General features: G+C 29.9%; 6 protein-coding genes and 1 long non-coding RNA gene across 9 annotated transcripts; 5 read left to right on the top strand and 2 right to left on the bottom strand.

Annotated features, from left to right (window-relative positions):
• Positions 1 to 17,337: 17,337 nt before the first annotated feature.
• On the top strand, positions 17,338 to 20,586 carry LOC101207649 (CDT1-like protein a, chloroplastic). The gene is made up of 7 exons (XM_011652761.2): positions 17,338 to 17,431; positions 17,829 to 18,034; positions 18,295 to 18,414; positions 18,681 to 18,906; positions 19,122 to 19,872; positions 19,947 to 20,037; positions 20,247 to 20,586. The coding sequence occupies exons 2-7, from the start codon at positions 17,856 to 17,858 to the stop codon at positions 20,299 to 20,301; spliced, it is 1,422 nt and encodes a 473-aa protein (XP_011651063.1). The 5' UTR covers positions 17,338 to 17,431; positions 17,829 to 17,855; the 3' UTR covers positions 20,302 to 20,586.
• Positions 20,587 to 26,648: 6,062 nt separating this feature from the next.
• LOC101207401 (kunitz trypsin inhibitor 5) lies at positions 26,649 to 27,432 on the top strand. Its single transcript, XM_004137486.3, has one exon. It carries the CDS (start codon positions 26,702 to 26,704, stop codon positions 27,320 to 27,322), a length of 621 nt encoding a protein of 206 aa, XP_004137534.1. The 5' UTR covers positions 26,649 to 26,701; the 3' UTR covers positions 27,323 to 27,432.
• A 1,250-nt stretch (positions 27,433 to 28,682) lies between these two features.
• LOC101206983 (putative GEM-like protein 8) lies at positions 28,683 to 31,036 on the bottom strand. Its single transcript, XM_004137484.3, has 4 exons — positions 30,593 to 31,036; positions 30,438 to 30,518; positions 30,035 to 30,309; positions 28,683 to 29,191 (listed from the first exon to the last, which is right to left on the bottom strand). Exons 1-4 carry the CDS (start codon positions 30,696 to 30,698, stop codon positions 28,985 to 28,987), a joined length of 669 nt encoding a protein of 222 aa, XP_004137532.1. The 5' UTR covers positions 30,699 to 31,036; the 3' UTR covers positions 28,683 to 28,984.
• A 1,327-nt stretch (positions 31,037 to 32,363) lies between these two features.
• LOC101206748 lies at positions 32,364 to 34,454 on the top strand. Of its 2 annotated transcripts, none has more exons than XR_968937.2 (4): positions 32,364 to 32,579; positions 32,727 to 32,788; positions 33,007 to 33,099; positions 34,183 to 34,454. It is a non-coding gene; the product is annotated as a DNA-directed RNA polymerases II, IV and V subunit 12 (long non-coding RNA). The 2 variants fall into 2 exon arrangements; XR_968936.2 differs by having other exon boundaries at positions 32,364 to 32,583.
• Positions 34,455 to 36,537: 2,083 nt separating this feature from the next.
• On the top strand, positions 36,538 to 45,252 carry LOC101212209. The gene is made up of 7 exons (XM_004137590.3): positions 36,538 to 36,695; positions 38,218 to 38,331; positions 38,435 to 38,481; positions 38,590 to 41,490; positions 43,539 to 43,640; positions 43,789 to 43,951; positions 44,748 to 45,252. Exons 2-7 carry the CDS (start codon positions 38,224 to 38,226, stop codon positions 44,949 to 44,951), a joined length of 3,525 nt encoding a protein of 1,174 aa, XP_004137638.2. The 5' UTR covers positions 36,538 to 36,695; positions 38,218 to 38,223; the 3' UTR covers positions 44,952 to 45,252.
• A 2,662-nt stretch (positions 45,253 to 47,914) lies between these two features.
• Positions 47,915 to 52,237, top strand: LOC101211969 (probable metal-nicotianamine transporter YSL5). 2 transcript variants are annotated; one of them, XM_011652731.2, is made up of 6 exons: positions 47,915 to 48,631; positions 49,441 to 49,595; positions 50,000 to 50,097; positions 50,187 to 50,321; positions 50,520 to 50,709; positions 50,795 to 52,237. In XM_011652731.2, exons 1-6 carry the CDS (start codon positions 48,226 to 48,228, stop codon positions 51,890 to 51,892), a joined length of 2,082 nt encoding a protein of 693 aa, XP_011651033.1. In that variant the 5' UTR covers positions 47,915 to 48,225; the 3' UTR covers positions 51,893 to 52,237. The 2 variants fall into 2 exon arrangements, with proteins under 2 accessions (XP_011651033.1, XP_031745530.1); XM_031889670.1 differs by lacking the exons at positions 47,915 to 48,631; positions 49,441 to 49,595 and having other exon boundaries at positions 50,540 to 50,709.
• Positions 52,238 to 53,130: 893 nt separating this feature from the next.
• LOC101211734 (NADPH-dependent aldo-keto reductase, chloroplastic) lies at positions 53,131 to 57,597 on the bottom strand. The gene is made up of 6 exons (XM_011652724.2): positions 57,440 to 57,597; positions 57,157 to 57,287; positions 56,131 to 56,306; positions 54,649 to 54,892; positions 53,836 to 54,015; positions 53,131 to 53,567 (listed from the first exon to the last, which is right to left on the bottom strand). Exons 1-6 carry the CDS (start codon positions 57,444 to 57,446, stop codon positions 53,340 to 53,342), a joined length of 966 nt encoding a protein of 321 aa, XP_011651026.1. The 5' UTR covers positions 57,447 to 57,597; the 3' UTR covers positions 53,131 to 53,339.
• Positions 57,598 to 59,313: the final 1,716 nt, after the last annotated feature.

Genomic DNA, 59,313 nt, shown 5'->3' with positions numbered 1-59,313 from the left:
CGTAAAAAACAAAATATTTGGAAAAAAATGGGTCTTCAACTGGTCTTATTCGAAAAATTTTAAAAAATAGCGTATTTTAAAAAATATTTACAATATATAGTAAATTTTATTTATAGTAGTCATTCATACATACGTTAGATTGATAGAAGACCATGATCGATGGGTATAATCCAAAATTTTACTTGTAAATATTTTAATTTTTTTTGTTATTTTAAAAAATGTTCCCTTCAATATAAATAAAATCAATAATTAAAATATATTTTTAAATAATTGTAAAAATAAAAAATGATTTTAGTTATTTCAAAATCAACTTTTAACTCTTGTTTTAGAGAGTCGTTAACCACCATGTACCAACTATTTATTGACATATTTGTGAGTGAAATTTAAAAATTATTAAAATCATTTTTATTCACCTGGATAAACATTTTAACATATATTTTTAACTATTCTAAATTAATTTAAACGAAAGTAAGAAAGTAAAATTGAGTATTAAATTATTTTTAACCATTAGAATTAATGTTTAGCCCTCATAAAGTTACTCTCAATCATTTCCAAATTACAGTAGTCATTAATTACATCTTTAGACTTAATTAAATTTATCTAACTTTTTACCACCAAATTACATCAATAATTAGGTTTGAAATTCCACATGATTAAGGGGAATTGAAGAGTTATTTTCCCAAAGGAAAAAAAAAGAAAGAAAAAAGAAAAGGGTTGACTTGTGTTCAAATATTATATTGGAATGAATAAATAAATTTTGAATATTAAAATAGAAAGTTATGTTATGTTGCATTTGAATCAACTTTGATATTCAAAAAGATTACATGCCTTTTTGCTCATCCATCACCAAGTAGACTCTAGAAAGTTAGTGTTTTGGTCTAATTGCTGATTGCACCCTCACATGGTTTATATACACAGCACCGATGTGGGTGTGCTCCCAATAACTTATTTGGCCCCACCATATCAACCTTACTTATTTTTTAATTATGTTTTTACTTAAAATGAGTTAATTCATTTCATATATTATAATTATATTTTTTATTTAATTAGAAACAAATCTTTCTCTTCTTATAAACTATTGATGTATCCTCATCATCTCTTTCACACTATTAAAATAAGCTAACTTCTCCTTCTACTGGGTTATACTTTGTTATAAGTGTCTACGTTGGTTAGACACGAAAAGTTGGAGGTCGCAAAAATTCATAAATAAAGTTGACTTAAATTTGAGCTAGAATCTATGATGGTCACTCTTAGATCATAAGATAACTCACTTTAGAATTGACTTGATCAAGACTGATCCAGTGAATTGATTTTTAACATCAAATTTAAAACAAGTTTTGAGAAGACATTAGCTTTTTAATATTGATATTTTTTGGCAAAATGTGAAACTACAACTCTATTTATACTAATTAAAAATGTTGAATGAAAGGACACGACATTCAATTTTTATCATTTCAACTATTGTAATAAATAAAAATTTCATAACATTAAATAAGTACATAATTCATTAAAGATGTGAATAAATATGAATTTCTAGATTTATTATGCATTTTAGGTGTTCAAATAACATTTTAAATTTCGAGCATTGCAACTGTCTAATTTTATTGAGAAGCTTAGCTTAAAGTTACTCATTTTGTGTTTCACCTAATCAACGTCGATTATTTACTTATCACATTGATTTGATCATCCATTTATATCGAAAAAGTTCGCCCCTCGTATTGAGTCAACTAATAAATAAAAGGATACACCCAACGAGTTGAAGTGATTTGCCCAAAGAAGAGGGTTCCAAATGAATTAAATTTAGCAATTAACGTCTATAATTAGTCCATTTTCTAAGGCTATATAAGTTTAGATATAAATATGCACCATCAATAAATACAATCTAATGACTAAAAATGCATCTGCCACTTCTCTTAAATTTGAATATCAAATTCACATCTTCTATACTAAGAAAATCTAATTTGGAAAAGATGTGTTAGTTTTTTTTTCGTCCATTCTTGTTTGGTCTTATGTCATGTTTAGATTTCAAGTAGGGTTGGAGCAGTTTTTGTATTTATTGTTTTTGTTTTTAAGTAATCTATGTTTAATTAAATTACAATTTTAATGATATAACTAAATCATTTATAATAATAACAAATGAATAAATTTTGAACTGAAAGTGAAAGTATTTAAAATTTAAAATAAAAGTTGTAAACAAAAAAACAGAAGTGTCATTCTTATGAAATCTTCCAAATAATATTACAGTGTCTAGGATTTGATAATAAACAGAACATTATATTATAAAAATATTTGAGCAATAACAATTAATATTGCAACTCCTCATTTATTTATTTATTGATTTTATTTGGTTAGTTGGATATTTTAGGGTTAAATGAATCTTACGTCCCATAATTGCAATATTTAAGAACATATAAATATACAATTAGGTCTCACCTTCTTGGAAAAGCCATCGCGGCGTTACTATATTAATTTTATATCTTATCTTCCAAAACTATGGTTTTTTATAATTCATGAATTATCTGTCAATTTAATTAACATTTTTAAAGTTGTTGTTTTTCATTAACAATATTATTTGGACATTGAGATTAATTAAATATATTTATGGAAGACTTCAAATTTTTGGAATATACGAGAATTAGTGTTCCATTAACAATGACCTGCCAATTTAAATACACCAAAATTAATTGAAAATTTTCACAAATCTATTTGTATCAATCGAATTTGAAAATTTATAATAAAAAACAGTTTTATCATTTACAATAATCTTCCGGCTAGATAGGATGGTGACCCTTTTAAAATCAATTAATAATGGGAGATAATATTTTTACGGAAAATTATCAAAAATAGTAAATTTGATAAAATATTTATAAGTTATAACAAAATTTCAGATTTTATTCGGATATTATTGACTATCATTGATAGAATTCAAAAATTATACTATAATTTGTAATTATTTTAATTTATTTTGTTACTTTTGAAAATGTTTCATCCTTAAAAAATAGTCTTTTCAGATTTTTCTAACATTAGATTTTCGACATGAAAGAGATTGGGATGTCTTTTCATCTCTTTCTTTTAAATTAGTGAGTATAATTTAAATTATAGATCAAAAATAACAAAATTATATATATATATATATAAACTTATTTCACTTAACACCATCGCATTGAGCATGTTTGGGTTTTTTTCAAATTTGAGAATCTTTCTCGTAATTGCATTATCGTTCTTTTTCACTTGATCTTGTTTGAAACATACTTCAAGCAAGTATGTTTAGGTCCCTCCTAAATGTGAGAGCACCTCACTATATATATATATGATCAATACAATTTCTTTCACTCAAAAAGAAACTTAAACGTAACACTTCAACCATACACTGGGGTAATATATTCGATCGGCCACGATCTCATACATGTTGTCTCTAATGCCTAAAATGAAAAAAAAAATCTATATTAAATATCATTTTGTTGGTTAATTAAGTAGTGCTAGGGGCTGCTATATAGCACTGAAATGCAACATAATAACCCTATGCTATATTCCTTTGTGCTTATCCCACTAAACCCATTTACCTATTTATTTTTCGTTTTCCTTTGTTTTTGACTTATTATAATTATTTTTCTTTATCAAATATATTTACGTAAGATGAAAGCTAGGGGTGTTGATATACTTGAAATAATATCTAATATATGTAGATGTTGTTTTAGATTCATTAATACTTTAAAAGAAATTAGTTAATTACATCTTATGTTATAAATATTCACTTATTGTGAACAAATGTAGAACAATGAAATTCACAACAATGACCAAACAAAAGTTATGGTTTTTTTTTCATTTGATGAATTTGCCGATGATATTCTTTTATTCCATTGAAATTACATAAATCAATTTGTTTGATAACTATTTCATTTTTTTGTTTTAAAGTCATGTATTTAAATTTTTGTTTATTTTTTATATCTGATTTTGTTTTTAAAACAAAATGTATGTTTTAAAAGTCTTTTTAATTTTAATTTCTCTCACTAATTTTAAGGATATTAAAGGAAAACAAATGAATTACTATCACAAGCTTTTAATATTACAATATATCTCATTATTTCTTTATATATATAGGTCAACCTCACATCTTTCTGTACTACAAAAAGAGAAAGCAACATTTCTTTTATTAAATTTTATCTATCCATCCTATATTTGAGTATCTAAAGTTAAGAAGTTCCAAATTAATTAGACACTTCACAATTTTTGTTTTCAAATTTCAAATTTTAAAAAATAAGTGTGTTTGTTTAATTAATTGATTTTTTGTTTCTCAAACAAGTAATAACTTGTTTTTAAAATTATGAAAAAAAAAATTGAAAATGAGAAAAAGAAGTTTTCATAAAATACATTTTATTTTTCAAAAACATGAAACAAAATCAATTACCATTTAGGATTTTTGTTTTTAGTAAACAAAAATTTTAAAAACAAAAACTACTTCATTTATTATATATTAATTTAAGTTTATTATATATTAATTTAAGTTATATATGATATATATTGATTTTTTTAAAAAAAGTTAGAATTTGAATCAACTACTTCCTTTATTAAACAAACAAATAAATCATAATGGACCCAAACATATAAAATGGCAACATTATAGCAAGGTATCCTTGATGTGATCAACAATTACTAATCAATCAAATAATATCTTATGTTAATCATATAACTTCTTTTTTTTCCTAATCTTGAGGGTTAAACTTCTCTCCTTCATCCTCGTTAATGACATCACAATTCTATAGTTAAAGAATAATTGAAAATTTCACGTCATATTAAAAGTTTGATAGACATTTTTCAAATAATTAAGATCATATTCTTTATTGTCAATTGATTTTAAGAAATGATTCATCGTGTTTCTTTAATATAATATCAAAATCTATAAAATCTCAAACTAAAGTAACGAGACATACCCTCTTTTTAGAGAAACATGTTTTAAAAAATGTTGAATCTCTCACATTGAAAAGAAAAAGAGATCTTACAATCAAGTTTTACCCAATAGATAAATTACTTCTTCGTTATCAATTATTTTTAGATGAAATATTATATTTACAAGAGAAATTGTAGAGCAAGTAGCAAATTTGATAAAAATATTCACATCATATATAGCAAATTTTTTAAATTCTATCAATAATAAATCTTGATAGCCATTAATGGCTATTTACAAGTTATAGCAAAAGTATGAACATTCATACTTCACTCGACAAATTATTTCATGTTTTATATATAAAATAGAGCCCAATTGTGAGAATGTTCTAGAAATTAATTTGATTTAGTAGCCTTAAAGTTTAATGCATTTGATTAATTATTTAATATTTGTACAAAGGCTTTGCATCTTCCCCCCACCACCAAAGAATGTTCCAAAAAAGCATTGGCCACATTGGAAGACAACAAAAGAATAGTGTTAAAATAGAAATAATTAAAATAACTCCACCGATATTTTAGTCTCTCCATTTCATTTAAAATTTAATTCAAAGTTCTCTAATTGTTTAATTGCATTCATTTTAAAATGCAATGTTCATGTACGATACAAGATAATATCATATTGCTTTACCATTCGTCACTCTAGTCCTTCTTCTTCCTTATCCGGACAAATCATTTCTTTAATTTCTACCTACTTCTTTAATTAAACACTCACTAATTTTTTGTTAATAACAATGATAATTTGGAGGGTGGAATAATTTTGGTCCACAATAATAACGTTTAATAAAATAATATTTACATCTACAGTGAGTTAAATTTAACGTGTTTATTCGAAATATGTAAATTAGTATAAGTATTGAGATAGGAAATATGTATTGAGATAGGAAATATGTAAATTAGTATAAGTTTTATACTCTATCGATTCTATATTTTAACTAGTTTGAAATTGACGTTTATTTATCATATGAATGAAATAATATTCTTATAGTGTTTGGGTTAAACTAATTATTACTAATTCTTGTTTTGTCCTCTTTATAATTTTGATGTTAAAAATTTTGTTGACGTGAAGGAGTATTAAACTCTATAGTTTCACGATGATTATTATTCATGTGTATGTTCGTTGAAAGATATTATAACTGTCCTTTAACCTATATGTAATCGAAAGATTAGTGACATTAAAATTGTACCAATTACAACTTAATGCTATAACTTAAAGTTTAAAAGTATATTAATTTATATTATATGCTACTAGTGTATATCTATTTTCAATCAATTTCATTTAAAATCTTTCAAGCAATCCATCCTTCCCTACCAAAGTAAAGTTTCAAAAACAGAAAAAAAAAATATAACAAACTATTTATATTTTATATAAAACAAAACAACTAAAAGACAAAGTTTGTTACATAAGTTTTTTTACATAAAGTGTACATATTTTATCAAATGTTTTATTTTTAACACTTTCTTCAATATATACGTGGAATTCAATCTTTTTCCAATAGTAGAAAACCCGAACGATGATAATTTAATATTATCTATTTCATTTTAACATTGTTCCATAACTTACATAAATTTGTACATTTATATATATATATATATATAAAAGTCTCATACACGTATAAAATTTAATGCATTAATAAAAAAAAGCAAAAAAACAAAATTCTAACAAAGAGTTGAATCATTTTACGCAAAAAAAAGTTTTTATTTCTTTCTTTATTTATTATTATTATTATTATTGTTATTATTGTTATTTATTTGACATTGTGAAGTGTACTTCAAAAAAACATATATAAACAAAGGAGTGGACGTACGTGAGCATTTGATTTATTGAAAGGAATAACTTCATATTGTTAAAATAGTGGATGGAATTTGGAATATTACAAAGAAAGAGTACAACATCAAACAAAAATATATTCTTTCTTTTTTTTTCTTCTTCTTCTTATTCTTTATATTAATAATATTAATAATTATCACATCAAACAAATAATTGAAGCTTCACAAAACGACACGTTACATTTAAAAGGGAGGATATTGATTGAGAAAAATTAATGCACGTAGCAGTTGAAATTTAAATTGGTCACGGCAAAGTAGGATATTAGAAAATTCTTCACGGCCATTCAACCTCACAGAGATCGGCACCATTAGCTGTCGCTACCGTCGGAAAAGCGTAGCATGCCGTTGTTGTTGGACTCGCCGACGAAATCAAAATGCCCATCGCATTTAATGAGTTTCCTCGCCCGAATGCAACTCCGATCATTTCTTTCATTTCATTTTTTTTTAAAATGGTCAAACAGACATTACTCAATCCGAACAATCGAAATTGACCAAACAAGACATTCAAAAAAATTGAAATAACAAAATTCATCCATTGGTAATCTGTTTAATTAAAATATTTCAAAAAAATTGATCAAAACCGACCCATTGTTGTCCGTTTCCCTCCGTATAAAACCACTAGGTCGATTTGAAACCCCGACTTCTGTACAAAAATTACTCACCAAATCGATAATTATCCCTAGTCTTATTGATTTGAATAACAAATATTTATGACTTCTACAATACATACCTTACATTAGACACCTTTGTTTTATTATGATGTTGTTAGATTTATTCTTTTGAGTAATAGATTTGAAACTTATTATATTCACAGCCATAAGATACATTAAAGAATGTGATGGTAGATCGACATCTATTTTCGTTACTTTTTTAATTTCTCTTGACTAACTTATTTACTATCTTAACAATTATAAGCTCACTTTCTCCCTCCAATAATTTCATTTTCAATCTAAAATCTCTTTCAAAAAGCCCTCAAACTCTCTAAGGAAGTCTAAAAAATTCTCAAAATTTCTTTTTAAATTTCTCCTTCCGTTTTGTTTGTTTCACTCTCTTCCATTCTTCACGCTTCAATTTCAAAGGTGTTTGTTTCAATTTTCCCATTTTTAGTTGTTGATTATGAAATTTAACTATCTTTTTAAAAAGAAAATAATTATTAAATGGTGCCTAAAAATTACCAAATGAAAAACTTTAATTATTGTGATTAAACTTTGGTTTATAACTATCCAAAACTTTAATGATTCGATTATCGTCCTTAAACTCTCATTATACTAGCAAATAACCTTAAATTAAAAAGGCTTTGTAGGCATCATATGTTATATATTAATTAACTGTCATTATTGACTGAATTCTCAAATTTGTAATCATGATAAATTAAATTTAAACAAACTTTCAAGTTTAGTTAAACTCAAAAAATATTTACATGACATCAACATTGTTGAATTCAAATCTGGTTGAAAATTTGAATAAGCCTTATCCAACTAATAACAACTAAAATTGAAGTGTATAGTTTTGACTTATAAGAAGAGATAAAAGATAATTCTAGATATAGCAATATAATCTTAAATCAAATTTTCACCAACTTTATTGTCCAACATGTGATAATTTATTTGACAAGAGTAAAAGTTAATTCTTAAGTTGAATTGTAATAAAAAGTAATCATTACAATATACTTGAACTAAATTTTTACTCACTCAAATTCAAAAAAAAATTATTATAAAAGAAAAGTAATTAAACGTAATAAAATATTTTAAAATATTTTTTTAATTATACGTGCAAATACAGAAGGTATAATTAAGTATAATTCATTTTAAATAGTTATAAACACTTTCATATTTGAATGAATATCAACTTCAACAACCACTCAAGCTTGAAATTGAAAAATGACATATATTATTGTGAATGACAACCAACTCAAATTTGATATTGAAAAATGATATATTTTATTGTAAATGAATATAGGAATAGTATTGCTTAGTAAGGTTAATAGTCAAGAATGAGACGATTTTTAAAAAAAATAGTCCTAAAAGTCAGAATGATTAGCAAATACACCAAGATAATCTCAATTTAATTGGCACTTCTTAATGTTTTTATCACACTTTGATTTTTCAAGATTATGGAGATAGATCTAAATAAAAAGAAATAGAATCTAAGTCAAAGTTCTACCATGGTGTGATGTCAAGAAGACGAAAACAAATTTTGATATCTATAAATCATGGTTGTAAATAAATGCCTCCCTTTTTTCTTTTTTCAATATAAAGCACACACAAGTCCAAAGTCAAGTCTAAGTCAAGATAGAATGAAATGATGTATTTATATAAAGTAGAGATATGTAAAGCTACGATAGTAGCTAAGAAGTAGAATCAAATATCCTACGCCAAAAAAAAAAAAAAAAAACAAATTTAATTAATGAATTGTAAAGTTGTTCTATGTGGTTTGATATATATATATTTGTGGATGACTTTCAATTGGGATAGAACTTTCGAATTGACTAGAAATGAAGTATAGTTTAACTAATATTTTCATTTTCCTCGAAAATGAGAAACATCCTTAATTAAAATTGAAATATAATTTAAACTATACGTTTCATACGTCGAAATTGAATGAAGTTTAATAATATATGACATATATAATTCATCTCCGAAAAACAAGTTTTTATAACTTTTTAGAAAATAATTATATTATATTTAAAATTAAACTAAAAAATAGTTTATAGAGACGCAATTTTTAGAACTTGTTATTATAATTTAAAATGTCATATAATTATTTAAAATAAAAGTATATAAGATTGTTCGAGAGACATTTTAAACTTATTTTAAAAAACTTGAGTACTAAAATTGTACATTTTAAAAACGCGGGGACCAAATGCGTCTATTTTTATAAACATAGAGACTAAAAAATATAATTTTAAAACTTAATGACCAAATGCATATATTCATCAAAATCTAGGGACTAAAAATGTAATTTTTTCATAAATATACTCGATTTGTTATACTACAAACAATACACTTTAAAAAATATCTAACATCAACTTTTTTATAGGCTAAATAATACCAAATGTCTTTGAAATTTTATGTTTTTGGCCTTAAAAAGAAGTTGTGAAACAACACATGTATTCTTTTAATTAGTGAGTACAACATCTATATATTATCTATCATGAAATATTTCATTAAACAATATTGTTAGACATAAAATTGAAACTCTAACACTCAATTGAACTATTTATGAGTACTTTTAGAATGTATTTTCGTTTGATATAGGAAGTTTTGAAGTAGATATAAAGTAAAGTTTAAGTCCAAAATAGACAATTGAAGATAAATACCTCTTAAACAACCGTTCATCAAAAAAATTAGTGGGTAAAAATAAATTTAATTATATACTATTTAAGATGGTGTCTTTTAATTTAAATTATGGAACAATTAGACATTGTTATAGTAATGACTTAAAAGAGAGTTAGCTATCTATTTTGCTTTTTCAAATGTTCTATGTTACTTACGACTCATACTCATGAAATTTTAACGTAATACCAAAATTGATAGAACATAAAAAAAAATGAGAAAATGCCAACGCACTTTCCTTTGTCCCTCCGCCGTCAACGTCGTCGGACCTCCGAAAGCGAAAGGTAGACATAAACGGCACCGTCCAAGGCCCTATCGTCCTTCCACGTGGCGTCGTCTAATCATGACGTCATCTTACGACACGTGGTCGTAATGCAAACGACGAATGGAACCACCTCCTCATTCGAAGGCGTTGAAATGCTGAACTTCGTGGGCGGTGATACGATACGATGGATCTTTTTTTAATCAATTTAAATTCATAAAAAACAATTTTAAATTTACGATATTTATGGAAAGTGACGTGCAAGGCTGGACACGTGGCGGACTCGGCAAGTGAATTTACTGTTTTCGGCAACGGTTGCGTAATTTAAATCTGGCCACCGCGTGACGACATCTAACCAATCAAAAGAGATTGGGTTTTACCCATTCAGTTTCTGACACGTGTGAGGGTTGGCCGATGTGTAGTTTTGCTGTTGGACGGAAACGTGTAGAATGGATGGATGCTATGACACGTTGCACCAATCATGTGTGGGCCTCTCACTATTTGCTTTTATGGGTTCGTCCACGTCATCCACTGTTTGTGCCTTGTGTATCATGGATCCCCACAGCGCAAAATCTAAGTCAATTCTTCAACGCCAATATTTTTGCTTTCTTCTTATATTATATATATATATATATATATATGCATAAATGAGATATTTTTCTATATACCCATTTAAGGCACGATTGTTGATGTGATACGAGTTTTAAGAATTTAATATTATCGTTACACATGTATAAATTTTAATTTAAATTTGTTACAAGTTTTAACTCAAAAGAATTATATTAAACGTGCATGCATAAGAGAATAAACACACATATTGTTATGGATGCTACTTTGCCATAACCATAAGATTCATAATAGAGAAAAGGAATAACACGAATTTTAAAAAAGGGTGGTGAAGTTTTGGTAAGTGTTTATCGTACAATCGATGTTTTTTCAATTTTCATCTTCATTGATATTAAGTAGAGCTGCTTGCATACAAGAATGTCGGGACAATGATAAACTACTCAATAGTATAAATAAGGCGAGACTCAGTATTATGTTAGATAGCTCAAGTTAATATCAATTAAAAATCTTACCAAATTTAACTTTTATATAATATATTGAGATAATAAGGGTTGAAGATTGTGTATTGTAAATACAAACGAAGCCGATGACACATATTATCAAAACCAAACATGTTAGTCTCATAAATTATAATAAAGAGATTTTATGTGGAGTGGTTTTCACATGCTAATGGTTGAACGAGAGAGAAAATTGTTTGATTAGATGCATAAGTCATGAGAATAGTTTGTGCTATTCATAAAAGTGATTTTTTTTTAATACTATATTTAACAATTTCTCCTAAAATACTCTTTTACATGTCATCTAGTTAACAATATTGTCTAGTACATTTAATTATAGATTAATTCAATGTATATCTTGATTTCTTAGATAACTAAATAAACATAAACAAAAAAATGTTGTTGTTGATGTTGTTATCAACTTTTTAAATATATATTGATACGAAATGAACATGTATTTAGTTTTTCTAATAAATGAACTATATTAATATATTAAAATAAACATTTTAAATAGATAAAAACTAAAATAAATCAAAAGGGTGCCATTTCTTTTCTTCTTTCTTTTTGTTTTAGACCTTTTTCTCTTTTAACAAACATATGTATCATTTATGTTTATAAAGTAATGATTCCTCCTAGAAAAATACATTGATCTTCAATTGGATAGTGTTAAATGCCATTTAGAAGATTTTTGGGCATTATCTTACCCTAAGTTTTTGCTTAGGTGACAAATACTTTGAATGGATGACATAGAATTTTGGTTGAAAATTATGTAAAATTTGAAAACGTTACATCAAAAAATGGCTAGTTCTATTTGTTCAAGATTCCACCAGAAAGTTCATACAATCTTCTGGATTTGAATGTGCCATTTAAAAGGTAAAAAATTTCATTCCTGTTGGTACCATTTTAAAACTATTGATAAAAAGAATGCTATGTATGGAGGACGAAAATATTTTACTTGTTATTTCTAAGCCCGTGGATGAACAAACTTTTTCTCTCCTTTCCTCTAACCCAATGTGGTTTGAGTTTTTTTGTTTCTTCCTGTGTAATTCTTTAACTGTTCTGTATTTTATTTTCTCCAATATTAATCTATGTATATATTAATATATATTCAATTCAATGTATAGATTCATATTAATAAACCCTTTTGATTTTCTAAATCATTAAATAAATAAATAAAACGTGGATGATACTATCATTTTCAACTCATGTTATTATTAGTTTTTTGTTCATAAACAACTCCTAACTCAAATTACTGAAACTATAATGTTTAAATATAAAATAAATTCAAACAATGTATACTTTAGTTTCAGTTCACTGTACTCTTTATAACTTCAATAAAAAAAGAGGTGTAATCCAATCCAATCCCATAAAATATTCCATGTCAGTACTTTTTCAAATAATTATTTTTTCTATGCAGAAAAGGAGGTATGCATTTTGTTTATCACTTTAATTTACAGTTTCTATTATTATTTTATTATCCATTAAAAATATATTTAATGAACTCAACTAAACTCACATCTACATGTTCGTGAGAGTAGAGATCTCGATTCAAATCATTCGAGACTCAAGTTCTATTTAATAGAACATTTTCAATAAATACATATTTTCACATAATATGTTTAGAAGTTATTAAAATTACTTAACCAATTACTTCAATAGCTAACTTCAAAAAAAATATTAATTTATAATAATTAAATTTAAGATTTAATCTGAATATAAAACTACTCAAAAATTAGAAAATTAAGGAAAAAAGAAGAAAAATCAAAATATAGGAACTAAAATAATATATTATATCTTCTAGATAAATGATTGTTAATAGTTGAAATCTAAAAGAAACTACAAAAATATAACAAAATTTTATAATATATTATAAACATCGTCATATATTATAAAATTTAAAAATACCCTAGTTTATTTTACAATATTTAGAAACATCAATTTTCTTTATAAAAAAACCTATGAAAGCATATAACACAAAAGTTAGAGGTTATTTTCAAATATATAACAAATCAAATCATAATATAGCAAAATACTGATAAACACGATACATCGAGATATTTTACTATATTTATAAATATTTTATCATTCAAAAGTATACTCAATGAATACAAAAGATAAACAATTTAAACAACATATACGTTGCGTTAAAAAACCGTTACATGATGTGTCAATCGAACTATTCTTTCATTAATACATGTCTTATAGTTTTGTGTATATATTTAGAAAACATCACGAAGAAAAGTATTGGACGGTCAAAAAGACGTTAGCAAAACTTGGAAAATTGTAATGGTAGTAATAATCACGCGGTTGCACTAAGCTGTTAGTGGCCACTGCACTTACCTTCCTTTAAAGAAAAGCTCAACTAAATTCACATTTTACCTTACCTCATATATTCACCTCTTTTCCTCCTTTTTCCATTTCACTTCTTTGAGTGCTTACCATTTTAATGAAACTTTCAAAGTAATTGATTTTGGAAGTGCTTATAGCATACGCAATATGCAACCATTCCTTTTTCCCATTGAAAAGCATTTCACAATTCTTCCTCATTTTATTAAGTTTTCTTTTCCCTAGCTTTTGAAAAACAAAAAAACTTTTGTATCTTTTAGAAATAAAACTCAACAAAAATGAGTTGGAAATTACACTTGTTTTGCCATTCGAATTACAATACTCAATTTTATATGAAATGCACACCATTTATAAGATTTATTTATCACAGATAAATTTCGATAACTATATCTAAATTTTTTCATATTTATAAATGATTTTGCATTATACTATATCTGTAAATATTTTAAGTCTAATTAATATTTATAACTGTTCCTTTATTTTTCTTAGAAAAAGAAAAATTTTATAACAAATTTAGACATGGTCAAATTTGAGTATTAATAAACTATAGGACTCTTTGTTAGGATCCTCAAATTTTCTCATTTCGAGTGGCCCGTAAAAATCACCTTTTCAAGAAGTCCCATCTGTTTGGGCCTTCAAAAATTACTTTTCAAGAAGTCCATCTTTTGGGCCTCCAAAACCTATTTTATGACATTGCTAAAATATATTCAACATTTTCTTTCTCATGGACTCTCACAAGAATTAGAATTATCATGTTCCCTCAGTACTCTCACAAGAATTAGCACGTTCTTCTCGAGATTTTTTTGAACGAATTATTTTTATTCCTAGCTGTGAATTTCACACTCTTCGCAGAAGGAAAAGCGGATCGTATTAGAATATCCACTTTTATTCGGTTAAATGGTAATTCTGTCTCTAGAACTTCAGTCTTGTGAAATACAATGTTTCTAATAACGTAGAAAGTACTTTCTAGATGCTTTCTAAATTATTTTGATATTATGGATTTGAAAAGTTCTACAATCGTATGACCTTCTACAATAACAAATTGGAGAATGAATAAGAATTTCCGTTTCATGCAACATGTCTCCTCATCATGAATCATCTTTGTTTCGATCTTCAAAGCCTCTGGAATGATATATAGGATATATGCCATATGTTTTTTCAAAAACATTATAAAAGAACCAAGAACAAAAAAAAGTATGTTGATTGATTTCTATTAGTGGTATGATCTATTGCTAATAAATTTCGAGGACTATATCTAAATTTTGTCATATTTGCAAGTAATTTTGCATTATACTATATCTATAAATATTTGAAGTCTAATTAATATTTATAATTGTTCCTTTAATTTTTTTTTGTTAGAAAAAGAAAAAAATTATTAGAAAGTTAGACATGGTCAAATTTGAATGTTAATAAACTATAGGACTCTTGTGAGGGCCCTAAAACTTATGAATTCTCATTTTGTTCGAGTGACCCGTGCTTACTTTTCCTAAGAACAAATTCTAACATTAATGAAATATAGCACTCTTGTTAGGGTCTCGTGGAAAACTTTTGGAAGTGTGTTCCATTGAAGATGGCTATCTACTTAAGGTTTTTCCTCCGGACTCATAACTATCAAAAGAATTACCATGTTCTTTTGTGAAGGACTCTCACTAGAATTATCATGCTCTTCCTTAGTACTCTCAAAAGAATTACCACAATCTTTTCGAGATCTTTTTGAACAAATTATTTTTATTCTTCACCGTAAATTCCACACTCTTAGCAGGAAAACTGACTGTGTCGGAATATTCACTTTTATTCGTTTCCATGGTAATTCTGCCTCTAGAACTTCAATTTTGTAAGCCGACATTTGAATTACAGTGTTGTTTCAAAAATAAGAATTTCCGTTTCATGCAGCACGTCTCCCAGTCACGAATTATCTCTGTTTCAAACTTCAAAATCTCTAGAATGATATATAGGATACGTGCCATATGTTTTTTCAAAAACATTATAGAACCCAGAACAAAAAAAAAAAAAAGTAGCCGACTGCTTATTAAAAAAATAGAGGAAAACTAAAAACATACAATTTCAATAGATTTACGAAACAAATGTATACTTTTTGTTGTAGCACATGATTGTGAAACATATGCTTTTCTTTTCCATTTGAATAGAAAAACTCTAAAAACATCACCATATAAACACATACACAGAGATAAAAGGGATTGGTTAAAGGCAGACGAACAAGAAAAAAGACATTCAAGAAGAGAGAGTAGCATGAAATCTTTCTACCTAACTTTCGAATCCATTCATATTTCTAACTTTCTTAAGCTTTTAATTTGTGAGGGTAATTATAGTTTAGAATCATGAATTTGGAGAGGATACCATAGAGTAGATTCATTTGTGTAGGCTGGTTAATGATTAAAAAAATCAATTTTCAAAAGAGGAATTGTATTAGACAAAAAATTGTTTACAATATATAATTGAAAAAACTTAAATAATGTAATATGATAGTGTACATTCATCATTAAATATACCCACTTATGCATATTTAAAATAATTTTGTATAGGGATCATTATTATATACATACATATTCAAAGTTGTATATAAAGGTAAAATATATAATCAAATCAACGTACGATACGGGTATTATTTAAAATATACCTATCCACTCATCATAAAATTAATTCAATACACGTCTATAAAATATATATAAGGATACATCAAGATCAATTTTTGACAACTTAAGAATTTATTGAATTAACTTTTAATATATGAAAAATAATAGAAAATTGATATAATAGAAGTTAGTAAAGTATGTGATATATATGAAAAACAATACAATATGGAAAGAAAGTACGTGACATGAATTATTCAGTATAAATTTTTTTAATCGAAAAACTTCACCGACATATTATAATTCACAAATTTCGTATACAAAATGAAACAAACATGCATTCACCGAAAAACTTAAGGAAACGAATGAAATAAGAAAAAATGAATGGAGAGAATATATGGGAAGAAATTTTGACTAAAATTATTAAAAGAAAATAATTGAGGGTTTTTTTTTTATTAAAATCACACCCTATTTGAATATCTAATAAATGACACTCTTAAAAAATATATTAAATAATTAACAAACCAAATAAGTAAGTTTTAATATAAATAATGAATGGGGAATAAAATATTTATGATAATAGATTATATATATTTTCCAAATAGGAATCTTTTTACTTTCCATATTTTTTTCCACTAATATTAATATTAAATATGGATAGTTTTGTTATTTAAGTTCAATATTTGTTTAAATCTGTACTCATTAGCACTTTTGTAAAAATTATTACAATATTGTGTTCCTATTTTGTTCCAATGTGTAAATAGAATATTATATAGGATATTTGATTTAAAAGCAACTAATGAAATAGAGGACTTTGGTTAGAGCCTCGTGGGTAGAAAGCCCTGCAATTTATGAATTATCTGGTCTGTAATTTTGGGCTGACCCATAAACCTCCATATTATGGGCTGGCCCATAAACCTCCGTCTCTCGGGCCTACAACGGTCAGAAAAATAAAGTATATTTATGGAAAGATTGAGCACTCGAATCAAAGGCAAAATTTCCCTCTAATTCACTAGTGGCAATCTCCCCTTTTCCTCATCAGCTCACTTGCTAGTAATCCAGGTTTTTCTTGTTCTTCCAATTTCTTCCCTTCAGTTGCTTCTCTGATTCTTCTTTTTACCATTACTTAATCTGCCGTTTTGTAGATCTTATACGGTATTTAATTAAAGGGTTAAATATTGTTGTAATTTATTGTGTTCATTCACTTTCTTTGACCATCAACTGTTCATTTCTCCCTTGTATGCCATGGTAATTAGGGGTTTATTGAAAAGAAAATTAATCTATTGATTTACTGGCTTTTTCTTGATTACATTTGTTGTTACTTTAATTTCTGGGAGATTTTGTCGTAGGCCACATTGTTGAGGAAATGATCAAAACGCTCTTTGAAGTCATTGTTTTTTTTTCTAATCTTTATGATGTTCCATGGTATTAAAGTTCTATTAATTTTTTTTTTTTGTAGGGGACACTTGTTGAGTTGCGTTCTAGAATGGGTGAAAAAACATTTGAAGATGGTGGCCAAAATCTTTCAGCCATTGAAACTAATCCTTCTAAAGGGATTTATGGTAATGAGAATTCAGAAAGTAACATTGCATGTATGACACCGGAGAAAGCTGATGAGTATTTGAAAGGAAAATTGAAAGAAGATGGAATCAAACTTCAAGAAAAGTGAGTGTCTAAAACGTTTAGGGTATAAAATTTGTGTTGGTTGCTAAGCTTTGTTCACAAGCATTTCATAACGTTTATGTTAGTTTTTTGTTAGATAATTTACTTAAAAAGTTGAAATGGTTTTTTAATGATAAGTTTGTGGATTTAAACATAATGGAAAATGAAATTATCTTGAATATTTATGGAAGAAAATAAGAATTTTAACAACATTTTGTCACTATAAATTTGACTTTACTTGAACTCAATTGGATTATATGCAGATGCCGGGCAATTGTAGAGTTCTTTACTTGCTTTACTTCCTCGTTGAGGCTGCTTAAAATGAGAAAAAGGATGTCTACCTTTCACAATGTGTCCGGCCAGGTGTCGATTATGACAAAAAGGTATGTCGTAGCATTTGTTTAACTTAATAGTTTCGTTGCATAGATAAAATGAAATGAAATGTTTAGGTTAAGACAGAAAAATAAGCAGGTGTGCAAAAGTAAACTACTTATACTAAATAATGAATATAATCTTAACATTTCTCCTTGGCAGTCATAATTGGAAAAGGAATTCTACTAAGTTTTTTAGAAAATTTTCGTCAGGTTTAAAATCACTCCCAAATGTTTGTTAACTAAAATTTGTGTTCTTTGTTCTTTTTCTGTTCCAGAATGTTTTTGGACAAACATCTAGCACAGATATTATATATCATTCCCGAAGCAGTGAATATTGATAAAGTGATGATTCACGACAAGAAGACATTGTGCATGAAACCGGAAATGATAATCAATCTTCAGTTAGATGTTGTAAAAGGTCACTCTGAGCATTCTGATTTTCTGGCATTACACAAAGTTTTCGCTTCAAGGGTATCAAAATACTTTGCAATGCATCCGGAGGTACTTTTGTACATTATTAGAAACTGATTACGCTATAATTCAAACGAAACCACACAAAGTTATACCAAAACGAGCATGTTTTTTGGGTTTTTGACGAGTTTAGAAGCTTAATTCTAAAAAAAACAAAACGGTTACCAAATGTAACCGTAGTTATTTTTCTTATTTGGACCTAAATCAGATCCTTTCATGCTCATATTTTGATTATATTCTTCCAGAAAAGTGAAGTTCCGGAAGGGGAATTACCATGGCCCTTCAACCGAAGAAAAATATTCTCTCTCGATCAATTGTTTGATAATTCTTCAGCTAGATCTCGGCCAATATCCATAGATTCCGATTCCGATTTGACTTTAGAAGAACTTTGTCCACATTTATCTTTCAAGCGACATTTTTCTAAGAAATTCATTTCTAGCATAGAGATATCAGAACTAGTTGCATCTTCTATTGTTGTTTCACCATCCATTCCAGCTAAGTTGCTTGAAGATATTCCGACGATCTCTCCTCAAGTTGCTACTGCTAATTCTTCGGACAGTCCTCTTGTTAAGTCTGTCATGTCTTCTGCTTCTAGCAGCATAATGACACAAACACCGGTACAGTTAACACCAAAGAGATCAATGCTGCCAAGTTCAGAGGTGAAAACAAGGAAACCTGCAAGTGTAGGAAGTGTATGTAAACCTGCAAAAAGGTTTCTCAACTTTTCTGGCATGGAAAGTGATAATGGCAAGTCGAGTCTAGGTGTGGATGGTTTGCAATGCTATGAAATCCCTGGAAAGAAGAACTTTCTCGACGAGCATATCCAAAAGAAGAATTATACCAGTAAAGAAGTAATTAGTCAAGAATCATCTTCTTGCTTGCCTGAACTTGTTTGTGTTGTCTACAACATTTTCAAGTCTGTGAATTGCTCTTCAATTACCAAGGAGGAGCTCGTGCACAAGATTATAATGAATTGCCTTGATATTACTGAGAGAAGTATGTATGGGTTTTTTAAGTAATTAATCCTAATTTGATATGAATTTTTGTTTGACGTACTTGATTGCTTGCAGGAGAAGTGGAAGAGAGAATCGAGCAGCTCGAAAAGTTGGTTCCGAATTGGATCTCCAAGAAATTGACAATTAGTGGGGATGTTACTTTTAGGTGAGTGATTCAAGTGTCCTCTACAGGCCTTTTTTAAAAAAGTATCTGAGGTTAAATATTTGTGGAAGTTCATTTATAATTTTTTTTTTTCAATAATCGACTATGAAATATTAGCTTTAGTGACTGACATTCTCAATAGAAATATAACTAGATGTGACTCCTTGAATGCATTTGTGTATACATGCTAACAACAGTGTCACTTGCTGCAGCATCAACACAAAGGAAGACTTGGAATCGGTTGTGGCGAAAACAGCTCGCATTTGAGAAGTTCCCAAAATGGGGTCTCCACGTAACATATTGTCTTGAGTCTCTTATATTTTTACAGTTAAATTGATTTTGGTCCTTATGGTTTGGAAAAAAGTTGGAATTTGGTCTCTACTAGAGTATTTATGAAACCATGGAGACTTGGAAAATTCTTTCCATGGCAATTTTTTTGAACAAGTTTTCATAGGGCTAATCAAATGAGAGTTGTTTGATTTCTCTATTTCCATTGTTTTGTATAGTATCTTGATTGGTGAAATGTGCAAAATTGCCAGTGATCTTACCCAATTATTCAGCTGCAATCATGTCAGACAGAATAAGTTTACAAAATTAGGTCTATAGTACATACTTATTTACCTAAGCAAAAAGGGCAAAAAAAAATAAAAATAATAATCAACCTACTTAATACACCTCATATACATTTCATATATCACCAATACATTTTTGATACACTTGACACTATTGATTTCACTTTTATATATTTGATAACTTGATACATGTGATATACACTTGGTCCACGTTTGATAGATGTACGTATACTAAATATTTGCATTTATAACAAAATATTAAAATAATAAAAATATATATTCATTATAAAAACATAAACTACAAATAACACATGTTATTATAATTCAAACTAAAAAAATCTATCCACTAATTAAACTATAATAACATATTCAATTCTCATGAAACCAATGGAAACAAATCTAAATTCATGTATTGAAAAGTTGATAGTTTTTAACCATAGAAAGGTCTAATTATTTCATTATATTATATGTTTAATATAAGTGAAAAAACACAGCCTGTTGGCGGCTTGGCGCCCGCCGGGAAAGCAATACAATGAGAAACAATACAGTGAGCAATTTCAATCTCTCTTTCTCTATAATTTCCTATAAATAGACTTCTTTTTCAATTCCAATATCATCATCTACATAAGAAACAAAATCACCAAAAGAAATGAGAAACTTTGCATTACTGTGTTTTCTTTTCATTGTCATTGCCTCATCTGAGGTACGCTTCTGCAGAGCGGATGCCTCCCCCGATGCGGTCCTCGACACCGACGGAAAGAAGCTTCGAGCCGGTGATCAATATTATATTCTTTCAGTTTACAGCAGAAACAGTGGTGGATTAAGCATCGGCGGTATCTACGGATACGAAAAATGTCCCATCAACATCCTCCCGGAATCATACGATTATTTACACGGTCTACCGGCGACGTTTTCCCCCATAAACCCTAAAAAGGGTGTGGTCCGAGTTTCTACAGATTTGAACATCCAATTCGAGGCGAACACGAGGTGCGGAATATCGACGGTATGGAAAGTAGGTAAGTTTGATGAATACTTGAAGCAGTATTTTGTGACGATGGGGGGAATGAAAGGGAATCCGGGGCGGGAAACAATAGAAAATTGGTTCAAAGTGGAGAAGTATGGTAAGAATTATAAGTTGGTGTATTGTCCAACAGTTTGTAAGTATTGCAAAGTAGTGTGCAAAGATGTGGGATTATTTTACAAGAATGGAAGGAGGGTTATTGCTTTGAATGATGCTCCATTCCCTGTTATGTTCAAGAAAGTTTGAATTTGAAGCTGATAGTGATGGTCATGATGAGAGGGAAATTAATGACTAAATTTTCTCTCTCTATATCCAATGTAATAATAAATAAATTGTTGTAATCATCTTTATTGCAATAAAAGTTTCGTTATTTTATTGAAAATTTGTTATAAATAGTAAAAATTGAATCTTTGTTATTTACAAAAATACAGTAAAATGTTGATATGAATTCCACACTAATATATATATAAAAAATTGATGTTGTCATTGTATTGTAGAAAAATATAAAATAATAATCAAATTAGCACTAATATAAATAGTAGTTATATATTATTAAGAAATCCTTAAATATTTATCTGGCTAATTTAAATTGATTGTTTATTGGATTATTTTAATAAATTTTCATACTATCCATTGTAATGGATATTTTTACAATAAATTTATAGTTTTTTCATAAAATTAAGATCTCGATATTTTCTTCGACATCAACATTTTAAACCTTAATTTAAAATAACACTATCCTTGTTTAAAGAATGTAAGACTATTTATAGCTTTATTAAGAATAGAGAATTATTGTAAATGACAAAAGTGTTGAAAATATTTACAAAATATAACAAAATTTTAGATTTATCAACGTCTTACGATGTTACTATGATGGACACCGTTAGAATCCCACCAATGTCTAAAATTGACAAAATGTTTAGACTTCATAAAAAAATCAAGAGTAACGATTTTTTTTGGTCTTTTTAGTATTTTTTTTGTTCGATAGAGTGTAAATATTTATCTTTTTATTATTTTTTAAAAAAACCTTGTATAATATCTTAATCAATCAGTTGAGTTTTTGTTAATTTATCTTGGATGAAAATATAACTTATTTAAAACCTGCAAAAATTATTGCAAATAAAAGAATTAGATTCAAAATAACTAAATAAATAACAACATTTTAAAAAATTTGTAAATATAAAATAATTTGTCTTGACTAATAGATCACCGATAAAGTCTATCGATAATAGAAATTTATAGCAGATAGATTTTGTTATATTTTCAATTTTTTTTAAAATGTTACTATATGCTTTATTATATTACCGTCAATTATAATTATTTTTAATATATATATATATATATATATATATATATATATATATATATATATATAATAAAGAGAAAAAGAAAAGTCAAGTACATACATCATGTGCAAAGCTAAAAGAGTAGTAAATGCAATCACATGAAGGCAATTAGTTTGTCTCTAAAATATTTTGAAATAAGGAAAAATATTTTATTTTTATTTTAAAGTATTCACTTTTACAATTTTTAATTTCCAGAACACATTGGACCTTCGACTTTTTTTTTAAGAAAAAAGTTATTTTAAATGAACCTAAACTTTAAAAAGGGTTAATACATAAAAATCCATATATATTAATATAATTATGCTGCACAAAAATTGAAAAGTTTGATATATTTTAACATCAGTTTAACTCACGTCTATATATATATACTTTTATTTCAAATCTTTGATTTTTAATTTGTACTCTAAAAACAAAGCTTGACTTTTCTTTTTTTCTCTTTTAAAAATTTATCTCTAATAAGGAATCTGACGAACATGATTGACTCAAAAATGTTTTGATCGCAAATTAATTGAAATTTTATTGGCCCTCAGTCAAAAACTTGTTTTGTGTCAAAAACATTAATGTATCAAATATGCATTTTGCATTACTCACTTGTCTTTTCATTGCCATTGTCATTGCCTCATCTGAGGTACGCTTCTGCGGAGCTGATGCGTCACCAGATCCCGTCCTCGACACCGATGGAAAGAAGCTCAGAATCAGCAACAAATACTACATCCTCCCAGCAATTCAAGGCAGTGTTGGTGGTGGAAGTTTCGCCATCGGGAATATCCGAAAAGAATACGATAGATGTGGTGTCAACGTCGTCTAGGAGTGTTACGAACAACCCGATGGTTTTTCCACTACATTTTTACCAATAAACCTTAAAAAGGGTGTGGTTTGAGTCTCCACCGATTTGAACATCGAGTTTGATGCGACTACAAGGTGTGTGAAATCGACGGTGTGGAGATTAGGAACATTTGATCAATATTTGAGGCAATATTTCGTAACAATTGGCGGAACGAAAGAGAATCCGGGGTGAGAGACTACGGAAAACTGGTTCAAAATAGAGCAATATGGGAAGGTTACTAAGTTGGTGTATTGTCCAAGAGTGGTGTGTAAGAATTGCAAAGTAATGTGCAAAGATATTGGTATATTTGAGAACAATGGAATAAAAGGTCTTGTTTTGAGCGATACGCCATTTCCGGTTATGTTCAAGAAAGTTTATGATTGATGAATGTGAAAGATGTCAAGAGGTTGGGTTTTGGGTGTGATAAATTTCATCCAATTCTCAATTTCTATTGTAATAATAAATCACGACTTAATTTCGTGAAATAAATAAAATATATATCTCTAGTTATATTATGTATGCTTTATATATATATATATAACAATTGGATACTAGACATGGACCTAATAATAGGCAAATTGCAAAAAAACATTATTGAAGTATGGTAATAATTGTAATTATATCAACAAAATTGGATGCGGTGTTGATTATGTACGATTTTGAATTCAATTTTTATTATTTGTGAGTCCAACTTTTACAATTATTTATAAGTATGACGATGATCCAATATTAACATTTTTAAAAGTTCAAAATTCTTTTATATTACTATTGAAAGTTTGAGGTGTATTTGTAACTCTCACTCGAGTACATCTAAAAAGCGAAAAAAAAGTGGAATCTAACACTTTTGCTTTTGGTATTTGATGAAAGAAAAATTGCATGAAAAGACAAAAACATTTAGAAAAAAACTCATAGAATTAACCTATATTATGTCATTTACTCTACTACTTACGTTTTCATGCGTCAAATTATATTAAAAAAATTTATAATAATCATTATCTATAGATTTCATTTTCTCTTTAATTAATATTAGTTAGAGTCAGAATAATTGTGAGAAGTTTTGCTAATTTTTTAAGTTAGCAAATGAAAATATTTGGTTATAATAAACCTTGTTCTATGCAGTTTCTTTAAATTCACTCAATTATTTTTTTTCAAAGGAAGAATATATGACCAAGCATTATATTACAAATTCTCATATAGACTTAAAACAATTATAAAATGTACAATTTTACTCTTAAATTCAAACATCGGTAATGAATTTTGAATCAAACCATCGCAATAATCGATTATGATCGATTTAGTAAATGTTCAAACCAATATGACTATAAAAACGTACAATTTGACCAACTAATTGAAGTCTCTAAAATCTTTATCTAGTCGTCTATAGTTTGGTTAGTGGTTTAATTTTTTTTGGTCTATTTGTCAAGTATTCTATCTTAAAAATATTGGATAAACTATTAAATATAAAACTTTTTATATATATATATATAATTGTGAAGTTATCTATCTCATCAGAATGGATAAACTATTAAATATAAGATTGTATCTCATTTTTCAAACTAATATGGTTTTTAAAAATAAGGGAAAAAGAAGTCGTCGGAAATTTAATTTATTTCAATAAACGTAGAGAAGAAGGAAAATTAAAAGCCTTTGGTTCACAGATTTGTATTTAATTTATTTTTAAATTCACAGAAATATAATTTAAAAAAAGGCTCTTTGAATCACAGTCAACAATTCTCAATATTCAAAGAGATATTATATATTGAATACAATCACATGAAGTTTAATAGTTTGACTTTACAAACTTTATCCAATCTCACATGTTTATCTTATAACACAGTAGGCTTAATATATATACACTTTTAATATTTGGGAAGATTTGAATAAATGTACACTACCTAGATGCACCAAAAATGATCAAGCATATAAGTTGAAAAAGAAAATACTAATTTTATAAGATAAAAATTTGAGTTATTTCTCACTATTTTCTTAGTATATATCTAGGCATAGATATATTAAGAACTGGAAAAACAATTCATTACTTTTGTTGTAGTTAATTCAATGTGGAAAATTGAAAAATTAATTGATTTTGAAATTTTAAAAAATTTAATAACGATTTTGGAATTCAATAGAGTTGCATGTGACCAACTTTGAGCATAATGTAACACCCCAACATTTTAGATCATAATATATTACCAAAAAAAACTTTTTCTTTCTTTTCCAATCAGCATATTTTTTTAGATTATGAAAAAAATTGTAAAAATAAACGAAAGATTGAATAAAAACAAAGTTTTATTTTATGTTAATAAAAGATTAATTTTAATCATAAGTTAAACAATTATTTGGAAAAGTAGCTATAGTTACCCATTAAATATTATTTGAGAATAAACCATTATTGATTTATTTTTTGTATGGTAATTATTTTGTAATACTATATAATTTATAATGTATATTTTAATTTTTTTTGGAGTAATTGAGTTTATAACTTGATAACATATTATACTTTTAATTTTTTCTTAATCTTTATTTAATATAATTATAAATTTTGTAGTTTGATACTTTAAATCTAAATATAATAAAAACATAATAATAAAAAAAGGTTTTACTATTGAATTTGCTAAAACTCACTAAACATGAAATAAAATTTGGATTATCAACTAAATAAGTCTTAGTCCATATTAAATAATTATTAAGACATCAATATTCAACAATCTAATATGAAACCCATGCAAACGTACTGCCACGTCATGGCGGCAAGTTGGAAAATGATGCATTTGATCTAATAGAAGGAGAGAAAATAGTGAGCAATTTCGACTCTCGCTCTCCTCTACGCTATAAATACAAAACCTTTCCCTATCGAATTAAGCAACCCAACAAAAGAAAGTCCACATTGTTAATAAATAAAATGAAGAATTTCGGAATATTATTCTATTTTCTTTTCATTCTCCTTGCCTCAACCCAGCTGATTCGCTTCTCCACAGCCGACGCTTCGCCGGAGGCCGTCCTCGACATCGACGGCAAGAAGCTCCGAGCCGGCGTCAACTACTACATCCTCCCCGTTTTCCGCGGCAGAGGCGGCGGCCTAACCCTAGGCAACCTCCAATCGGAGAAATGTCCACTCAACGTCGTTCAAGAACAACTCGAAGTAATGAACGGATTTCCAACAACATTTCATCCTGTAAACCCTAAAAAGGGAGTGGTCCGAGTTTCAACCGATTTGAATGTACAATTCGAGGCGAGTACGATCTGCGTGACATCGACGGTGTGGAAATTGGACAAATTCGATGAATCGACAGGACAATGGTTGGTGACGATCGGCGGAAGCAGGGGAAATCCGGGAGTGGAGACGGTGGATAACTGGTTCAAAATTGAGAAGCATGGTAAGGATTACAAATTGGTGTTCTGTCCGACTGTTTGTAATTTCTGTAAAGTTATGTGTAGAGATATTGGAATCTTCTTCAAGAATGGAGAAAGGGCTTTGGCTTTGAGCGATACGCCATTCCCTGTTATGTTCAAGAAAGTTTAATTGAAAGATTAAAGTGAATGAGTTTGTGAAATAGTTTGTGTTTAATTCATGTATAAGTGTTTTATCTTAATTAAATAAAAGATATGGTTATTGCTTGTTTATTATTAGAAGAATAAAATACTCTATTGGATTGTTTTTCTATAAACGGTTGTTCCCGTTCACTGAAAGTATCTTTCTTTTCCTAATCACAACAAGTTTGTAAAAATAGGAAAATAAAAATAATTATAAAATATGTTATAAATTGTTTTTTCTAAAAAAAATTTCTCATCTAATGCAATTATCTTATTATTATTGCCATTTGTTTTAAAGAAAAAATAAATGAAATCAAAATTTTTGTGTTCGATTTGCATTAATTGAGTATGAGTTTACTCAAGATCTAAAAAAAAATTGGGTATACGTAATAAATGGATGCTAAATTGAAAAATGGACTTTGTTTGAATTATAGTTGGTTTAAAGTAATGAGATGTGGGGTCTATTACGATTTGAATCTACAAGTTGTTAGCATTACTTTTATCGTTATAGTTACCGTTATTGTTATTCTTAATGACAAAGCTAGTGGTAATAGATAAATCCTCTCGTTTATGTTAAGTGGTAAAGATAATACTAATAATAATTGTGACATATTTATAACTCTAAGTAAAAAAAGATTGAAAGCAATTTAATTGATTTAACAATGAAATTCTTTTATGATGGCATAACTTTTCATTACGGTTTGGTAAACATGTTAATTAGTATATATGTATGCTGTGAGATTTGATGTTGAAATTCTTATACACCTATTTAAAAGTTGTTTGTTTTAAGATAATCATTTAAAACATTTTAATTTTTAAATAAAAAACTTATTTTATTTCATTTGATAAAGTATTAGAGAAAACCATTAGATAATTATATTACTTATTTAAATCCAAATTATTGAAAGCATTTTTTTAGTGGTTTTGAAAACAAAAGCAAGTCTAACCCTTTCTAATTTTACGAGCGGAGACATTAGATCCTTAAGAGAGCATATTTCAAAATGACCCAACAAATGTGGGAAGAATATTAGAAAGAACGGATACATAGCTTTGTTAAACTCAAGATTAGTTAAATACATAAATGATTATGAAAGTTTAATCTACAACCTATTTGTGGATCTAACATAAATATATATAGACTCAATAATACATTTTAGGTACTAGCTAAAAAAACAAACCATTGTTGGAAGTTAAAATTTATGTTATAAATGTATATATTGAAGACTAAAAAATTATATTGATCGGTATCATATTGGTTTTTCCTTTATATATTATATAAATAAGATAAGATTGGGAGAGTTCGAGTCTTGAGGTTCATGCTAAATCTGCTAGAGATTAACGAGAGAACAAGATGAAAAATCAAAAGAAAATAACAAAAGTACCTGATGAGTTCGAGTAAAATACAATTTAGGAGCAAATAAGATATTTTACATATTTCAATCAAGCCCACTTCGATGCACAGGGATGTGGGAAAACTAAACTTAAACAACAGTCATCAGATATACATACAAAATATAGAGCAATACATTCATTAGAAACACTCCAAGATGTGAGTATGTGAAATACCTATCAAATTCCTAAGTTCAAAAAGCACTCACTCCTATGAATGGGAAGGAAAAGCAACACCTTCTTCGGCCAGAATTGGTTAGTTTCATGATATATCTGTGAACTGTTGCATTGAATTGTTAGCCATGGAAATGGCCTTCTGAAGATTTGTAAATGCCTTTTCATATCTCAAAAATCCCATAAACCAGAAATCAAAGTTGTCATCTGTCACCACTTCGATGTACTTTTTTGCTGGATCATTGACATTCTCACTTTGATTGGCTTTTCTGATCTTCTTTAATGGTATCAAAACCTGTAGAAAATCACACACCACTGTCATTTTCAAAGGGTATGATCTTTAGCAGGTATGAATTGCATGTTTGGAAGTATTTTTTAATGACTAAGGTCACTTTCGTCATGCATTTTTTTTATTGACTTTGGGCCTAACAAGAGTAAACATGCCCTAACAGGTTGGGAAAAGTAGTAGTTTAGTGCTAGAGAGATCCTTCTCAGCTTTTTGAAAGTTAAACTCTTTTTCCTTTTTGCTTTTAATACAAAGAAAGATTGTGGAGTTTTAAATTATTCTCAAGAAAGAACTTTATTTAAACACACCTTTATGTAAGGGGGGAAAGTCATCAAACTGCAAAGCAGGGGTCTTAATATACCCCTTTAATTTGGAAGTATTATATATCTTAAAAGGTTAGCTTGTAATATTATGCATCTCATGGAAGTTTTGAATCGCATGGTGTTTAAACTTTCACAGATTAGATAGTTCGAAATTACGATCTTGGTCCTAGATCCCAAGCCTGAACAAAATTCTCGATAAGAACTAAGCACATATGGATAGTTACATCATAGCTTTCACCTAGACACTTTTCAGTTAGTTCAATCACTTTCTCCCAACGAAAAGTTGGTGATCTTTTATATAAAAAGACCAGCCAAAATTGTCAGTATCTATGTGTGTATCTTCCATTCTACACCTAAAATCTTTGACTTCCATTTTCTGAAAATCAGAACTTTATGTTATATATATGGTCAAATCAAATCAATCAAATCAATCAAACATGACTTGTGTGCAATCTACTACGTGTCTAGCAGAATAAATGTTTTACATCTTTCTGACCCTGAGTCGAATGCTTAAGTGCAAAGAGATTACCTTATAAGGTGTTTTGAGCAATTCACCAGTTGGTGAAGAGAAAGTGATACTTTGCTCACTGCAGAAAGCAACTTTCTCTGTAGATATGAAAAGAAGCCCAGCAATGGGCCCTGCACTTGTTGATAAGTAGCATTGAGAGGCCTTCAAAAGCTGCTCTCCTTCTACAATTCCAAAAACCTGTTTGAATATGTTCTTTCTGCCACCTTGTTGTATTATTTTTGCCCCTAATCTCAATTTACCTTTAGCAGTTACCAAGAATTTAGGCCCCAACTTAACTACAGATTTCACACAAACACAAGATTACCCTCATTCCATCATATCATATTGTGATAAATTTCAGATGGCATTTCCACAAACAGGTAGTGTTCAATACATTTCTACAGCAAAAACTATCGATCCTTACCATGCTCGTATACCCGAAATACAAATCCACCTCGTTTCCTGATTAATTGTTTCTTACGCCCTGATTTTGAATTATTGTTACCTGCAAAAAATGACTACCCCATCAATCTTAGATGAACAGAACGGCGCCAAGATCGAGAGAAGAATGATTATTACCGGAAGAAGAAGGAGAGCCATCGGAATAAAGAGGACTGTGGATTGAGCTGACAGGTTCAGAAAAAGACGAGTTCCTATCCGGCGTTTTGTCGAAAGATTTCATCATAGGGCTTCGAACAACGAAAGCTACGAAATTCTGAACAGTGGCCGGAATCGCCTTCCGACGGAAGGACGATCAACCGGACAAAGAGATTGGAAATCAATCTGTAATTTATGGAATCAACTCTACCTTTGAATCGTAACTTCCATCGAAAGAAACGGGAGAATTTGTGAGTAGGAAATTCTATTTTATGGAAAGAGAAAATTGGAAGAAGATCATGGAACAAGTGGAGTTAAAATAATAACGCGGAAGCAGAAAGTTCCTAAGCAACTTCATCAACTTTGAACAACATTTTCTTTTCTTGTTTTGTGATAAAAGAAAATTCATGTTGAAGTTGATAGATCCAAATTTGATGTATAGAAAAGGTTAAGGGAGGAAAATAGCGCAGAAGCAAGAGGACAAGGAAGGAGTGGGTCACCCGGGAAACGATTTAGTAAATACATTAATACTAAGTTTGATTATTTCAAAATAATAATACATTAATTGATTAGTTATTTTGCCCTTAATACATGGAAGTAGACAAACTATAAAAAAAATATTTACACATACAAAGTGTTTTTTTTTTTAAATACAAATTATTTACACTGTTACATTTTGTGTAAATAGTTTATTCATTTTAGGAGCGGAGTTCGCAAAAATAGCAAACCATAAAAGTTCATGTTATCTACATTTTCTAAATTGTAAAAATAGTAAATTTAAAAGTGGTCTGATTGCCATATTTACTAATCATATTTATCAAATTTGTAATGTGCAAAAAACAAATATTATGAGCTGTTTTTTCTAAACTTTTTTATTAACTAATGCAATTTTCCTTTCATAGTTTCATAGTAATCTATAATTTATATAGACAAATGTACTATACATAAAATTGTGATATTTTATAAATATTTGCTTTATTTTATTATATTTGAAAATAGTTCTATATTATATAGTAAAAAAAGAGAAAATATCTTTATAGTTAGTGCCATATTTTTCTAAATATTATAATCAAGGATTTATAGAACTTTTGTCAAATATGTATGAAAGTTGAGGGTTTAAATGAGTGCATTTATAGAAGTTTAGAGTATAAACCGATTAAAATATATAGTTTAAATTTTAAATTAATATAATTATTAATCTATGGTTTAAATTGGGGTAACCCAAGTTTAATCATGTCAATTGACATTTGCCTTGTATTTTTTAAAGTGATTTCCTTACAAATATAAAAATTTGGCAAACTATGCAACTTCATAGAACAAATTATTTTAGGGATGGGCAAAAGAACGATAGAAACCGAGTCTATTGTTAAAATTGAATCGATTTATGTGCAAAATCAAAAGGTTTTAAATTGAATTTAAACGGTTCGGTTTCTATTTTGAAAACCACTATTGAAATCGAACTAAATTTAATATATACTTTCATTTATTAAAAAAATATTACCTTTTGAACTATGTGATTCCAACTATTATTACACAATCTCTACCCAAATTTAAACATATCAATATCAAATATTTGATACGTTTAGATTTATACTATCTTTAAATAACTATGCAATCAAGATGAAAAGAAAAAGGCTATGACAAAGTGGAATATTTAAATTTTTATTTTGTTACATTTATGAAAATTAAGTAAAAGAATATATACGTTTAGTTTAGGGTTTGTGATTTATTTTTAAACCAACGACGAGCCCCCTTCCCTCCGTCTCTCTCATCTCGCATCCTCTCATTCTCTTTCGTCTTCGTCTTCGTCTTCGTCTCCTCTTCCTCACCTTTGACTAAAATTAATATAAGAACCAAAAAGTTATTTTAACATAAAAAAGAAGGGAAAAACCCTACTACACCTTCTCCTCCCTTTTATTTTTGTTTGATTTTTCCCTCACCCATCATTATTCGTATCGTCCTTGCAGCGGTAGGTACGCGCCGATTGTTTTTTCTCTCCTATCCTTCCGCCATCGCGGTCGCCGGTCGTCGGCACATTCTCACCCCCATTTTTCTTTATTCTCATTGTTCCGTTGATGCTTGTTTCTTACTTGTGTGTGCAATAATTGGTTTGCAGGAAGATTTTTGAAGCTTGACTCATGGATCCTCAACCCGAGCCAGTCAGCTACATCTGTGGAGGTATACTTGTTGTGTTTTTACGGATTTCGGGATTGAATATCTCCCGATTATTTAGGTTCTTTAGTTATGTTATCGGATGCATCTTTTAACAAGTATCTAGTTACTTTGATTATATTAAGACTGGGAATTTAGAAGTTTCTTGGTTAGAATAATTGCTCTAAATATACGCGTATATATATGACTATGTTTGGGAATTGAGAGATGTAAAATTTGTGTAGATTGTGGAATGGAGAACACTCTGAAGCAGGGTGATGTTATACAGTGCCGGGAGTGTGGTTATCGTATTCTCTACAAGAAGCGCACCCGTCGCAGTAAGATATACTTCTTCTGATTTTGGTGGTTATTATTGTTATTATTATTTTGTTCATGAATATGTCGTCTGTCAATTGAACATTCTGTTAAAGATGATTGGAATTTTGAATCTCATCAAATAAGTTGTCTTAGATTTTCATATGTTTGATTATAAATCTTATATGGAACAAGAAACATAGATGAGCTATTTGGTATGAGTAGATATTGAAGAAGTGTCACACATGCGGGTCAAACTCTGAGACTGGCGGCTTTGGCTGGTTTTGCATATAGGCATGGTTGGGAGGTTTTAAAATGGTTGTAATCACTTTATCATCTTCGTAGATCACTCCAAAACATGTTTTGCTCAACCAAAATCAACTTGACTGTTTGAAAGTCACATTTAAAAGAATTAAATCAAAAGGTAAATTGATCTTGAACTATAAAAGACTTGTTTTGGAGTGATTTTGAGCTCACCAAAACTGACTTTAACTCTATCAAAATCATCTTCTTGTGTCGAGAACTCTATATCCACTTCACTACTTTGCACGAGTTGAATGATCGGCTACGTTTTCACTTATTTTTTTCTGTTTGAAAATCATTTGATCCACTCTATAACATCCATACTCAATGCTGTTTTCTTCCTGGTTAAATCTTATTTACCTTCTTTGTAATTCATTTGAAGATTCTGAGTAATGGGTAATCTAAAACAACTATTTTATTGACTTAGTTTGTTCTGAAGTTTATAGATTGCACATATATCCAACTGTTAATTGGCAGGATGGTTGTAGTTTGGGTAATATACTGTCACAACAGGATGTATTTCAGCAGAATCTATTATACTTGACCTAAGTCGATAATTGACTGAAAAATTTGTTTCTTGGGGTATCCTTGTAATCTTATATGACTTGGAATGCTCTCTTACTATAAGTCTTGAGATTAAGTTTAGATTCTCTCTTTATGGATGTTATTGGAGTCTATTCTCTTAGTTTAGTTTTTTCAATATTTTTGTTATATGGGTCAATTTGCATTACTTTCTGTGTCCTTGATATTTATTTGCTTCTTCCAAATTTGAAGTCCAATCCAATTCTTGCCTATTACTGCAGTTGTTCAGTACGAGGCCCGCTGAAATGCTTATTCTTGCAATGGACTTCTACTAGTATCATGAATATTTTGTAAGTTTCTTTTAGGAAAACAAAAACAATACTCGATATGGATTAAGGACTTGCTGTAGTACAAACATGTTGATAATGCTGCTACTCTATGATTAAATATTTTTCGTTTCAAATGCCATTATCCCCTTGTGCTAACTCCATATCCAACTGATAATATGAATGAATGGTTTATCTCTTGATAGACTGGATGGTTCAGTTTTGCATTTCCATATCAGCATTTGATTCGTATTCCAACTGATCTTGTACTTGTTTTCTCTGGGCCTGTGGATTTTGCCATGAAAAATGATAAGCAGATACAGAAAATCAGTTTATTTGTTCCTGTTCTATCTGCAATCCCTCCCTCTCTTAGCATAGTGCAGATGAGGTTTCTCTTTTCTTATTAAATTTCTTTTTCATAGTGAAAAACATACAAACAAAAAATAAATTATTTAACTTTGTTTGAGTTTGATCACCTCCTAAATGAATAAGGATGTCTTTAGATTTTTAATTGAAAATTTCTATGATATATTCATGATTGTTTAATTTTAAACATTTCTTTCTTTAAATCTTTAGAACTCTTTAATATGGGTTCAATCTAGTGCAATCAATTTTTTTTTCTTCTTTTTTCCTTTAATTCCAATATAACTTTAGACTCCAAATAATAATAAACATAGATTTAGTATGTATATATATATATATATATATATATATATCATAAATTGAATAGTTCTTTTTTAATAGTGAATTATTTTGAGACGTCATGACTTTCTTAGCAATTGAAGCTATCGTTCTTGTCAAAATCATCATTTCCACACCCTTCAACAAAATAGTAAACAAAAAGCATGAGCTCGAGTTTGTTTGCTAGAAATTTCTCCTTGCCATGAAAGCAAGTTAATACTTTTTTTTGAGGAGGAAACGAGAAGGCAAGTTAATACTTAAAAATCAAATTTCAATATTGTATCAATATCTAAAATTTATGGAATTTTATTAAACATATGTTACAATTTTGAAGTAGGCATAATTTTATTATAATTTAAAATTAGTGTTTTGATATAGAATTTTGGTACTAACTTTGAATTTGTAATTTTTGGAAGAGAATCAAACAAAGTCTTGTAAAATAAAGAAACTTACATCAATTTAGTGTTTGGCCATCACCAACTTACCTCGAATTTTGTGAGTCTCCATGATTGTATAGAAATAAGCTTCATAACAATTATTTGCTAATTAACTTCTTCAGTAATTAAAAGTCATTACTAATCATTGTGAATTGTCAAATTTATTTTACTGAAGTACAACACTTTCTCGAGCTCTATCAACATGGGCTGGTCCTTATATTTTGTGTATCGAGAGTTTTAGAGTGACTATCACTTGATGAGTCAATGCTTGTACGACCATCTTGTTTTTATGTCAATTTAGTCCTCAAATTTTAAAATGTTACAATTATTCTAATGAAATTTGACTTCTGAATCAATTTGGTCCATATGTTTTAAGATTATTTTAATTTTTTACGAAATATCTATTTTTGGTTTTTAAAATATTTTAAGATTATTTTAATTTTTTACGAAATATCTATTTTTGGTTTTTAAAATATAATTTCACAATTATCTGAAATCGATCAATATGGTCAAAGACAAAATATGAGCATTTAATAAAAAAAATGGAATTAAGATGTAAATGTTGAAATCTATGAATGAATTTGAAACCAAGCTTAAATTGGTAAAATTATATCAATTAAAAAAAAGAAAAACAAGAAAAAATATCATGTTTCAAACTTTAAAAAAATGTAATATTTTGGAACTTATTAGATTTAATTCCAAAAGAATAAATACCAATATAAAAGGATTATTTTCAAATATACTAAAATGAATGGACATTTTTTTTAAATAGCAAAATAAATTAAAATATTTACAACTGCAAATTTTTTGATTATATCACCGATAGAAACTGTCAGACTTCTATCACGATTTATTAATGTCATTAATAAAAGAATATCGATATCTATCAAATATTTGTTATTGATACAATATGAAATTTTGATATAGCTTGTAAGTATTTTATCAAATTCACTATTTTGACGATCTTCTTAAAATAAATCAAAATATTTACAAAATATAATAGAGTAGATGGTATGTAATAATCTATCAACACATGTACTAATCTATCAAGTTATTTTATTATCTATTGCATTTGGCTATTTTATCACATTTATAAATAATTTTGAATGTTTTCCAATTTAAAATACAATACGAAGTATTTACTTAATAGAGAGTGACCGTCATAAAATGAAGAAAAGCGTAATCGTCAGATACAAACCAAAAAATACTTGCTTATATCAGCCGCAGGTCCTTTCAAGCAAGCCACTAGCAAAATTCCGATAGAGAGAAAAAGATAAACGCTATTGTCCACTTGAAGAACAAGCTTTTCTCCTTGTAATTCCTTCGATTCTCTCCCGCCAATGGAAATGGGTCAGTTTCCTTCTACTTCTCTTAGCTAATCGATCACTCACTGACTTTCTCTGATTTGTGTGTAGTGAAATGGCTTGACTATCCAATTTTCGCGCTCCTTTTATAGAAAAGTAACTAGAAATCATTGTATGCTTTTTTTCCTAAAAGAGTCGATATATAATCTATTCTATCTTAATCTGTCTACTTTGTTTCTCTATTTTGAATTAGAGATGACAGGGTAGGAAACGTTTCTAATTTTGGCAAATAGTTGATTGTTGTAGATTTTGTATGTTACCCTGTAATCTGAATCCTGTGGCTATATTTGGGTGAAGATTGTGTCTAAATTGGTATAGTTCTTAAATTGAGAGTTTTCAATTTCTCTTTGATATTTGTGGGTCTAGTCAAATTTAGTACTAGCCTTCCTCAATGGTTCTAATTGGGTGATTAATTTCAATGGAGCCGTACCGTGTATATGTTCTTCTTTTTCTTCATCTTGTTTTCATAATGTTTCATTGAAGTTTTGGTTGTTGAACGAGTTTCTTTTGATCGGTAAGTTTTGTGTGCTACAGCTTTTTGTTGTATTGATTGGGGAAAAACATTTCAGGAAAAGGTTGTTTTTTCTATCTGGGTTTTCTCCCTTAATGCATGTACCTTATGTCTATTCTTTGGGTTTCTGGCTATTCGTTTGTTTTAATAAACAACATTCTCCTGGAGAAAAATGGCTTTAATATTCTCTTTATCAAAACTCTGTTTGTTTCTTCGTTCAAGAAGTCTGAGCTTTCTGATTTTTCTACATTAGCGCTGTTTGTTTTGCTAGAATCTGCCTTTCTGTATTTGGTAGTTACATAAGAATTGTATTAATTAAGGTTCTAATTTCATGGTATCATGATCAACTTCATGGGTTTAATTTTGTTGGAAGCTAACTTTGGGTGGGCAAAGCCTCCCCAAGAATTGTTGAGGCAAGTCATGAGCAAAATTATTCAAAATAGTGGATATTATGGTTGTAGTCAAAAGATGACACCCAAGTTCAATTGGATTAGATATTGTGAACTATTATTTAACAAAGATTCTTGTTATCTCAATTTCTTTTAATCTACTTTTACTCAATAAGGAAGTTGTCATTTTTTTAAGCCACTCTTTCTATCTTCTTTTTCTTTTGGCACCATCCCAAATTATATTTTCATTCTCATATTTTAATGATTTTCGGATATTACATTTATTAGTATTGTTCGGATCTAATGATTGTCATCATGTCAAAGCATTGTCTTTAAATTACAATATGAAAACTTTGACGAACATTTAAGAAAATATTTCTTCAGGTTTTTCTTTCTTTTTCTTCATATCTGTTTGTGGGTGTGCTATACTTATGTGCCGTGATGTCAAAATAAAAATCAGTTTATTATTTCAGACTCTCAATACATATTCCATTATTCCTTTTCTGGAGTCCTTTTTGAACCGCACTTTGTTAACAACCTTACTGGTTGCCCTTGGAAATATTCCACTAGAATTCTTATCTTTTGAACCGTGTTGATGACTATGACAGAAAACAATGCAGTGTACTCTTGTAAGTAGTGATTTTCAGAAAGTTTTAGACAAAGGAAAGGAGTCATTAGAATTGAGACTCGAGAAAAACAGTTGTTCCAGGGGAATAAGTACGGTACGTAATTTAAGAAAAAATTATTCTATTTGATTTTGGTTTTGTTTGCATAAAATTGTGATTGCATATTTTATATTTAAACGTCATCCTTCATTTCTTTCAGGATTCTAAAGTGTCTTCTTTTGCATGGAGAAATTTTTTTGATTACAGGTAATGTTTTAGTCATACAATTGTTGAGCTATGACTTTTTTCTGTCTCTTTATTTCAACGAGAAGAAATTATTGATTATTATTTCTTTACCTGGTTTCCTTTTTCCAGACGTGCCATCATTAGTTGTCTTACACTCGAATCTGATGGACTCTGGAGAATTGTTGCACTACCACCACAATACTTAGATAGCTTGAATCTGAGCTGCCTGCCTCAAATGAATCAGTTTACAGCTGGGAGAAAATTGGTGCAGAAAGGCCCTGCTTCCAATGGTACATATTCATTTAATTCACTCAGATGTAGAAGCCTGCTGGAGTCCAATAAAAAGTTACTGGATAGTAAAGCAATTAAGTCACCAAAACAATCCTCTGGCAAGTTCCCTTGTACAAGTTCATGCTCCGGCTCTGCTTTGATGTCAAGTGACTCTATTGCAATCTCTGACATTCCCGTTGATGGAGCTAAAATGCAGAGATATGGGAAGAAAAATCCAAGAAAGAAGGCAAAAAAGAAAGAAATAGAATGTAAGAATATATCTTCTGATTTTGTCTCTGCTGAAACAGAAGTATCACTCCAGGATTCTGCCCGTGCAAGTTTTTTGTCAGAAGCATGTGGCAGTAATGATTCAGATTTTAGAGATAGATCTGTTTTATGCTCGATTGCACAAGAAACTTTTCTGCCAGATTTTGAACAAGATTCTGTGATTCAGCCACTTGGAACTGTGGATTCAGTATCATCTGAAATTGTTGACGGACATTCATCTAAGGTTTCATCTTTGGCAATAAAGAATTTCAGTGGGTATTATAAAGTTTGTGGATCTGAAAACCAGGCCCTAATCAACGTGCCTGGTTGTATCCATGTCGATGTGGGGCTAAATTCAAGAGAGAGGTTTATTGCTGGCAGCTGCAATGATTTTTGCTCTAAGGATTATTTGGATAATATTTCCCGTGATTCTAAGTGGGTTAGTTTAAACGGTAACTGTGATGATCTGAACTTAAAATTAAATGAAAAGCAAGGTTTTGGAGTTGATCTGTTGGAAGAACGAAGTTCTCCTTCTCAGAACTCAGCAAGAGATGAGGTAGATCTGAATGCTGAAGTGGAGAAAGCTAATCTTGGTATTCGGGGATGTACTGTTAGTGAAACTTGTTCAGTTTTACCTGGAAAGAAAACTAAGCAAAATAAAAAATTGACCGGGAGTTCAAGGATGAATAGATATGGTGGTTTGGGGAGTTCACAAAGACGTACGGGAAAGGAAAACAGACATACTGTCTGGCAAAAGGTTCAAAGAAGCAGTAGTGGTGGATGTTCTGAACAGTTAGACCAAGTTAGTCCTATCAGCAAACAGTTTAAAGGCATTTGTAATCCTGTTGTTGGTGTACAAATGCCAAAGGTCAAGGATAAAAAAACGGGGAACAAAAAACAGCTGAAAGAAAAATGTCCCAGGAGGTTGAAAAGAAAAAATACTTCAGGACAAGAGAAGATATATCGTCCTACAAGGAATAGTTGTGGTAGTAATACAAGTTCAATGGTTCACAAACCACCAAATGAAAAGTTGGATGTTCGATCTATGGGTTTTGACATAAGAAGATCAAGTGGCGATCCAAGATCTTGTTTTCAAAATGATTCTACTGATAAATGCACAAATTCTGAATCAGTTGAAAGTAAACAAGTCCATCTAGATGAATTGATCTCAAACAAACTTATCAACGATGGTTTGAGCAGTCAAAAAGTAGAGAATGACTCTAGCTCATTGCCAAAGTCATGCAACTCCTCAAATCAGTCAAATCCAGTAGAGGTTAAGTCTCCTGTTTACCTTCCTCATCTTTTTTTTCAAAAAGTAGGGAACGACTCTAGCTCATTGCCAAAGTCATGCAACTCCTTAAATCAGTCAAATCCAGTAGAGGTTAAGTCTTCCGTTTACCTTCCTCATCTTTTCTTTCAAGCAACAAAAGGAAGTTCCCTGGATGAACGCAGCAAGCATGACACCCAATCTAGATCACCTCTTCAGAACTGGTTGCCAAGTGGAGCAGAAGGTTCCAGATCGATCACCTTGGCCAGACCTGATTTTTCATCTCTGAGAGATGCAAATACGCAGCCTGCTGAGTTTGGCACTTTGGAAAAATCAATTAAAGAAAGAGTCAATTGCAACGTACTAAATCCTGTTTCTGATGTAATTGAGGGGATCCAGCATTATAGAGATAGGGATGATGGTCCTTTAGAACATGAATGTGGGGTGCAGAAGATGTATGGCTATGATACAACCACACTACAGGATCATAAGTCTGAGTTCGATGTGGATGAACATTTTAATTGCAAATCCTCATGTGAAGATGTGTCTAGAATGGAACAAGCAGTGAATAATGCATGTAGGGCGCAATTGGCATCTGAAGCTATTCAAATGGAAACTGGTTGTCCAATTGCAGAGTTCGAAAGATTCCTTCATTTATCCTCCCCTGTTATCGACCAGAGACCCAATTCAAGCAGTGACATTTGCCCAAGAAATCTGCCTGGTGATGTGATACCATGTAGCAACGAGACTACCAACATTTCTTTGGGTTGCCTGTGGCAATGGTATGAAAAACATGGCAGCTATGGCTTAGAAATAAAAGCCAAGGGTCAGGAAAATTCAAATGGATTTGGTGCTGTTAACTCTGCATTCCGTGCATATTTTGTCCCATTTCTTTCAGCTGTTCAACTATTTAAGAGCCGTAAAACTCATGTGGGAACAGCTACTGGTCCTTTGGGATTTAATTCATGTGTAAGCGATATAAAAGTGAAGGAGCCCTCTACTTGTCATCTTCCAATATTTTCACTCCTTTTTCCCAAGCCCTGTACTGATGATACAAGCGTTCTGCGGGTTTGTAATCAGTTTCATAGTTCAGAGCAACATTTAGCGTCTGAGAAGAAGAAGTCTTCAGAACAATCGGCGAGCCTACAATTATCTGGAGAATCAGAACTTATTTTTGAATATTTTGAAGGGGAACAACCTCAACTGAGAAGGCCATTATTTGATAAGTAATTGCTCCTACTCTTTTTTGGAAATTACTAGTGTGATTTGTTAGTTATATATTTTTTAACTCAAATCTTTTCTAATCAAACCTTAACTTATTATTACTGTAGTTATTATTTTTCATCAGACAAACTTTGCCATAGAGTTACAAATGGGAGAGATGATATCCAAATTTTTTTCCTATTTCTTTTCCTATGTGTGTCTGTGGAGCTGGTATAGGATACTAATATAACAAATTATATTTAATGTCTTTCGTAGAAAATCTTTTAAAGAGTACCATTTATTGCACAAGACAAGGAAATCCTTGCTTTCCCTTGCAATGTATGATCACAAAGTAGTTGTGGCAATCCAGCAGACGTATCATCCGGCAAATGCTAAATCAAACCCAACTTTTGAACTTTATTTGGAAAAGATTAATAAATGACAGCCCCTGAGGAATCATTTGGTAGGGGTTGGGAGTTTGCATGGGCTTATAGCTCAGGTTCTAGGTTTAAGCATTGGAGTGGAAACTTTAATGGAAAATTTTGTTCTTGGAAATTTTCTTGTCATGATAGTTGGGTTTGATGATTTGACACAACAACCGCTTTAGAATTTGGCCAAAGTACTAAGTAGTACTGAATTAACTAGATTTACCTAAATTATCCAATCTTCTTAACACAGAATTACCTCAACGACTTAGCCACTTAGCTAACAAGTCTCCAAAATTTCTAGCTATGAGCTTATTTTCTCTTATTAAATTTTGCTCTGTCTAGTATAGTCTAAATTGGAGGTTTCACCCTGCCTCAGCCTTGTTCCAGCAGTGGTTTATTCATCTCTTATTAGTGTTGCCTAGATAGCAGTCTTCCCTAGAAGAAATTTTCCTCATTCCCTTCTCTAAATTTTCTTGTTAAAAACAAATCCCTTTGGCTTCACTGAGTCCTTTGTGCTTCGTAAGTGTTCTTCTGGCATTAGTTTCACTTGATATAATAACCACAACTATAACTTCTCCATCTACCCTTATAATCAACTAAATGAACACGCTAACATCTCTCTCCATTAGTTAGCCATATTATGAATTTTAAAGGAAGAAAATAGTAAGGATGTTGGATAGCCCAGAATGAGAAAGAGTAGGGTGACCTCGTCTTGAAGGGAAAAAATTGTGTTCTTTCATTACTTTCCCCCATACTCTTTTATACTACTGGATTCCAGAAATCAACCTTAATTACATGTCCTTCAATAGGCTGGCCTAGAGAAGATGAAGCTGTTAGATACCTAGATTAGTATAGGGCAGGGGTATAAGGGTAATTAGATTTGTTGGCAGTTAGTTGGTTATAAATAGGAAGTTGGAGAGGGAAGAAAGGCATGAAGATTTTGGTGAAGGTAACGGACTGCAACATTCCTTGAAAGAAAGGAAGGGTAGAGGGTTAGGGTTCCTTTAAGTGTTCTTGAGTTTCTTTTTACTTGTTTGTTCTTTTATATTGTAATCTCTGTTGGAGATATCAATAAAGTATAGACACTATATTGGTGTTCTATGAGAAGGCCAATGTGTAAATGTTGCATTCCATCTCTTGCTGCTTAATGCTCAAGAGGCCCTGGAGATTCCATTTTCTCTAAAACACTGAAAGTATATATATAATCTTCTTGTCAACCCCACAGAATTTGACTCTTGAAGGAAAAATATGGTTGACAATGCCCCTTTCTACTTAACACCACAAACATTTCAGCACAAAATCTTCACAATTTAACAATCGATCAGACTCTAGTGAAATTTATTAGGAAAACATTTTCCAGTCATTATGAACTTCGATGGGCACTGGCAGCTATTTATGTATTTATTCATGATCCTGTGATTGCCTTCGATCTCATTCTCCTCAATCAATAGTTTTTTGATATTATGCTGGTTTTAGGGAATGCTTGCATTTCAAATTCTGCATTCTAGTTACTTAATACAAGGATCAGCAAATTGCTTGATATGTTGGTTATCTTAGAAAGCTTCGACAAGGCTTTACACTTTTTTTTTTATTGCTAATTGAAAACTGCTTTGAAATTGATCTCAGTTCTATTGTTTAATCAGGATACATCAGCTAGTCGAGGGAGATGGCTTGCAAGGAAAAATATATGGTGATCCGACCGTACTCAATTCCATTACTTTGGATGATCTGCATGCTGGATCATGGTTGGTGTGACAAATATTTGCAACAGTTTGCATTAGTTCCATAGTCTACTAGAACTAAATCATATATGACCAAATTCTGACTTATGTATGTCATTTGGACAGCACCTCTAAAGTGAAAAAAGTGATTTAATTGTTTTTGGCATTTCAGGTACTCAGTGGCATGGTATCCCATTTATAGGATACCGGATGGAAACCTTCGAGCTGCATTTTTGACTTACCATTCGCTAGGACATTTTGTTTCTAGAACTTCCCAAGATACAAATTCTTGCTTAGTCTGTCCAGTCGTGGGTCTTCAAAGTTATAATGCACAGGTAAAGTTTTTTTAATTCCATTTCCAATAGGCTTTAACGTTTTCAATGGCTGTGCATTTTGTTTAGATACTAGTAAAGGAAACAAAAAAACAACACGTATGAAGATTGTATCTGCCTTTTCTCTCTTTATAAATTGTGTTAATCGGTCAGTACCTTATTCTTGGGCTGATTACGTATAGATGGAAATGCCCAGGGTTTTGCCATTCAACTTAATGAATTGTTGGATTAGGGCTTCTCCCTATCATAATTCCTTATGAGCAGTACTTGAGTGTAACCTAGGCTACACTCATCTTCATGCAACCCCTTTAATTACAAAGAGAAAAAAGAAAATCAATTATCGTGTGACAACTTGTGATTGGACACGTGGGTAGGATGTACACAGGTGGCTACAACCTTAGATGCACTCAAGTACTTTTTTTCTTCCCTATAATACCTGAAAGGAAAAGCTATACTGATAGTGATCCACTGATCCTTGACATTTTATTAGACTACCTTAGGTTTCCTGACATGACTAATGGCAAGGGGTTGATCACAAGATGTCTAGACAAACCATTGATTTTCTCCCTCCTCAAATCTTCAAGTGAAAGGGGATGAAGAAAACCTCCTTAGATTCAGCGTATTTGTCAATCTATTAAGTTTTCAACGTGTAAACCACAAGTGTGATTTTTGTTTTACATCGATAAATTGCTATTATTGCTTCCTGTACATCCTAAACGAAGTGTCTAAAATTGTTGCATTGCATAAGGGTTGATATGTATCTTTCATAAACGTTCTCTTTGTGACATTACATGAACAGAATGAATGCTGGTTTGAACCTAGAGACAGTACGCGTACGTCCACGTTTACCTCCAACTTAAATCCTCCTAGAATCCTCCAGGAGCGCCTGAGGACCCTGGAAGAGACTGCATCTCTCATGGCCAGAGCTGTTGTTAAGAAAGGAAATCTGAATTCTGGAAACACGCATCCAGATTACGAGTTCTTCCTCTCGCGGCGATTCTAGTTACGTAACCAGAGGTTTCATGCTTAGAACTTATCAAGGAAATTCTTTCCTTTTTGTTAATACTTTTGAGAATTTTGTTTAGGTTAGGACCCTAATCTCCAGTAGGATCTAAGAGGAGCTGATCTTAGTCTGTAATGTATTTACATTTGGTTTTTTCTTTTTTTGTTCCTTTTCCATCTTTCTATGCCTACTCTTTCAGGCAGTGAAACTTTCATTTGTATATATTGATTTGTACACAAATTACTTCTCGTGTAATAATGAATGTCTCCTGATTTTTAGAGATTGTAAGCATTTGCTTTTTCATATTTAGTTTCAAAATTGCTTCTGTTGATAACACAAGAAAGATATTTAGTTGCTGACAAAGCAAAGCGTACGTGAACAGAGAAATATGAGGAATCCATTTGAAGTTTAATGTTATGGATATTTCCATGATGAAGCCATTGACTTTTAACCTTTTCTTTTTCTTTTTTATGATTCTACTATATACATTATTCCAATAATTTATTTTACATTCAATGTTTGGTTCTAAAATTAATCAACTGCCATACCATCTATACTAAAATTAGCCGACTACTTTGTTTACATTTATTTTAAATTTCTATTTAATGCTGGTTAATAAATATAGTTGAATTTTAAATTCATTGTTTATGTCATCGGATACATCATAGGTTAAAAAAAAGTATTTTTTTTTTCAGTTCAACAATAGTAGAGCAAATAAACCAATCCTCACATTCACAAAAATTTGAACTTTCTTCTTTGAAATTTGTTTCAATTGTTGGACTTGAATATTGAATTTAGTATAGTTTAATTCCAAATTAAGCAATCAATACACCTATTTGATTGGATTATTATGTTAAAATTTGATTTGATTTTATGTATAAAATCCAAAATCAGTTGTTTTCGTCCACGTGGAATTCAATAGAAAAGTTGATGGGATGTCTCCTAGAACATTGACAGCGTGGTTGGTTACATCACGATGCGAAGAAGATCCATTGGATGACAGCAATATGGGATTCCTCATTTGCCCGTGGCTTCCCATTTTTCAGCAGACTATATTTAATTATTGCCAACACTCAACCATTGCCAATTATTGATCCACATGTCATTTTTTCTTTAGAAACCAACTATAAATGTGACGCGCAATCAAGCAACCTCCCACTTCAAAGTGGAGCGCATGTCAATACTAAGCTTACTTTACCCGTTCTCTTGACTGTTTAATTAATAATATGTCTCAAAAAGCTTCCACCTTTCATTTTTTTTTAAATTATTCTATGTCTTATTCTCTTGGATTTTTTTTTAATTTTCTTTTTACAATCACGTAATTAGTTGAGTTAACACGTGTATTATCTAATAATTGTTTTTGTATCCATGAGTTGTTTGAGTCAGCACATTTGTACCTTAATTAATTACAAGCAATTATGTATTCGAGTTTACTATATTTGGCGTAAAACTTATAGGATATTAAATGCTAGACCATGTTACAACAAAAAATTTTGTTCCTTTTTACCTAAACTATGATGTTTAACTTTGACGGATTAAGGAACAATTTGTGAATTAGTTAGTAATTTGCTAAACCAAAAAAATGGTTAATATTTTTCTTTACACTTTGTGGGATGGAAATTTTCATGCAAATACTATATCAAAATTATAGTGGGAAAGTTCCTACTTTTAATATATACAAAATTAATTTTTTTTTTCCTTTAAAAGGTATTATTAGTGATAATTTATAAAATTTAGATAACATATTATATTGAATTATGAAAAGATAAATTTGAAGGACATCTAACACTCTCAAACTCTTACTTGTTTTTGTGAAATTAATTTAAAAATATATAACCAAATATCTTCACCTAATCTTCGTTTTTAAAAGCAAACAAAATAATAATACAAATTGTTCTAAAATAAAAAATAAAACTCACACATAAATGAAAGCTTACTTCTCAACCACCCTTTGACAAATTACTAATATCATAAAATATAAAATATTATTAGGAATCAAATAATTTCCTTGCACAATACCAAAAAAGAAAACTATTTTATTGAGATCATCGACACTTTAACGATTGAGTCATTAATAATTTGAAGAAAGTTAGAGATTAGAGAACTTAGAGCATTTTCAAAGTAACTCAAATGTCTCAACCCTTCGTAGTTATATAGGAAATCTTTATATAATAATCATTCACTATTTAACTTCTCGGATCTATAATCAAACTATTATTAATTATTATGAATTGTGAGATTCTTTTCACTATTAGGCATATACATATCTAAAATGTTTAACACTTTGACATAATCTTTATCACCATAGAGTTGGTTTCCCCAAGCTCTATGAATATCACCCAAATGTCATCCCTATGAGTTGACCTCTATAGTTCGGGATTATTTTTCTCTTATGGTCGACTCTATCAATCATCCATCATGAAGTCTACAAAGTCGACATCTATGTGGCTTTCTTTACTTCTATAACCAACACTAGGAGTCGGCTTTTATGATTCTTGTTGATCTTATAACGATAATGATTGATATTTTTAGCTCTTAAATTTGAATTAATGAATCGCCCATTCAATCAAAGAAAACATTTGAGTCATCCCTCTAGTTAACTACTTAGGCATGCAATAAAATTTAGATAAAATTGTCGAAGTCTAACGATAATAGAGTTGATCAAATGTAAAAATATCATTTTCATTGCAATTACATTTTAAAAAACTAAATCTATTAGATCTTCTCCCGTATAAAAGTTGAAAAGGTAAGATCTTGAATTTCAACTTAGCTTAAACTAATTCAACACTTTTTCTAAGTTTAACAAAAATCATGATATATTACCATGTACTGAGTAGTTACTTATATTTATTGCGAAAATATGTATTTGAAAATAGGAAAGTTTCTTTTAATGTATAACTAGTGTTAAGATTAAATTAATTAGTGCATTGAATGATATGATAAAGTTTAGGAAGAAACAAGAAGGGGGAGGTGGAAGTCAGTAAGAATGGTGAAAGTGAGGAAATTTCCCTTTGGCCAAGTTGGCATTGGCAACTCCTATCGCTGTCGGACCTCATGGCTCCTCTCGAAATCGCCGACTTCGAAGTCAATCGGAGACTAATTTTGGCTATTCTTTTGTCTTCTCTTCAACAAGTTCTCATCCACGCATCAATTGATAGCAACATCCTCAATCTTTATGCGGTTTCTATGAATTCCACTTCTTTGCTTCAATTCATCACAAATATCACTTTCCATTTCTGATTCTAACCTCTTAATCCTCGTTTATCAATACATTATGGAGGAGGAAGGTGTTGATAATCGTGTTGTGAAGCGTTTGGATTCTGAACGCGATCCAAATCAGAAGAACAGGCAGAGATTTGGGAGTAGAAGTGGAGTATTATCGATTGAGGAGTTCTTTGAAGACCAAGAAGTTCCTTCATGGAGGAAACAGCTGACGTTTAGGGCTTTTTTTGTTAGTTTTTGGCTGAGCATTTTGTTCAGCTTCATTGTAATGAAGCTCAATCTCACCACCGGTATTATACCTTCACTCAACGTTTCGGCTGGTCTATTAGGTTTCTTCTTTGTCAAGTCCTGGACGAAATTTTTGGAGAGATCAGGTTTATTGAAGCAGCCTTTCACCAGGCAGGAGAACACCGTCATCCAAACCTGTGTTGTTGCCTCGTCTGGCATCGCGTTCAGCGGTTTGTTCCTTAATCATTTTCTTTAGCTGGTTGTAGATTCTTGCTCATACTTAATTTGTACTGAAGTATAAGTTCGATTTCAAGTTTTCGTTATCGTTTTCTCTTTCAGCTCGTCGATTTGTTGTTTTGTTGTGTGTTCTTGGCGCTGATTTTTGTGAACTTCTGTGAACAGTTCTGTGCCATCATCGTGATTGCTCTGATCTTTTTTTGGATGAATGGTTGCTTGTTGCTTGTAATTAACTTTACATATCTGTTTATTTTTGTGCGTGTGGCCGTGCTTTTGTTATTTGTTTCTTCTAATGGAAGTAGCTCTGTAGCTGCAACTTGCATACACAAACAATTAGAAAACTTTCGTTCCAATATAAATATGGTTGTATCTCCTTTGAAAAAGTTATTAGCAGAAAGTCGTCTTATACAATTCATATTATTAAAGTTATGGACCAAGATGGTCCATTTGACCATACCTTGGTAGCTCAGCTACTTGACTGTTGTTTTTCCTTGACCGGTCCATCACCATGATAGGAGGATTCTGACATCCATTTTTCAATTGAAGAAAAACTTTACTCATTTGCCCAGAAGTCTGTGAAAGTTCTTCATTACTACTTTGATCTAAGGCTATTTGTGTACTAAGCTTTCAAGAAGTGAACTTCTCTTTAATACCGAGTACTGTTTCTGGTGTGGGAGAATCTCAGAAGACTATTATTCCATATCATTGGAAATTATAGAAGTCCATGGACAAATCTTTAACTAATTCCTGGTTTCTGTTGGGCTAAATTGAATTTCTTGTTTTGGATTATTTCTATTGACAGGAGGTTTTGGAACTTACTTATTTGGAATGAGTGAACGGATTGCTCATAAAGCATCAGGCAGCAGAGATTTCAAAGATCCATCATTAGGATGGATGATTGGTTTTTTATTTGTTGTTAGCTTTCTTGGTCTCTTCTCAGTTGTACCCTTGCGAAAGGTATGCTGTCATGTTGCTAGTAGCAAATATTTTCAGTTTATTACATCTAAAGCTTCAGAGTTGGTTTTATCCCAAAATAGGCTATGAAAACTTTAATGCAACATATATTAATGTGAATAAATTGATATACAAACAACTGCCACGTAATGCATGGTGAAGGAGCTTTCAGAGACAATTATATCACACAAGATTCACAAATATCTTTATTTAGGGCTTCTATGAGTGCTCTTTCTATAGAGTCACAGATTCAAACTCCCATGCCCCACATTTATCCTACTCAAAATCTAGGAAAAGAACAGAAATTTATGCTCCATTTCATAAGTTGAAGTTTCTGTACATGTTGACTTGATAATATTCATTATTATTTTGAATCTTTGATCACTTTGACTCGGGATTAATTGCAGATCATGGTCATAGACTTCAAATTAACTTACCCAAGTGGTACTGCTACTGCTCATTTGATTAATAGTTTCCACACTCCCCGAGGAGCTGCACTAGCAAAGTAATGTGTTGTTATGTATAATAAATTATAATGATATCCAAATGAAAGCAGCCCTTCTAATATATACTTTCTTTTGTCTAATATTATAGGAAACAGGTGAGATTGCTTGGCAGGTTTTTCTCTGTGAGCTTCTTGTGGGGCTTTTTTCAATGGTTCTTTACATCAGCAGATGGTTGTGGATTTGCACATTTCCCAACATTTGGGCTCAAAGCATATGCAAACAAGTATATATCTAACTACTTCACTTTGATTTTTCGTCTTATTCTTCAACTGATTCATGGAACTTGATTTGCTGTATTCTTTTTATATACCTTCTATGTCAAATCACGAAGAGTTGGAGTTTTCAAGAATAAAACATTTCGTTTCAATTTCAAGACATTGTCACATGTGGGTTCACTATGATCTTCTGGTTAATTATGTAGGTTTTACTTTGACTTCTCAGCAACATATATTGGAGTAGGGATGATTTGCCCTCACATAATAAATGTATCGGTGCTTGTTGGAGGAATTATCTCTTGGGGCATAATGTGGCCTCTCATAGAAGAAAAAAGAGGTCAATGGTATAGTGAGAAATTGAGGTCAGATGACCTAAGTGGACTTGAAGGTTATAAGGTAATCTTTCATCTCAAACAAGCTCACTAATTTAAGAAAAAAAAAATCCCACTTAAAAGGGAACTTATTTTGACATTGACCTTAGGTATTTATAGCAATAGCTATAATTCTTGGTGATGGCTTATACAACTTCTTCAAAGTACTGACTCGGACCCTCTCTGGCTTGTTTGACCAACTTCAACGTAGAAGAGAGAGTGAAGATTTCTCCATGGAAAATTCATCAAGTTCTGAGTTATCTTATGATGATGCACGAAGGAAACAACTATTTCTCAAGGATCAAATACCAATCTGGTTTGCTGTTGGAGGCTATGTTGTAATCGCTGTTGTGTCCATGAACACTCTTCCACACATCTTTCCCCAGCTAAAGTGGTATTATATCTTGGTCATCTACATCTTTGCTCCTGTCTTGGCATTCTGTAATGCATATGGATGTGGACTCACGGATTGGTCTTTGGCATCCACTTACGGAAAGCTTGCCATTTTCACAATTGGCGCATGGGCTGGGCCCTCGCGTGGGGGAATTATTGCTGGTCTATCAGCTTGTGGGGTCATGATGAACATTGTCTCGACAGCCTCAGACCTTACGCAGGATTTCAAGACTGGCTATCTAACTTTAGCTTCACCTCGCTCCATGTTTGTCAGCCAAGTGGTAGGCACAACAATGGGTTGCATTATTTCCCCTTGTGTCTTTTGGCTCTTCTACAAGGCATTTGACGATCTTGGTCTTCCAACCGGTGAATACCCCGCCCCTAACGCCGTTCTCTTTCGCAACATGTCTGTGTTGGGTGTTGAAGGTGCCTCAAGTCTACCAAAGAACTGCCTTACCCTTTGTTATATCTTTTTCGCTACCTCCATTTTGATTAACTTGATTAAAGACTTGATACCAAAAAAGTGGGCAAGGTTCATTCCTTTACCTATGGCAATGGCCATACCATTCTATATAGGCCCATATTTTGCTATTGATATGAGCCTTGGAAGTCTGATATTGTTTGTATGGCAGAAGTTAAACAAAACCAAAGCCGAAGCGTTTGGTCCCGCCGTAGCATCTGGTTTGATATGTGGAGATGGGATATGGACGTTGCCTAATTCAATTTTGGCTTTGGTGGGAGTCAAGCCACCGATTTGCATGAAGTTCCTTTCAAGGTCAGCCAACACAAGAGTAGACAAGTTCCTAGGATCATAGATCTGAAATTTTGATTCTTCTTTGAATTTATCTGTAGCTTTGTTTTGTGCTAGTGTTAAATACATTTATGGGCTATAAGTTATCTCAACGCCACTCCTCTTCCTTTGGTTTCTTTATGTTGTAGAAGTGGTTTCTATTTTGGTTTCCTTGAGGGCATAGGAGAGCCAGGTTTTTATTCTGTTCTATGGCAAAAGGAAATTGTGTAAGATTCGTAGATATTGAGAGAGGGAAAGTTCAATTTTTACACGACAATGATGAAATTTGTGGTATAGTTGTATTATGTATTTTACGGTAGATAGAATGGTGAAAATAATGGTCAAATTTTGTGTGTGAAATTTAGTTCTATCTTTTCATTGATGTTGTGTTTTAAAACCACTGTTGGAATAGAAATACTTTAAAGAAATTTGGACTTATAATAATGTGACGGTTATCTTAAATAGTGTAGCTGTCTATTTCTTTTCTTTTTTTTTGTTTAAAACGTTACGCAATGTGATTTTTGTATAAGTATAGTTTTGAAATATTGCCGCTTTTAAAAGATAAGAGATAAGAGATGTTTTTCAAACAAGTGACATAAATATTGTTTTAAACTAATGAAATATTGGACCCGGTTTTTTAATTAAAAATATTTGGAATAGTTGCAAATTTAGTAATTAAATTCAAATTAATTAAGTATATAGCACAATTTAAAAATTTGCAAATATAGCAAATTTTGTCAAATTCTATCAATTATATAAGTCTATAACTAATAGACTATGTTGTAAATATTTGTCTATCACTGATATATCCGATACAAGTCTCAGTAATAGTTTTGCTATATTTAAATTTTTTTCGAATATTGTTATATTCTTAATTATTATTGCTAAAATAATCATCCATTCCAATTTTTCAAAAAAAAAAATTCCTTCCAAATTTAGCACAAAAAGTTGTTGTCCTTTACTTCCATACATTTAATTACCACATTTAATTACCATTTCTATTTATTTCTTTGTATCCCATAAACTTTCTAATAATATTATAATGAAAAAAAAATTAAAAATTATTTATTAATACTCACATTAGTATGAATTCTATTATTTGCATCTCTTAATAACTATTAAATGTAAATTTGAAGTACGTTTACCCATCAATTCTATAGTGAAACATTGCCCCAAGTTTATTGAATAATTTATTCTTGCAACCTGGTTGTACCACTTATAGATATTTTTTAAAAAAATATCACTTTCTCCTTTAATCAAAGATACGATGGTAAGTTGATTTATTTTTATTAGAGAACCAAGACTTGAGGGCAACCACAAATGTTTCGTTGCTCGAACTTGAAAGACATAAAAAAAAATCATATTGTGTTCAAACCTAAAACCTCTAGATTGAGCAGTGAATAATGAATTGCTTAAACCCATATGAATTTATTTTTGAATTTTATTAGCTAATTCACCAACCACATACAAAATCAAATTTCACCATCCCACAATTCTTGAATGTTTTTGTATTGGCCTGTTGTAGCATTGATTAGAAATTCACCAGTAGCCATCTTCTTTTCTTCCAACTTGTCAATTTCTTGCAAATCTTGTTCATCCAATTTGAGACCAAAAGAGGCCATGTTTTCCTCTAATCTACTTTCATTGAAACTCTTCACTACTGCACTTCCTCCCATTGATAATATCCAGCTTAGTGCAACCTTCAATCAAATTAAATTCAAACATGGTTAGCATTCCAAAACCACTTTGATGCTATTTAAAATCACTTCAAAATACATCTTAATTTCCACTTAGATGTATTCAACATTTAATTTCATTTTTAAACATAATTTTCAACGTTGTTGTCCCTTAATAATTAATAGATATTGATACATGTTCATCAATGTCTACCATCAATTTTTCAATGTCTATCACCGATTTTTTCTTTTAATTTAAAATGATTTAAACTATTTTAAAGTCGTTTTTTACCTGTGCGGGAGTTGCTTCGTGCTTGGAAGCAATGGAATTGACAATTGGATCTTTGAGCAAATTCTTCAGGCCATATGGATTCCATGGACTTCCAAGAGGTGAGTATGCAGTCAAATGCACATTTCTTGAAGAGCAAACCTCTCTCAGCTTCCTTTGCCTCCACATTACGTGCATTTCTACCTACAAAAGTAAGCAATATATTATTTATATTTATATTACTTCCAATTTAATTTATTTTTTATCCTGGTAATATATTAATTACTCAACTCTTATCGTAAATATCAGGTAGGACATGCCATACATGCATTTTCTAAACCATATCCTAGGTATATCATCCATAGTTAGAATGGTAATTTGTACAACATAATACTTAGTATTGAGGGTGCCAATGTAACAATGAATCTACCAATGTTTTCTCTTCTAAACAATACGAAGATTATTAGCCATATTTAAATTTAAAAGTTGAAGAAAAATTTGTTCTCATAATTCAAAAATAGTGTTACAACAAGGATACTTAACAAGGTAAATAAGTCTATAGAAGGTTGCAATTGCGACCTTCAAATGAAAAGAGTGTCTAATTCATAAATATCAATATCTTAACCATTCAATAATTACATGTGACTACAATATAAACACAGAAACCATATTGAACAAGTTAAAGAGCATTACATATACTTAAGATCTCATAACCAACGACTAATATGTCAATGAGTTGTATGCCTATCCTAATATGCATAAACATAGCTCAATTAATACATATGTAGTGAACGAAAATGGATATTGTTAAACTAAAAGGTAAACAAATAAACGTACCTGATTAATGGCAGGAGGTAAAGAAGCAAAATCCAGCAAATGTAAGAGCTTTTTAGAAGAGAAATTGCTAACACCAATGGTCTTAGTTAAGCCTAATTCCACACACTTTTCCATATGGTTCCATGTGGTCTCAAGATCCATTTCATCAAAATCGTCTTCTTTGGGCACCATATAGGAAGCCCATGGCTTTAGTTTCACTGGCCAGTGGATCAAGTAACTGTCCACGTAGTCCAATCCCAAACGTCTACCCCACACATAAGAACAATTATTACAAATATAACAATTAGATTTAAAATACTAACATATATAACAATATTTTAAAAAATTACAAATATAATTAAATCTGTCGACGTTTATTATTAATAGATCATATTGTAAATATTTTAGTCTATTACTACTAATAAATTATATTGAATTTACAAGACTTGGCTACATTTACAATTTTTTTAAAAAAGTTTGTATATATTATTAGCTACCTTATTTGGTTACTACTTGATTGTTATCCTTGAGATTATTAGCTATTATAGGTACCTTTATACCCTAATGCACTATCCACTCTTGAGTAAATAGTCATTATTTGTTTTTTTATTAAACAATTATCAAATTTATATATGGTGTATATTATTTACTTCAATTTTAATAAATAATTGTTAACGAAGAGATTTAGGTTGGGTTTCAAATTATCGTAAAACTAAAGGATTTAAATTGTGAAATCTTTTATTGAATACAATTATAAATAAAAACTATAAAAACAGTATAATAAATTTTATTGATTTTGGTGTATAAATAGTTCATCAATTCTTTTTTCTATTTTTTTAAAAAATTCTTACAAAAAAAATTAAAGTTGGTATGACATTTTTTTAAAATTGTATTTTTGGAATAAATTCATAGGGTTTTGGGGTATTTTTATAATCTATTAATCATTAATTAACTAAATAAAAAATCGTTATTTTTTCCTTGAATAAAACATTTTTCTAGTTTTTTGAAGACGAACGTTCCTCATTGTCCGTTTCTTTTCTTTCAATAATTTAATTCTATTTCTATTTTTAATAGAATCATTCCCAAACTATTTTAAAAAATTACTAAAGACAAAATTTATTATACTTATTTTTCTAGAAGGATAAATATTTGGTTAAGTATTCTATTTTTTTTATAATTTTTCCTTCTCTCCCTTGCTTCTCCCTGATCATTTGACTTTTTTTTTTATTTTAGAAATCAAACTCCATTGAATTGTAAGAAAAAACAAAAACTAATGTTGAAAGACTACTCTTTTTTTTGTTTTTCAAAATTTGACTTTAATTTATTTTTTAAACCATTAATGGAAAGTAAATAATTACAAATCAAAACATCTAGAAGCGAAATAGATGTTTATTAAAAAGAAGTGAAATCACTTAAACTAATCAACCCTTCCAATAAATTATAAATTATAATTAAGGTCTAAAAAAAGCGGCAATAAATAAAATAAAATGAAAAGTTACTTACTTTAAAGAGGCATTAAGAGCTGAAAGTGGATCATGGTGCTCATTGCACCATAGTTTAGTAGTAACAAAAATATCTTCTCTCTTCACAGTCTCATTTTCAATTGCTTTCTTTATAGCTTTTCCAATTGCTTCTTCTGAACCATAGAGACTTGCAGTATCAAAATGCCTATATCCAATCTGTGTATTTACTCTTCTTCATTAGTAACCATCTAATATTTAGCTAATAATCTATAAACAACAAAAAAAAAAAAAAAATCCAAACACTTTAGTTGACATGAAATCACGTCTGAGCCAGATCGATGACTTATAAATGAGATATGATCTTAGTATGGTGTTTGGTTCATACATGCATGCTTCGAAGCTAGCACAAATGGTTTTTTATTGAAGAGAGTAGCTAGATAATAGACATCGCTTTCTAGAGAACTAGCTGGATATGGTTCATGCTATCCGTGTTTTTACTTTGGCCCATCTATTCGAGCTTATATACCCCTAATACACAAATATCATTCTAGAGTTTGGACAAGATTTTAGTTTTTTGATAGTTGAATTTATGGAAAATGCTTATTTGTCATCGAGATATATCTCTAAACTTCGTTTCAATTAATACTTCTAAACTTTGAAATGTTACCTCTTTTATTCTTTAGTTTTAATTCTTTTTCAGAAAAAAAAAAATCAAATCAGAGTAAACATCACATAACAAAAAGAACATTTATATATTTATGCTCTCTCAAACAGTCAAAACCATTATTATTTAATAATGTGCCAAAATAATATAACCTTAACTAATATATTAGGAAAATAAATAGAATATTGAGAGATAATTCAAACCTTCAACTTGATCTTAATCTTTTTTAATTTTTTTAATATATATATATATATATATATATATATATATATATATATATATATATATATATATATATATATATATAAAAAGATGAGTTAAAGTGTATTTTGTCTTAATTTGGTTGATTTAAAATTTATTATTTTTGTAAAAAGAAAGGGTTATAAATTTAAGATGTAATACCTTGATGGCCTTCATTGCAACAGCATCCAACGAATCTCGTTCGTCATAAGTGAAGGTCCCGAGTCCAAGCAAAGGAATGCTTCCTCCGTAACTCAATTTCCTTCTCATTTCTCCTTCACCACTTTTGATCTCTACAAAAAAGTTTCCAAATTTATAAACATTTCATCCAAAATCATTTCTCTACGAGTTGTTTTGTTTTTTCCTTTTTTATAATAAGCACAGTTGATAGATGACAAATGAAAGAATGATGAAACGATGGAAGATGAGAAAGAGGAAACTCAACCGGCCATTGCAACAGTGGCAAGAGAGAACTGAAATTCAAAAGACGTTCACTTATTTAATTTTGTGTCAACAAAAGTTGGGAGAAAGGAGAATTTAAAGGACGAAATTTTCTCCTTCTCATCCTTCTTAATATAAAATCATATAGAAATATTTTAATCATTGAATTTATGTGGTTAGAAATTGGAGTGAGGACAAATAAAATGGTGGAAGACAAATCCAATAAATAAGGTTTTAATTTTTCACTTTATCAAAAGAATATGCATTTATCAATAACTTTTTTCTTTCCTAAGTTTTTATTTTTCATAAAAAAAATATATAGGTCGAGCTTTAAAGACTCGACTTAATTAAAAAAAAAATACAGATCGATTGATATGTACAACACAACTGCAGAGAGCAATGAGACAGGGGCATGCGTGGACGAGTCTTCAAGACTTGTCTTCTTCTTTTCAGTCATTCATGAAAAAGAGTTTGTGCATGCATAAAGTTCTTTTCTACGAAGGAGGGCGAGTCATCCTTCTTCTTTATACTGCCCTCCCTTCTTCTTTGTTTCTCATCTTTTACAAATAGTTTGGGTTATTCTTCTCCGATTCGGATCCTTTACAAATTATTTCGGCCCTTCTTCAATTGTCATCCTTCACACAAATCCTTCACAAATCTTCTTGGCCTCACATTACCTCTCTGATTTTCCTTCGCATTTTCTCTCAAATTCTCACATTTTTACATCAATATTTCTTAAAATAAAACTATTTTCTCCCTTCAACTCCCATCATTTTTTTCATCCTTATTTAATTATCTTCTCCATTTCATTCTTCTTCTCCTAACAAATTGAGGCATATGTGGTATGAAATTTATTTGATCTTAAATAGGATGTTCCACTATTATGTGTTTTAGTGTAAATTATTTTAGTTGGGTTTATGATTATATGTATTTGGTGGTAGACTACTTTAACCTGATAAGGAAATAATAAACATTGTAGCAAAGAATAAAAAAAATAATAAATGTTAAATAGTAAAAACCGTAGCAAATAGTAAATAATGTAGCAAATTGGTAGTTTTGAAATAGTGTTTAACAAACATAACTAATTTAAGACTTTTAAATAGTATTTATTGTAGCAATACGTGATTATTATAGTCATAGAAAATCTTTGCCCTTAACGACCCCTCAAACCTTAATGTCTTCTAGTTTCTTTCCTTCTCCGTTATATAATATAACAAAAAAATGAACAAGATATAGCAAAAAAACTTAAATGGTTGACTAAAAGAGTTGGATGAATTTTGCTATATTTTATAAATAGTTTCAATATTTTGCTATTTTTGAAAATGTCTTTTTTTATACCGCACAAATAGAGGATTCAAACCACATATTTTCTATTATGGTTGTCAAAACATACTATATACCGAGTTGAACTATTTTTACATGCATTTTCTTCTTCTAACATTTGATGCTTTATTAATAGTAATTTTGGAGATTTTGCAAAAACCATCGTTGAAATTTATACATTCACACCTTCCATAGAAAAAGTTAAGTCTTCAAATATTTTATAAAAGTGTTAAAATAAACTCTCAAGTTTATATAAATGTAAAAATAATAATAGTTGTATAGGTTGGAGGATCCATTTTCCATAATTTGAGATTCAATTTCAACGACTATTATAAATATAACAATTAAATTTTAACACTTATATAAATTCAAAAGTAAAGTTTGCAAATATATATATAATGGTTGGCTTTCACATGCATAAAAAAAAATAAAAACAAACTCAAAAAATATTTACACCCCATTTGATAACTATTTTGTTTATTATAATTTAATCTAATGATTTGTATCTAATTTCTTAAAAATGAAAGTTGAATTCTTACTTAAATTCTTACCTAA

This window comes from Cucumis sativus, chromosome 1 (genome assembly GCF_000004075.3).
Source record: "Cucumis sativus cultivar 9930 chromosome 1, Cucumber_9930_V3, whole genome shotgun sequence".
In the NCBI taxonomy this organism is placed as follows: domain Eukaryota; kingdom Viridiplantae; phylum Streptophyta; class Magnoliopsida; order Cucurbitales; family Cucurbitaceae; genus Cucumis; species Cucumis sativus.
This window is presented reverse-complemented; position numbering and strand designations above follow the sequence as displayed.

Coding starts and splice junctions, on each gene's coding strand:
- LOC101206983 (XM_004137484.3), bottom strand. CDS start 30,698: ATGATGAAATCTTTCGACAAAACGCCGGATAGGAACTCGTCTTTTTCT. Junction 30,519..30,592: donor TGGCTCTCCTTCTTCTTCCG/GTAATAATCATT, acceptor CATTTTTTGCAG/GTAACAATAATTCAAAATCA. Junction 30,310..30,437: donor ATTTCGGGTATACGAGCATG/GTAAGGATCGAT, acceptor TGAAATCTGTAG/TTAAGTTGGGGCCTAAATTC.
- LOC101212209 (XM_004137590.3), top strand. CDS start 38,224: ATGCAGTGTACTCTTGTAAGTAGTGATTTTCAGAAAGTTTTAGACAAA. Junction 43,641..43,788: donor GATCTGCATGCTGGATCATG/GTTGGTGTGACA, acceptor TTGGCATTTCAG/GTACTCAGTGGCATGGTATC. Junction 43,952..44,747: donor TTCAAAGTTATAATGCACAG/GTAAAGTTTTTT, acceptor TTACATGAACAG/AATGAATGCTGGTTTGAACC.
- LOC101211734 (XM_011652724.2), bottom strand. Junction 54,016..54,648: donor TACCTCCTGCCATTAATCAG/GTACGTTTATTT, acceptor TTACTTTTGTAG/GTAGAAATGCACGTAATGTG. Junction 53,568..53,835: donor ACGAAGCAACTCCCGCACAG/GTAAAAAACGAC, acceptor ATTTGATTGAAG/GTTGCACTAAGCTGGATATT.
- LOC101211969 (XM_011652731.2), top strand. CDS start 48,226: ATGGAGGAGGAAGGTGTTGATAATCGTGTTGTGAAGCGTTTGGATTCT. Junction 50,098..50,186: donor CGAGGAGCTGCACTAGCAAA/GTAATGTGTTGT, acceptor CTAATATTATAG/GAAACAGGTGAGATTGCTTG. Junction 50,322..50,519: donor CTCAAAGCATATGCAAACAA/GTATATATCTAA, acceptor TTAATTATGTAG/GTTTTACTTTGACTTCTCAG.
- LOC101207649 (XM_011652761.2), top strand. CDS start 17,856: ATGGGTGAAAAAACATTTGAAGATGGTGGCCAAAATCTTTCAGCCATT. Junction 18,035..18,294: donor GGAATCAAACTTCAAGAAAA/GTGAGTGTCTAA, acceptor GATTATATGCAG/ATGCCGGGCAATTGTAGAGT. Junction 18,907..19,121: donor ACTTTGCAATGCATCCGGAG/GTACTTTTGTAC, acceptor ATATTCTTCCAG/AAAAGTGAAGTTCCGGAAGG.
- LOC101207401 (XM_004137486.3), top strand. CDS start 26,702: ATGAAGAATTTCGGAATATTATTCTATTTTCTTTTCATTCTCCTTGCC.